The following is a 72,089-nucleotide window of genomic DNA, read 5'->3' as shown; positions in this document are numbered from 1 at the left end:
GGAGGCCCATGGGTAGGAGTGGACATCTTAGTGAACCATTGGCTATCCAATACTATCTCCATCTCAGCAGGATCTTTCTGTCCTCTGCTTGTTTCAATGTAGGCAGTTATACTTATGATAACTGCATACTCTGTATACAGAGACCTCCCAATGATAATAATCTGACAGCGTTGCGTTAACCCTTAAAGGGTTTTATTAAGCAAAGCCTTCACCCAGGTGAGGATTAACTACTTTATCAATACAATGGGGAAAAAATTACTTAGTAGCAGAAGCCATCCTGAGTTTTCTCTTTATATAATGAATTTCTAAGTAACTTATTTAACTTCCCAAGAGAACATTCATTCAGTTCATAAAAAATTTCCACACGAAAGGACTGCTGATGCATGCTCTCGCTCCTTTTGTTTTGATAATAGAGACTCACACAAGCTGTGATGCAGCTTTCTTTTCCAATGTGAAGTGTTTATGAGAAGAAAAGAAGATGAACTATGTCTTGTAGAGAAGGGTCACTGGAGTGATGGGTCCTGAGTCTGTGACTCAGACTAAGGAGGGAAAAAGTTGTGGCCTTGGTCAAACACTGTCTTCAACTCCAACAGTGGAAAGATGTGTGCCACCACACACTGGAATCAGTCTGACACACCATGATAAAATGCTGTTGGTTCTCAAATCCTGGGAAAAAAGGAGTTTTGCTCAGGGGCCTCTCTTTCCAAAGCAGGAAAGGTCATAAAACACATGCTAATGTTTTTCTAATCTCTGTCCCTTTCCAGGTGTAGAACTGAGAGTTGTTTTGTTTTGAATCATGATAAAGTATGACAACTTTTAGTTTCTCAGGCACGGTGTCATTTGTGGTGCCCAATATGTTCTGGTCCTTTATCATGGTAAACCTGACTTTTGAGCTATATTGAAGCTAAAAATCATATCTATATATACATATATATGTATAAAATCATATTTTCTTTAGTCAACCATCTGTCAGCGAACACTTAGGTTGTTTGTATGTCTTGCCTGTTGTGAATAATACTGCAGTGAACGTGGGGGGTGCAGATATCTCTTTGAGATAGTGATTTCATTTCCTTAGGATATATAACCAGAGTAGGATTGCTGGATCATATGGTAGTTCAATTTTTCATGTTTTGAGGAAGTTCCATACTGTTTTCCATAGTGGATGCATCAATTTACATTCCCACCATTAGTGCATTAGGGTTTCCTTTTCTCCACATACTTGCCAGTAATTGTCATCGCTTGTCTTTTTGATAATAGCCATTCTAACACGTGTGAGGTGATATCTCATTGTGCTTTTTGATTTGCATTTCCCTGATTAGTGAGGTTGAGTATCTTTTCATGTACCTGTTGGCCATTTGTATGTCTTCTCTTGAAAATATCTATTCAGGTCCTCTGCCTATTTAAAAAATAACATTATTAATTATTATTGTTGTTATTATTATTTTGCTATTGAATTGTATGAGTTCCTTATATATTTTGGATAATGACCTCTTATCAAATATTTAATTTGCAAATATTTCCTCTCATTCCATGGATTTTTTTCATTTTATTAATGGTTTCTTTTGATGTGCAGAAGCTTTTAGTTTGATATAGTTCTTCTTTATTTTTGCTTCTGTTACTTGTGCTTTTGGTATTATACTCAAAAAATCATTTCCAAGACTAATGTCATGGAACTTACCCTCTATATTTTCTCTAGAAGTTTTATAGTTTTAGGTGTTACATTTAAGTCTTTAATCCATTTCGAGTTAATTTTTGTGAGTGGTGTAAGACCTTCATTTGCATATAAATAGTCAATTTTCTAAGCACCATTTATTGAAGAGATTATCTTTTTCTCAGTGAGTATTCTTGGCTACCTTGTCAAATATTAGTTCACTGTAAATGTGGGAGTTTATTTCTGTGCTCTAAATTCTGTTTCATTGGTGATGTGTCACTGCACAGGCCAGTACCATACTGTTTTGATTACTATAGCTTTGTAATATAGTTTGAAATCAGGAAATGTGATGCCTTTTTGTTCTTCTTTCTCAAGATTCCTTTGGCTTTTTGGGGTTATTTGTAGTTTTATATAAATTTTAGAATTGTTTTTTTCTATTTCTGTAAAATAAGATTCCAAGATGCCATTGGAATCTTGATAGGGATTACATTGAATCTATAGATGTCTTTGGGTAGTACGAAATTTTTAGCAATATTCATTTTTCTAATCTATGAACATGACATATTTTTCTATTTGTTTGTTTCTGCTTCAGTTACTTTCATCAGTTTTTTAACGTTTTCAGTGTACAGACCTTTTACCTCATTGGATAAATTTGGGTGAGGTCACTGCCCATGCTATGAGGTCAGGAGAGTTACTGCTGGCTGCTGGGTGGGCTCCATGGTTGAGTGGACCTACTAACTGGGCTCCACGTTCAAATGGGACTGCTGAGTGTGCTCTCTAGTCTGGTAGGGCTGCTAGCTGGGCTCTGCAATCACACCTGGTTGTCCAGGAGCACAAGATGTATTTCCTGGCAGGTTGGTGCCACTGGCTGGACTCTGTACTCAGGTGGGGCCAGGTGCAGGGTATTGAGATGGTACAGAGCCTCAGGCTGTGTTGTATGATCAGGTGGTGCCACTGGCTGTACCCTGAAGTTGGGCAGGACCGCATCCTGGGCTTACTATTGAGTAGGCCATTGGCTGTGTTCTGCTGTGATAATTGTGATGATTTGTGAGGTGGGAGTATAAAAACATCCTGTTTCTCACCAAACTTACTCCTACCCCTACTATCCTAGACAAATTCATTGATTAATCTTGTCTAAATAAATTATTATCATGACAGTTGCATGTAATTTTCGAATTGGATCTTTCCAGATTTATTAGTCAACATGGTTCTATCTATATAATCTATCTATTTAGTTATCAATCATTTATTTCTGATATAGATTCATGGATTCTTATTTTATTAAGTGGGTTATAATATGTTCTTGTCCTTATTTATTTTGATGCTCAAATTGTCTCTGACTTGTCCACTGGGAACTCCTTTGAGCTGGTTCCATGCATCCTTTTGGCATGCCTTCATTTTTTTTCTTTTTTAAGTTTTGGCTTGATTTTAGCAGTTTCCTACTTTTTGGCACAAAATATTCAGGTTTGTGCTTTTCCTTTTCCAGCCCTGGAATCTGCCCTTTCTCCAAGGACACCTGATTCTTTGTAACAGAGAATATTATTTAGAAAGAAAGATATGAATATTAGGTAAGCTAATTGCTCCTGGGGTGTAATTTCTTCTGGGCTTCTAGGCTCTTTCAGTGTACAGAGCTGGGGAAAAGAAATTTAAATGGATACAGGCATATCTCGTTTTATCTTGCTTTGTTTTATTGTACTCCACAGATACTGTATTTTTCATTTTATTTATTTACTTTTTTAAAGATTTTATTGGGGAAGGGGAACAGGACTTTATTGGGGAACAGTATGTACTTCCAGGCCTCTTTTCCAAGTCAAGTTGTTGTCCTTTCAATCTTAGTTGTGGAGGGCGCAGCTCAGCTCCAGGTCCAGTTGCCGTTTTCTAGTTGCAAGGGGCACAACCCCCTTGTGGGGGTCAAACTGGCAACCTTGTGGTTGAGAGGACACGCTCCAATCAACTGAGCCATCCAGGAGCTCAGCGGCAGCTCAGCTTAAGAGGTCGTGTTCAATCTTAATTGCAGGGGGCGCTGCCCACCATCCCCTGCGGGACTCAAGGGATTGAACTGGCAACCTTGTGGTTGAGAGGACACGCTCCAACCAACTGAGCCATCCGGGAGGCAGCTCAGCTCAAGGTGCTGTGTTCAATCTTAGCTGCAGGGGACGGAGCCCACCATCCCTTGCGGGACTCGAGTTGAACCGGCAACCTTGTGGTTGAGAGCCCACTGGCCCATGTGGGAAATGAACCGGCAGGCTTCAGAGTTAGGAGCACGGAACTCTAACTGCCTGAGTCACCAGGCCGGCCCCGATATTGTGTTTTTTATAAATTGAAGGCAAGACTTTTCACCAGCAAAAGGGTGATGACTTGCTTTATTTTGACACTGGTTTTACTACTGTGGTCTGGAACTGAACCCACAATATCTCCAAAGTATGCCTGTACTTCTTAAACCTGATTACTAAGTCTCATTTTAGAACCCAGCTACATTGAAGCTTTTTAGGCGTGTCTTGAGCTTGATGACATTTCTTTATTTTGTTACATAGACCCTCAAAGTAGTTGCATTTCAAGACATATTTCTACTTCCTCATTTATTAGCACTTTATTTCCTAGGTCTTTGTTAGCCTTCCAGTAGCCAGTGAAAGTTTTAAAGTCTATCTTCAGGGTAGATTCTGAAAGACTTACTTGGTTTCCCTGATATGTGACTTAAAAATCACAGTTTATACTGTATATTCCCTATGCATTGGTTTTCCTTTTAGAGCACACACAAGTTGATAAATATATAACTGATAAATATGTAATGTACTTTAATATTTGAGTGAAGATTTTTGGGGTTGGTGGAACAAATGATAATAGTCGGTGTTTCCATCATTTGAATTCTTTTTCAAAAATCTAGTGCTAGTAGATTATCTAATGAATTTATCTTGTAATTTAATTTACTCTAACACCAGCCTTCTCCAGACAAAGTATGTGGTAAACAACCAGAAGTGGACATGTAGTTACTACTGTATCTTCAAATTCTAATCTGACCTGTTGCTTCCTTGGTGGGTTAAACCACATTTCAAAATATTTTAAAAGCCTTGCAAAGAATTACAGACAACATGTTGCAGACAGTTTTTTAGTTATAGGATTAAAATGATTTTGCAAAAATAAAAAAAGCTGTTAGGGCCAGGGCATCAGAGAAGCTTGTAGTTTTGATTCAGCTGGGGTTTTTTTTTTTGTTGTTGTTGTTTTATGTTACTTTTTGCTTTACATATCAAGAGAAAAATCTGATGCTGTACATAAGAGCAAGTTCCATATAGGACATTCTTCTCTGGTGCTTTTAAACTCTGGGAAAATATATCCCTATTTGCATTTGTTACACTTGGATATATATAGTAAAATATTCCTGTAATTTATAATCCTAAATGTTTCTTCTTGCCTTGGATTTACTTGTCATAGACAAATTAATTAGCTCTTAAATATCTTCTTACATGAGGCACTTCTCTTTAGCTTCAAGATCCAAGCTGTACCTGGGAAATCCATTCAAGAAATGGGAACCAGAAAACAAAACCAAAAAGAAGTCCTGCTTTTCTTCTCGTGTTGTCCTTTCTGTTCATCCCTGATCAGGAAAGAATTATGAGAGCTTGAAGATGCATAAAGAGTTATCAAACTATTTATGCCCAAAGGAAGTTTAAAATTGATTTTGTTTTTTAAATTTTCAAATTATAATAATTACGATTTGATGAAAACAAAAAAAACGGATTTGTTCAACAGGAGAAAAAAATTGCTTTAAGTAAATAAATGTATGAAAAAGTTGTCTTTGATATATTAAATATAAATATGTAAATATATAAATGTGTATATACATATTTCCCTTAAAATTCATTGTCACAGTATAACCATGATACATAAGCCAATTATTTTTTTCATCGCTATTTAATATCAAAGACAACTTCTTATGCAGGAGATTGGCTATGCATATCAGAGGTGGTTTCTAAGATACCAGAATATATTTCTAAGTCATTGTATATGAAAATAACGTATCAGAATTTCTACCAGACTGTGATCTCCTGAAGGACAGGGATCTTTTAATCCTGGTAGGTACTCAATAAACAAATGTGACAGATTTTCATTTTGAAAATAAAAGGGCCATGCTGGTTTCTCTGAACTTCAGATACAATGGCAGAGAATATTTTGTTTCTATAGAAATAAAGCCCTGAATACCTAATCAGGCCTTTATGGTGGCAAAGACAGGGATAAGTCCCCACCTCCATCCCCCTCCCGTGCTCCCAAGGCCAACGCAGACCTGAACATGACAAGTGTGGTTTATCTCAAACAAATACAGGGAAGCAGAGCCTTGTGCCAAGTTTTGAAAATTAATTTCTTTATTTGGAAAGAAAAACCCACAATGGCTGTAGCCATTTACTGGAATAGGCAGGAGGCCTACATGGAGCCTGTCTCGTCTTCTCATCTTAGAGACACACAACAGGGCTCTTCAAAATACTCAGCTTCTTGCCGAGGCTGACTATGGCTGGCAGCCCAGGGGGCGTTGATGTGAAGGAAAACCATGTTTCATCTTTAAAGCTGAGGGTGGAATGTGATGATATTCAAGGGAAACCTGCAGGTAGAAATGTAGATCCTCTAGGGAAAGAAAATGACAAGGTATTCAGCACAATTACAGTTAGCTTCTGTAATAACTACACGCTACTACAAACATTGAGCAAGGACTCTGTAGAGACTCCAAGTGATTATATAGAACTTGAAAAATTACATTTGTGTGTGATTTGATCACAAGTCTAAAAGGAAATTTACGTATATATATGTGTGTGTGTGTGTGTTTTGTTTTTTGTTTTTTTAATAAAGAGAAACATTAAGTTAGCCTGAGGTTAAGTCTTTCTCTGGGTATTCTGCTCATTGGAAACAATAGAACACTAATTTTTTTAAAGTATTAAAAGCTATAATAGATATGTGCTATTTTTTTACTTGCCCAGTATCCATCCCCCCAACTGGAAAAAGTACCCCAATTTTTCTGTGGGGAACTAGATTCTCTGTCTCTGGCCAAGTATCCAGATAGGGCTCTAGGCATATAGCGTGAAGAATATAACTCTGATTTCCCAGGATATAATGTTTGTTTTAGGGAAAGGCACCTGACCTAAGTGGGTCTGTCAAAGTGAATTCTTTGGGTTCTAAGTTGAGCTTTCTAAAAGAGATGATCTTTACTTGCTGATAGACCTGAACATGAAAAACATGGAGTGGCTATCTTACCTCTTTGTGGAGACTGAGAATAAGCCATCACATTAGGGAACAGGGCAGAGAAGGAGAGAGCCTGGTTATGCTGATGTAGTTTGAGCTCTGGGCTCAAGTCATATGAATTTTTAATCCATGTGGTCCAATAAATACCTTTATTTGACAAATAAGAATGAGTAAGTTGTCTATTATGTAACAAGAAGAGATTTCACTAATATGGTAACTGAATAAAAAGGAGGCTCCTATTCTCATGCTCCCCTGAATGTAATGAAGTATTTATATGGAAAAGCTAATAGAAAAATTATCAGGTTACCATGCCTCAGAAACTGAAAAGTTCACATAAGTATGTGGTTGTATTAAATGTTGGTGTTGGCAAAATTAAACTAGAAGATCTAAAGAGAGTATTGACACAAATATTTGTGGGATATAGTTTTTGCAAAACAAGTTTAATAAAAGTAGTGTTAGTATTTTTAAATTTGAACACAAGGAAAGTATTCGTTCCTGCCTCTATAGAGCTCCCCACTCCTTTCATTTGTAATTCTTATTTCAAGACCCTTTATAAAGTATTTGGTTATAGTTTAATTTCTCTAAACTGTGGAAGGCCAAATAATTATCTGCAGTCAACCAGCTTTCATGGTGTATTTTTCTGGGCTTACAGCTTTACTTGGAGCATATCCTATGTGTGTTCTTTAAAAAAAAAATGAGGAAAATAATTTTTTGAGAATAATCTAAAAATGTTTTGAGTATATTCTCACACTTGAATCAAATTAGCTGGATATAGAATTCTCTATTGAAAATAAGTTCCTCTCATAATTTTGGAGAAATTATTCCATTATCTTCCAGGTTCTAGTCATACTGCTGAGAAATACAATGCCATTCTTATACCCAATCTTTGGCATTTGACCTGTACCCCAACACCCCATCCCTCACCATTCACAGTGACAAAAACCAAATGTTAGAGTACTCAGTTTTCTTTTGACTAGACCCCACCCTTGATCTCTGCCATTGCCCATTTTGGGTCCAATTTTAGCAAGAATGCTGCTGTATCTGTAGTTTAGTGAAAAATCACCCACCCTTCATATCTGATTAAATTCCCTATCTCTCAACTTTGGCATCTGACCTTCCTTGATATTTGATAAATTCCTTATCCCCCACCCTTGTTATCTTATCACCTTGGCCTGCTTTCAGCAATAATCTTGTCCAGTCAATTTAGCCAGAACCCCTCTTTACTCCTCATGTTTCTGCTTAGTAATTTTCCATCCACAGACACCACTCACTCTGTTCCTTGACTATAAAGTTCCACTTTAACTTGTAGTTAGAATTGAGCCCAATCTCTGTCCCCTACTACAGAACCCCATTGTACTAGCCTCCCTGAAAAAAGTCTGCCTTACCATCTATAACAAATGTCAGAATAATTTTTTTTCTTGAACAATGGACATTCTCTCAATGCCCTATTTTCAGCACAACACCTTATTCTCACTCTGCGGTCGGTCTCTGAATCTCAAGTCTTTCTGGACTCAATTTCTCTAGCGAGTACATTGCTCTTCTCTTGAAGGAGTTGGGAGGAGAACTCACCTGGCACAGGGTAGTCGAAGCATCTAGTGTCTAATGAATCCTTATACAGCCCCATCCTTGTCTCTGTCTCCCAAAGTACTTGGTGCCTCCAGTTCCTGAGAGCTTTCCAGTGTTCTAAAGACTATCAGTCTACTTCTCATTAGTATCCTTCTTTGCAGGTTTCACCACTTCCAATCCACTGTCCCTCTTCTTAAGTTTTAATGAAAATATCTTGTTCGCCCTGGTTTCTTTTCCCATTTTCTTTGTCCTTTGGGTTTATAATGTTTTTTATTCCTTGATGTTATGCTAAAGGTATTTCAGGAAGTAAACCCATGCAGCCAAACCACCATTTTATGTGGAACTTCCTGTTTGTTGTTTAAAAAAATCACTTTATGCATATATTTGTCTTCACAATGTCCACTGAAGATGGAGACTCTGCTTGACATCTGTTCAATCTCTTGTTCCCCACTGACCTTTGCATTGTAAGACCTGCAGTGTTTATCATTGGTAGGTTAGTTTTACACATTCTGAGCGTCATGCTCTCACTCACCATATTACTGTAAAATACTTAATGTGAGTAAGGGACAGAGGAGGTATGTGTATACAAGCATGTATGTATGTGTGTTTGTATGTGTCTGAACTAGAAATACAGCATACTCCCTGCCTACAAGCAGCTCATTATCTATTTGGAGAAACACAACTTCTATTCTTAGAATGTTAAAATTAACATGATGTTCTGATAGCAATAGGATAACAATAATGAGATATCACAAGGTGGAATTATTTGTCAAACTAGATATCAGTATTTGTGTTTAGAAGCTGGCCAGATCTTCCTCTGACAGAGGTGAAATTGCAAACTTTCATAAGAGGGTTGGATTTGAGTGAAGCCTTGATGGATGGGCTTAAGCTCACTTAAATTGTAGACTGATGTGTCAAAGATTGTCATGTATTCATGAAACCCAGTTTCCTAATCTACTTATTTCTTATCCTTGGCACATGAGTAGACCATAATTCTGAGTTAGGTCGGGCCATGAAAGGTTGGTAGAAATAATACACCCTCTAGCCTCCCGGTAAACTATATCACTCTGTAAACCTTAAAACACTTCTCACGTGATACTATATGATCTCTACCTTCCCTAGGCTCTGGTCAGTCTTCAACTCCCATTCCTGTGCAACATGATAAATGATTATCAATCTCCATGTTGTACTCCCTTCTTCCCTAACTAGACTTGTGCTTTCCTGCTGTCTCCTGGCTTCCTCACCTCATTGAGTCTAGGACATGGCCTGAAACAAATTGCATTGGAAGTGGTAGCAAAATAGTCAGCCAACCAGTAGGAACACAGCACGTGGACACTCTAGTATGAAACTGATGTTGCAAATTGATTTCAACTTTGAACATTTTTCTGGATTTTGAATCCCTGAACTCACTGACATGGTTCTAGAAAGGGTTGGTTTACACTGGCTTTGGAGGGCTTCTTTTGATTAAAACAAAGTGTTTGTTTGCTGAGCCAACAGCTGTCCTCTTGGAGGAAATTGCATTCCTTCTACAAACCGTCTAAGTTTTTTAGCACTCACCAAGTGCATGGACCAACGCATATTTTAAAATTGTAGAGAAACACCTTCGCTGCAGAGGTTCGTTCCCTTGATAAGACTTTCCATACTCTGTGAACATCTGAGTCAAGGAGGGCCAGAGTCGATGAGGCCCTTATGATTTTGGGAAGCTGTAAAGTAAATCTGACCTGTGTAATGGGTGTGAACTACCTGATGAAATAAAATTTAAAGCAGACTCAATTGTAATCCATGCCCAACACCCAGGCTCTACCTGCTCAATGTGAGTATTTATTAATGAGGGCATGAGGAGAGTAAGATTGATTTGGGTTCTTCATATGTCCTACTCTATTTTAGCAAGTCAGCTATGTATAGCTCTTAATTCAATTAGTTGATTTCATATTAATTAGCTTCTGCATATTAAGTTTTATTTCCCCCCAGTCACGACTAAAATTTTCATCTGTCTTCTCAATTTGTGATGTTAAGAAGAATCATATCATCGATTGCATTTTCAATCCACTGTGTGCAGATTGCCTTCAATGACAGGAAAACCCAAGGGCTAGAGAGCTGTAGGAAAAAAAAGAAAAATCCAAGGGTCTAGTAAATATTTAATAAGCTCATATAGAATTCTCTGCTTTAGCATCCTATGAGAAGGAGGGTGATCAGATTGATTTGAAGGAACATATTATAGGAAATATTTTTGCCAGAATCCACTGGAAAATTCTTTACCCAGGGACTGTTTTATCACTCCAGATGCTTGGAATTAATTCCACATTCAATGTCTGTTTTCTGGAGAAAGATAGGCTTCTTTTTAATTTTTTAAAGGGTTGAAGGTTTTCTTGGAGAAAACAAAATATAGCAAGGCAGCATTATAATCCCTTTTAAGGATTTATTGAAATGTCAAACTCTGAGGGACTAAAGCTGTATCAGGAAAAAGAATAAATGGTGGATTAGCATTTAGACAATATTCTTTCATTGTTTGACTGTAGAAAATAATGCTGAATAGAATAAATTTGGAATTTGGCAGGAATTTGATTTGGAGGTAAAGCATGCAAATGGTTGTGTAAATTTGAATCTTGTAGGGACACTTTTTGGGATAAATTAAGGAACATCATGGTAACAAAGATTCTTTGAAGGCTCTGAGTAAAAAAAAAAATCAACAAAGTATGAATTTTATACTTCAATGGTTTTCTGGAATTAATTAAAAAAGGAAAGGTTTCTTTTTCTTTTAAAATTGGGATTTTTTTTAAATACCAGTGCAATTAAGAACTAAAATTCATCATTGGTAATGACTATTTAAAACCATAATTTGTTGGGGAGCTTCCCCGGCTAAAAGCAAATTGATTTCAAATGCTATCTGCCTAATTTCACTCAAGAATAGAGAAGGAATGGACTTCTAGTTATTTGGAACCTTTGTATTGTGTTAGATAAAGAAAGGATACATTTTTTTTTTTTTTAAAGAAGCTAATACTTTATATTTTTGAATTACAGTTGACATTCAGTGTTATATTAGTTTCAGGTGTATAGACATTCATATTATATTAGTTTCAGTTGTTAGACATTTATGTAACTTACGAAGTGATCCCCCACAGGGTACATTTTTGTGATAGAAAGTTTTCTTCTAGATAAGGCCCTACTCAAATAATTTAATTACTGTAGTTTATTGAACATAAATTGTGGACATTTCAGCTATTTTCTCCACTCTCATTTAGATCTAATTAGAATTAGATGGGCTATTTGAATTTATATATGCAAAAATACTTATATTAACAGAGAAAATTAAAAATAGCCTAAATTAGGAAGCCATTTATTTTACCGATGAAGACGCCAAACTGTGCCATGACTTCCTCAGAGTACAACTGAAAGGAGTTGATTTCCTTCATTCAGTTTTCTTCCTATATGGTACGACCTTTCCGGCATTTTCGGCAAGCTCTTCATTATGTGTCTTGAGATGCCTGAATCTATTATCACTTTCAGTATAGAAAACAATGGTTCATTTGTCTTCCATGAGGGCAGTCTGCCTATAAAAGCGCAGTGATAGGAAGAAAACCACAGCTGCCCAGACGTTTGTTTAAGCGAGAGGTCATAGTCTTAAGATAATTGCTCTATTTTCACATTCCTTTCTCGCCACTCCAATCAGTTTATTTGAGTGGGCACCTGTGATAAGGGTATTCTTGCTCTATTTCCAGAAAAAAGGAAAAAAAAAAAAAAAGAGTAGGCGGGATCACAGGAGCCTGGCCTACAACCGTGGGTGGTGTTAACTGAGAGCCATGTGTCACCTGACAGCAGGGGCTCCCACTGCTAAAGAAAATTGCTTAAGAGGACACGCTTGATCTTCTGCATGGAGATACTGCACAATTTTACCACCCTAAACAAGGCATGAATGATCCAGAGCGTGACAAGAGCGATAAGTGACAGGCAGGGGCCGCTTTCTCCTTTCCTTTTCCTCTCTTCCTGCCTCCTTCCTTTCCTGCCTCTCCCTCTTGTCATCCCTTCCCTTTTCTAACTTTCCTCTCTGCTCCCTCTCCACTTCTCTTCATTAACCAAATGGCTGTTTTGTGATATAAATATGATTTACTATAAACGTTTAATAAAAGCTTGCCATTTAATAAGCCAGCTCTCTTCAGTGTATTTGTCATTGCAAAAATGAATTAGGGAGAAAAAAAATGAGATCCTTCAGATCCATTCATCTCATCACCTAATCTCATACTGTAGTCTGTGTCACTGAGTGCAATTACATTATTTATGTATAACAACAATGATTTGAATTTATAGATCTCCTAAAGCCACGAGTAGAATTAAAGACCTATCACATTAATGTTGATCTCTCAGCGTCAAAAAAGCGTTTTGAGTTAGGACATTTCAAGGCCTAGTAGCTTTTCCTGAGCATATGTGAACATGACATAAACATATATCTTTTGCATGCTTATCAGATTATTTAAATGCTCAGTGTAAAATTGGGAACACTTTTAATTTCCTTAAGCATATTCAGCAGCACAAAACAAAAAAAGGTTTGCAAGGCTAACAGATCTCTGTCCTCTATGATCCAAAAGAAATTGTTGTTTGAATGGGTGTTGCTAGTAAATGCTGACAAAGCCTCAGATGAGTTATCATGAGTTACCTAATGATTCACCCTCCAGTGTTGAACATAAAATATCTCCTTTTGTAAGGGATGTTTTGGTGTTATAATGGAATGTCTTTTATCCCGGCACAGATTCCCTGTCACATTCCACTTTAGTGCAGCCACATAACATTGTGACTTTTTCTCACTGGCATCTAAGTCCCCTCATATCTTGGGAAAATCTCTAATTATGAATGGCTTTCGTGGAGGCAGTGTCCACCTCTCAGTATGGAAATACAAAGGGTTAGGTCCTTTCTTCCCTGATCCTGATAATACTGCTCTGGCATGACTACACTCAGCTGATTGGATGTTTCTGCCAAGAATTTAGCATTATGAATGAGTGGATAAAGGAAAAGACAGCTGAGGTTCCTGTACAGAAGTGGCAGTGGCAGAATGTCCAGCGGTGGTGGTATCCTGGCAGATTATTAGTGCTAAAAATGATTGGTGTGCATTCACCTTCTTGATTTGAATGCAGTAGAAGTTTAGGTGAAAAGAAGAAAATAGTTCAGGTTATCCCTCATGAAACTGTAGGCACATGGTAGCATGTGTTAAATGGTATGTAAGCTGAGGTCAGCCCACATTTAACTGGCTTTTCCTTTGTACCTCCTGTCACAGCTTTATTTGTTCTGCATGGATCACTAGCAATGATGGGAGATGGACCTTCATTGCTGACACTTTTTGCAGAGTGTCTATATCTAGAACACTCTGACCCATAAAACATTTACCCTGACTATTACTTTTGTAAAAGAAGTGAATGTTTGGTGGGTTAAATTGGCTCTCTATCTTATATGAAATCAGATAATATATTGTTTGAACATACCATGTTTCCCCGAAAATAAGACCTAGCTGGACCATCAGTTCTAATGCATCTTTTGGAGCAAAAATTAATACCAGACCCGGTATTATATTATGTAAGACTGGGTCTTATATTAAAATAAGACTGGGTCTTGTATTAATTTTTGCTCCAAAAGACGCCTTAGAGCTGATGGTCCGGCTAGGTCTTATTTTCGGGGAAACACAGTAGTAACTCTGGCTTAATTCTGATCTCCACGCTGTATCCCAGAAGTGAAATCAGAATCTCTGGTTTTGGGACCCAAGTGCGCATATTTTTAGAATTTCCCAAGTAAATTCCATTGTGCAGCCAATTATTGAGAACCATTATTCTAACCTCTGTCCTTCTGTGAGTGAATCAAACCCCAAAATAAATGTGTAGACTAGGGGTGAAAAAAGGCATAGGAAAGTAAAGACTATGGAGATTTCATTATCTGTTATTGCTATGTAACAGACTACCCCACAATTTAGTAGTTTAGCACAACCATAAACCTTTATTATTCCCAATACTGTGGATCAAGAATCTGTGAACAACTTAGCTGGGTGGTTATGGTAAAGGGTATTTCATGCAGTTGCAGACAGGTTGTTGGCCAAGGCTGCAATCATCTGAAAGCTCTGGAGAATCTGCTTTCAAGATGGTTCACTCATATGGCCATTGATAGGAGCTTTCAGTTCCTTCCTGCCTGTTCGCAGGAGGCGTCAGCCCCTTGCCAAATGATTTTCTCTCTAGAGCTGTGCTGTGTCCTTGAAACATGGCAGCTGGCTTCCCTCGAGTGGGTAATTCAAGAGAGTAAGGTAGAGCTCTCGTGTCTTTCATGACCTAGCCTCTGAAGTCATATACCATCATTTCCACGATATTCTATTGATCACACAGGTTAGCCCTATTCAATATGAGAAGGGACTGCACAGGTCTTCATACTAGGAGTTTGGAATCCTTGGGGGCTACTACAATGGAATAAAAATTAATAAATAACCTGTCTTTATTTCCAGAGTGGATGCCTGGTAGGCTCATGATGGAAACCCAGTCCTGAGGAGCCTTCATCAGAATAAAATACTCTGTAGAGCAGCCCTATCGCTTTCTGAAACACCAGATGGCAGGCAGAGCCTTTCGGTTATCTTGAAGGACATTGTTCCAAAGCACAGTGTCCTCTGGGGAAGTCCAACTCTGCCATTGCTTGGACTAATTTTGTCCAGATTCAGATCAGCTGGGACTAGCATCTGATGCTTAGGAAGGAAATAAATAAGGTGTTAGCTTCATTGGTGCTTCACTGCTTCTCCTGAAAAGATGAGAGGACTTATGATAACTGCCAATTGTGTATAGCTATAAAAGAGACCACTAGCATTAAGAAGCATGATTGTCTGAATTATTTGAAATTAGGTATTCTCCCTTAACTTTTGCCTTTCTTGGGTGTGGAAAAACAAGGATCTTCAATGTAGTCTTTAGCTCTCTGTTTTCTCTGTAATCCCTTACCTCTAACTTACTGTATCCCAACCAATTATCATCTATACACCGATATTGCCAAATTTCTATTTCTAGTCCAGATTCTCCTAACAAATGCCAGATTTGCGTAGCCAAGTGACTATTTGACATCTACTCTTGAATGACTAATGGGAATCCCAATTATATTTGTCCAAAAGCAATTTCTTGTTTTTAAGTTAAAACTTTTTTTAATTAAAATTTTTTCCAGTTTTATTGATATAATTGACATAGAACATTAAGGTGTACAATATATATATATATATATATATATATATATATATATATATGGCAATATTATATATATATGGCAATATTATATATATATATATATATATATATATATATATATATATATGGCAAAATGTTTGCTACAATAAAGTTAATACATCCTTCACCTCACATAATTAACATTTGTTGTAATGGTGAGAATATTAAAGCTCTGCTCTCATAGTAACTTTCAAGTACATAACACAGTATCATTAACTATAGTCACAATGCTGTACGTTAGCTCCTTGGAACTTATTCATCTTATAATTGAAAGTTTGTACCCGTTGACCAACATCTCCCCATTTTCCCCACTTCTTATCCCCTGGCAACTAATCTTCTACTCTCTGTTTCTATGAGTTCAATGTTTCCAGATTCCACTTACAAGTGAGATCGTACAGTATTTGTCTTTCTCTGATTTATTTCACATAGCATAATACCCCGTAGGTCTATCCATGTTGTTGCAAATGGCAGGATTTTCTTCTTTTTTGTGGTTGAATAATATTCCATTGCATATATATCTCATATTTAATTTATTCATCTGCTGAAAAATACTAAGGTTGTTTCCATGTCTTAGATGTTGAATGATGCTGCAATGCACATGGGAGTGCAGCTATCTCTTCATGACAGTGATTTCATCTCCTTCAGTTATATACCAAGTTGTGGGATTACTGGATCATATGTAGTTCTATTTTTAATTTTTAAAGAACTTCCATACTATAAAACCAAACTCATAATTTCTTTCTCTACACTTGTCCTCTATTTTCTTCTTTTGCTTAGTATCTGGCAATTCCATTCTTCCAGGTATTCAGGTGAAAATTTGGAGTTATTTTTGAACCTCTCTTTCTCTCATACCTCACATGAAACTATCCATCCATAACCTTCTTGGTTCTCCCTTCAAAATATCTCTTGAATCAAACTATTTCTCACTACTCACTCTGTCCACCGCAACTATCTATGCTGGTCTGAGTTACCCTCATCTATTGCCTAGAACTTCAACAACATCTTAACTCATCTCTCTACTCTAATCCTTCCTTTATAACGTATTTCCCACAGAGCATTAAAAAAATGGGAGTCAGATGTCAGTTCACTTTTCAAAATATTCAGATGGTTTCACACTTCTAAAATTTTTTCTCTGGTCTATAATTCCCAACATGATCTGTTCTCCATTCCTCTTCCACTCCTGCAAACGTCTTGCCCTCATTTTCTACCATCTCCCTTTACCATATTCTACTCCATTCACCTCTACTCCACTCACCCCCACTCCACTCACCTCCATTCTACTTCACCCTACTCCACCACACTGGTCTCCTTGCACACTAAGAGCACTATTTACCCTTCAGGGCCTTTACACTGCCTCTTCCCACACCTGGAATTTTCTCTCCCCATGTATCTGTTTAGTTTGCTGTTCTTCCTTCTTTAGCTCTCAGCTTAAGCATCTTTCTAACTAGAAGGCCTTTCTTTATTTCCATATGTAAAGAGTATCTTCATCAACATTACTTAACACTTTTACCGTACCTCTTTTATTCTTAAAACACTGTCGTGCGGGGAGGCCTGCAGGGTCTCTGGTCCCGCTCCCCACATAACACAGGATATGGTGAGGCCAAAAAGGAACACCCACGGAGCCATAGGTAGGGGAGTCATACCACTACGGTCTCACTGGAGGCTGGCTTCACTGGACGTGCGACCTGCTGTCTGTTTTGTCTGCAACCCACCTACGACTCTCCTCCGCTCTCCTCCGCTCTCCTCCGCTCTCCTCCGCTCTCCTCCGCTCTCCTCCGCTCTCCTCCGCTCTCCTCCGCTCTCCTCCGCTCTCCTCCGCTCTCCTCCGCTCTCCTCCGCTCTCCTCCGCTCTCCTCCGCTCTCCTCCGCTCTCCTCCGTAGCTGCAGCAGTTATATTAGCGGCTAATTGGCTAACTGGCTACAGCTGACGGCCAATCAGCCACAGCTGACGGCCAGCTACTACCCGAGCCAGCACTCCTCCACGTGAGGCCGAGAGCCTGTAAACTACTTTCTGGGGCTCTGTCCCCACAAACACTTATTATGATTTGGCATATATAGTCCTCTTATTGTGACAACACTACTGGAATACAAAGCTCCATCAGGACAGGACCATTATCAGTTGTATTTTCTGCTGTACCTGCAGAGATTAAAACCATTTCTAGCACATAGTAGGTGCTCAAAAATATGTATTAAATTGAATTAGATTACATTTATGTATGATGTCTCCTAAAATTTCATGCTAACATTTCAAGACTGTCTTCTGGATAGAAGAAACTAAAGTAAAATCCCACTTGTGCCAAATATTAAAGAAGCAATGTTACAAAAAATGAAGTCTTTAATACCCTCACCATGTAACAAATAATTGAATTAAATCCAATATACCTAGGGTTGATGAGTAAACTTATAAATTTAAGTCATAATAAAATATAATAGCATGTTTACTTTGAATAACATTATAGAAATAAGTGAACTTTTAACAATCTAATGAAAAACAGATTTGTCCTAAGAAACAGACCCAAAAATACAAGTATGGTATAAGTCAGAAAGGTTTATTTAAGGTTTGGTATTTATAAAGTATATAAGGTAATACAATTAATTGTTCTAACAATTATACTGGAAGCAAAATTTGTTTTCATATTATTGGAAAAAAATCATCTATTCTAGTCAGTCACCTAATAAGGTAACCCAAACACCAAACTATTTCCATTCATACAAAAGGTGGGTGTGTAAAGCAAATTTGCTCATGGAAATAAGGGGCTAGTATAACAACCCCAAGGGTTGTAGTGCTAGAGAACAAGGATAAAGTCAAAGAATTGGGCAAGAAAAGGAAGGGGCTTTGGTTTTTATATGAATATGTAAATCTAAGTGTGCCTTTCTGAGGACTCCTTGGACTGTTTCATATCTACTTCCTTGTCAGATTAATAAATGAATATTAGTAATTTCTTACTGTTTTGCACCCCTGTGGGAACAGTCCCAGAGAGCAGTTTCCAGGCTCTTGGCCTCACGTGGAAAGGTGCTGGCTCGGTTATTAGATGGCCATCGGCTGTAATCAGATGTCCATCTGCTGCATCTGGGTGGCCATCAGCTGTTACTGGTTAGCCATTAGCCACTAATACAACTGCTGTAGCTGCACTGGCAAGAGAGTTGGTTGATTGGCAGAGAAGTAGTCTGCGGGTTGCAGCTAGCAAGTGGAGTTGTTGTGGGTTGGTTGGCAGAGAAACAGATGGCAGGTTGCGGATTGTGTTGCTCCAACTTCCTGTGTCTCCAATCCAGCCGCCAGCGAAACTATAGTGGTATGACTCCTCCATCTATGGCTCCCTTGTTCCTTTTTGGCCTCACCATATCCTGCATTCTTGTGCACGGAGTGGGAGCTGAGACCCTGCATTACACCCCCTCTACCAGTTGTTAGAGCTATGAGGCTCATTCTTAGACTAAGAGATGATGGAGTTTGCTCCCTTGTCTGTTAATGAATTGAACTGTGCTGCTCTGGTTACAATGTGTTGTCAAATTTTCAGTTACTGGTTTCTAACTCAGTGATGATACAGATCGTATCTATACAAACAAGTTTGAGAGGTTAGGCAATCCAAAGCAATTAAGTAAAATAATTTAAAGCTGGAACTAGTTTGGCATTTTAGTGTGTTGTATCCAGCAGTCCTATAAAGAATTAATTGTTTGTTTCTGTGGATACCATCAGAGTCGGAGGCACTACTTTTTTCTCCATGATCCTGTTGTATCAGTGATTTCAAGAACCAAGGTAAATGGGGACAAAGAACTGACTTCTTAAAATTTTTTTGTAGACTGTAAGTGAGTACAAACAACTTTTATTTTATCATGAGCTATCAGGTCGCTGTTCCTTTTTTTAAAGTCACTTTAATAGAGAAGATAAACCTAGTAGGCAGTACGTGTGGTTCATTCATTTAAAAATAAATATTTTTTTTCCTTGGGAAAGATATTAGCCTGAAAATATGCACATGAAATTGTTTTATTTTTCTCTCACTATTTCTGTTATTTTCATTGCATAAATATTGCTAAAAGTATTAACATATTTTCTTTCTCATTCTCTTTTTGCTTTAAAAAGAGGTAGAAATGAGTTATAAGCATATAAAGAAGGTGGGACATTTAAATAGAAAAATATATAAAAGTTCAACCTTAATTGCATTTTAACCTGAAATTGCTAAAATGCATAATCTATTATTAAGCCTGAAAGATTAGCACACTGACAGAATTTTTAACAAATTATCTTAATTTATAATTATGATTTTAGCATTAGAGATGTCTGTGTATTTTTTTTAAATCAAGAAGGAATATAGCAAAATATAGAAAAATTGTGAATGTTACTGGATTCTTATCAAATATGCTCATATTCAGACTAAAAATGATATGAAATGCAAATGTCATGGCAATTAAGATTAGCATAGTCAGAAAACAACATATTCTGAGAGTATATCCTTTATATTTTAGTACTTGCACATGTAATACATTTTGAGTATATAATCATGACATTGTCAGGTTTTTTTAATCCACAAAAAGGAAAACTTCATCTATTTAAAACTACACTCACCCAATATTCATTTCTGTCTTCCCATTGTAAAAGCAGTATCTGTTCCTTTGACTTGGTGATCAACAGTTGATGATTTACCATTTCTCTGTGCTTTTTGAGGCCCACAGCAAATACCATACTTTTAGGAGAAGCAGCTGGAGTAAATTATAAAGAGCACGCTGACATGCCAAGCAGCAAAACTAGATTAAGGTTTTAAGGGTCTAGCTTCAGTGTAGGAGTGGGTTTTCTTTCAGTCTCGATGGAAGCCCCATTCTAATCTTCAAGGTGGAATTGGTGAGCTTGTTTTCTATTGGTATTTGAATGGAAAAGTAGAGTGAGCCAGGCTTTATATTAAATAACAGAGTACTTATGGGATGGGGTCTAGTGGTCTGCGTGGGGAGTTGTTTTTATTCTCTGCTTCGGCCCTTTTTGGATGAGTTAAGCTGGAGTGTGTTCCTTAGTTCTCATTCTATAAATAGAATGCAATCACTCATTTACAGAGCCCTGTTAATGCTATGAATACCTTCAAGAACTTATTGAAATAATTACATGAAACTTTGAAGTATTATCCTTTACCATAAGATCTGTGTTGACTATTGGATGTTCTGGCTCATGACCAGTACTTATCTAGTTTGAAAAAGAACACTGTTTTATTACTGTGGAAAGAATTACCTCCAAAAATCAAGTTTCAGTCCTCCTTGCTTCAATATTGGCAATTTTTGGCAAACCAAGTCCATGGGTGAAAGCTGCTTATAGGAAAGGCAGTTTGAAACTGGCAGGAATGACATTTAAGCAGCCCATCTAATAACTCAGAAATTAATGCTGGCTCACCAAATTAAAAAGTAAGTGATTTTTGCCTTAAATTAGGAATAAATAGACTCAAAAGTCGCTCAGAGAAATTCATAGCCACCTCTCCCCCACTCCCCAACTATAGCTCAGGGCTGTAGGCCAAGCCCTGGGATAATGGTGGGTTATGATAACTGAATCAAATTGCTTTTGAGACACTTTAGGAATCAGTAAATCTGTTTGAAACCTAGTTCAGTCACTAGCTATGTTACATCAGGCAAAATGACTTAGGCATTCTGAGTCTTATTTCTTCATCTCTAAGATGGGGTATTCTGTCTGATAGAATTGTTGTAAGATTAAAGTGAATTTAATGTATAAAGCACCTAATACTCTGCGTGGTCTCTAGAAGAAATAAAACTGGTAGGTATTACTGTTGTCATAGTGGTTAATGCATATATCATCCTAAATATTAACTGAGTTCATATTGGCTACACTTGTAAATTTCAGGATATTTTTTTCTAAAGTATTTAGTTATATACACTTGTTTTTTGATTGACTAGTTGTTTTCTTTCACCAGTTTCCTTAAAAGCTGTGCCAACTTTGCTTGATTTTTTTTTTTTCCTGATTCTTCTCATTGCTTAGTGAATTATGCCAAGTATTGATAGCTAGGAAAAAAGCTTACGTAAGTTTAAAATGTTGTATATGCTGAGCTGTGAGTGATTCCATGTTTTCACAAAATGATGGTAAACAGGCTGATGGTTGAGCTCTGCCTAACTTGGTAAGGCCATTGATGGTTAGAAAAGGGGAGATGTCAGTTGTTCTCAACCCTGCTGCATGTGAAAATCACCTGTTTGTGCTCCACCTCTGAAGATTTTCATTTAGTGGAAAATGAAAGACAGGTGGGGCCCTGTCTTCAGTGGGTTTTAAAAGCTCTCCAGGTGCTTTGTAACCAAGATTGAGACTCACTGGGCTGTCAGAAGGGAAGCTTCTGTTTCTGCAGAGTAACTCTTAACAAGGCATAAATCTTTGTGAATCTTCACGTTTCCTATAGAGGTTAAAGGGCAGTCACTAGCATTTGGGAGTCAGACTTTTTTTCTTTTCTTTAATGGTGCTTTCGTTTAATTTAGCTCATACACCGAGAATTTGAAATTCAATTATGACTTTTAAGGTAGTGTTATTCCCTCTTTTGCTGTCCATGTTACGACTCAAAAGTGAAAGGCTCCTACTTCAAATGGGAGAGTTAATTGGATTCATTCACAATTATTGTGCTGTGGTCCAAATTTAGACCACCAGTATAAATGGAGACCAGTTAGTGTGGCACTACTTTGGCAAACTTTTTCTGTCTTTCTAATGCTACCCAAACAAAATTAAACCTCCATAAACCCTTCCCATCCTTGACCCAGCCAGCCTCAGTGAGACCACCTCTGCATTCCTGTATTCACCTACCCCATGAGCCACAGTTACTGTGGGCTGTTGTTTATACATGTTTGTGGCTGCATCTTGTCTTCACAACTGTCTTTAAACTGTTTCAGATTTAAGAACACCCAGTTGACTTCAGGAATAAGGCCCTACACTTTAGTTAAGTACTCAATAAATGTGTGATAGTGGTGGTGAAGTAGAAACCACATTTGAGAAAAGAAGGAGGATGTGGGCTGGATTTATTAGAGAAGGTAGAACTTGACCAGGGATTCAGGACTGGGTAGAATTTACTACAAAGTGTTATTATTGGCCTGGTTTGAATAATCTGTGTGTGTGTGTGTGTGTGTGTGTGTGTGTGTGTGTGCATAAAAATATGTATGCCCACAGATGTACCTGAGACACCATCTGAGTTCCTGGACCTTCTTAGTATCTTCAGAATCTGTCTTAATATACATTATATTATACATAAAATTATATATTATATCTAAAAATTATACCTTATATATGCCAAGTTTTCAATTTCCAGTTCCAAGATGAGGGCAAAACACTTACCTTTGAGCCTTACTTAAAGCAAACTAATACTTACCTTTTCCTGATTTGTACATTCTCAACTGAAGGAAACTAACGGATATTCACTATCACTTTTCGATAACAAGATTGGGGAACAAGGAATAAAAGTGTTTTAACCTTACATTTGCTGTTTAAAAATTTGTAGCTCAATTCCTTACTCCCTATGCATTTTGAATTAGCTGTCAGGGATATTCAATTGGAATTGAGAGTACCAGTGATCTTGTTCATTTAAAGTGTCTATCGGGTATTGCACGTGAAGTTAAAAGCTTTTAAAATTAACTTTGTATTAGATATATTGACTCTTGTCAGCACTCCCCAGCTCTGACAGTTACCTTGGATGCATGACTGGAACATGGTACCACAAGAGAAGGGATAGTAAAATCAGCCAGTGACCCAGTTTCGATTGTTATGACATTGGTATCTGGCAGTGCAAGGTTACAAAACCGTCTTCTTGTGCAAATTGGGTTTGGAGCACTAGATTTTTCTGTCCACCATGACATTTATTTATTCAAAATTTAATGCTTAATTTCAGGTTGAGTGCTTTTTAAGTAGACCCAACTTTTTTTCCCCCCCTCTGAGGATCACTCAGCTTTCTTTACAACGTATATAACCTTGCATCAGTCCTTTCTCCTAAATCTCCTTGTGCTTTTGTGTTCAGCATTAGCTGGCTCCCACAGTAAATTTAATGTGGCCAATTACTTTTCATAAGAAGTTCATGTAAATTAGAGTGTAGTAGTGGTGTAGTTAATGAGATCGACATATTATTAACACTGCTTTGGTCATCCTTTCTGAATAGTGAGGTAAAAGCCAGAAATGATATAGTGTCCCTTGTCATGAAGAAAATGAAGCTTGGAAAATTTACACATCTCAATTTTTTGGGGGAAAGCCAGGCAGAGTATAATTTATTTCAAGTAGTCTTCTGTGTTTTTTTTTTTGTGTTTTTTTTTTTATAACTTTTACTAGAAAAATCAGGATCTTCTTAAGGTATATCAGTCAGACATAATGCAACTTATCCATGTGCCACACGGAGCTAAATAGTGTCTTTCAGAGTCCATGTGTGGTGGATTTTCTAGGATACTTACACTTTCATATTTTCTTTTTTGACATAGATATACTTATAGATTTCAGGCCAAGTATCTGACTTTTTAATGTGCAAAACATGGTGAAAGGGTTTGCTACCAAGCTCACTTTTTTTTTTAAATTAAATTTATTGGGGTGACAATTGTTAGTAAAATTACATAGATTTCAGGTGTACAATTCTGTATTACATCATCTATAAATCCCATTGTGTGTTCATCACCCAGAGTCAGTTCTTCCATCACCATATATTCGATCCCCCTTACCCTCATCTCCCCACCCCCCGCCCCCCTTACCCTCTGGCAACCACTAAACTATTGTCTGTGTCTATGAGTTTCTGTTTCTCATTTGTTTGTCTTGTTCTTTTGTTGTTTTTGGTTTATACAGCCGTTATGGAAGGCAGTGTGAACCAAACACTGCCCCATACATGGTTATACAGTCCCATAACGGCTGTATAAACCAAAAACAGTCCTTGTGGTCTGGATTGGTAGGGCTGACTCCATCCTAAGCTCTAAAAATGGGCACACAACTCCATCCTAAATCAGATCACTGTATCCCCTGACAACAATGTATAATTCACAGAGGAATAATGAATCAAGTTGAATTCACAAGAATTCACAAGAAAGGACCCCTTAAAAAAGGTGCTCTCTTCCCATCAGGGTTGCTAAACAGGAAGAATCTAGCTCAGAAGCTTCTGGGGAGGGCCCACTGGAGGAGGAAACCAATACAGGAAAGCAGAAGCAAGAGGTGGAGAAAGAGTTCTCATACAATTACTTTTGCATCTGGACTTAGAGATGCCTCTCTGAATTTTTAATTATGTATGCCAACATATTTTTTAAATTAAGCCAGTTTGTAAGACTTTTTTAATTAAGTCAATTTGAATTGATTTTCTGTCCCTTGCAAATAGAAAGATTGATATCTGTTATGCCACGGAGCATCGCACACTCTTCAATTGCCTTCCTCACTGACCAAATACCAGTTTAGCCTGGCCTCCTGCCCCTCTACAGGCACCATAATCATGTCTCTTTCTATGCTCAATATATAACTTTCATCCACAAACTCAGGAAACCCCGTTGGGTTTATTCTAATTATCTTCTACTTCTCTCTACATAACAATGCACGGTGCGATGTAATTTTTTACATGCTGATTTACTGATCTATCCCTGAATGTGTTTCAATTCCTTCTGCTTCTTTCATATTTCTCAAAATATGCTTTACATTTTTAAACCATTTTAAATAGTCAGAAACACAATAAAACATACAGAAACTAATTCACAACAAACATATAAAATAAGGTCACTGATGAGGGCTTTGAGATATTCAAAACACTAGTGATTCTAAAAATAGGCAACGCAGGTAGTAAATACAGGTTGAGGACCATTTAGAAGGGCCCCACCTCATCCCCAGACTGTACCCCCTCATTGCCTATCCTACTTCCTATGAAACTTTTATTAATAATTCTACCATTTAAGTTACTTTAAAAAGTGAGCTGGGTAGATACCCAGCAGAGGGATTGCTGGGTCATATGGCAATTCTATTCGTAATTCTTTGAGGAAACTCCACACTGCCTTCCATAACGGCTGTATAAACCAAAAACAGTCCTTGTGGTCTGGATTGGTAGGGCTGACTCCATCCTAAGCTCTAAAAATGGGCACACAACTCCATCCTAAATCAGATCACTGTATAAACCCATAACGGTATGGGACAGGGAGGTTCCCCAAAGTAAAACTGGCAGCTGGTAACAGAAGAATGGGCTAGAAATAGGATAGGCAAATAAAAACAAAACTGAAATGCAAGCAAACAATTAAGAGGTCCACTGCATATGGTTACAAATAGTATCAGCATGGAGAATGGCCCTTCAGGAAGGAAGGGCTTCAGGAAAAATATAAAACAGGCATTGATGTCATTATTGAAGAATCTAATGAATGTTTTTCAGGAAATTATAATGCTAATACTCAGTTATGGTTATTAAGGGAAAGACTAGCTAAATCAAAGAACATATTTTCATGCAGATGTCCCAAATAATTAGAAAAATATGTAGGAAGATTGATCAAATTAAAGGATTTTTAAAGTTTTATAGGAGAAACTTTTAGGTCCCAATTATTCATTCTTAGCAAGAGTGGGTGTTTCTGTGAAAACAGAAAACATCCTGCAAAACAACATTTGTTTTTCAGTCTCCACTTCATATATGTGCCAATCAGTAAAATTACAATGCAGGCACAAGTGGCTTCATTTTGCTAACAAAATACTGGGTACTTGTCCAGAATTACTTAATTTGTCTAGGAGAGAAAAACATATTGTTACCAAATCCTTTTAACTTGGACTATAGATACTAACTTATCACTTTTAAAAGATTGACTTGGTTAACATTTCAAAGTTAAATATTGTTTGTGAATTTACTCTAGTTTTATTTTCTAAGTGGTAAAAAAATGAAATTTTGTGCCAAGATATAGAAGGATATATAATGCATAAATTTTGGATTTTTTTTAATTTTCATAAATAACTGCCTGAAAATTTGATACACATGTCAGATAATTCAATGCAACTGAATACAATTCAGAAATTATTTATTAAAGATAGGTGCTGCAGAGAATAAACAAATAGTAACTTCTGCTTTTAAGCAATTTGAAATTTAGCATAGGAAAAATTTCTCTATTTCACAATCATGATTATAATATATAATATATAATTATAAGACATAATAGTGGTATACATAATAGTATAATACATAGTAGTACATGATTATAATAATATAATATGTGATTATAGTACATAATAAAATGCAAATCTATAAATCGGTATAAGTCAAATATTCAGAAGAGGAGAACATTTGGTTGGGGGAAAGGAAAGAAGAACTACTTTGTTAAGGAAGTGGTACATGAAATGTATATCCTAAAATTCGAGACTTTTTGTTTAACAGGTAGGATTTCTTGGCAAAAGGCTTTCAATTAGAGTAAATAATGTAGAGGCAAGGCATGTATTCCAAGAATAGGATGAAGACCATGAAGAGCAGAGTTAAGAGATGAGGCTGGAGAGGAAGACTGAAGTCCACATGAGAAGACACACAATGACTCACAATCTAGGTTCTCTGTTGGGCAACAGATGTAGATATGGGGGTTGTGGGAGAAGGAAGTAAAATACGCCCGAGGTGTTGAGTGTGGCGCAACGGGAGGTAGCTGATGTCATGAACAGAAATAGGCAGGTCCAGAGGAGTTGCCAGTTATTGTGAGACGATTAAGATACATGATTGGGATGAAATAATTTTGAGTGGCTGAGAAGTCTCCAAGTAGTTGGGTCTGCAACTGAAGAGTCATGTTTAGGTCAGAGAAAGACTTTTGTGTTACTCTGCTTGGAGGTGATAGTTGAAGGCTTAAGGAGAATGGATGAAATTATACAATGGGGGAAGTTTGAAGACAGACTTGGAGACTTGGAAGAAATGGAGTAAGTGGTGGTCTGCAGATAAGTGGAGTTCAGTTTTCCTGTATTTTGTCTCTGACCTTGTTACCAATCCCTCTTACATATATTTTCTGTCAGAATTTATTACCTTTCTCCCCATCCCCTTGTTGGCTTCAGTTTGTCTTAGAAGAAGTGTAGAAGAGGTTCTATGTTTAATCAGATCTTGTATCAGAGTCAGGTTCTTATGTTGGGACTCAGATTGCTGGTAACTTGATTTATTTTTTTGCTTTGTATTTCAGGATTCTTACCTGCCCTGAGTTGGATATATACCTCTTCTTAACTTATAACTTGAGGTATCAGTCTGAATTCATGCAGCAAACAGATGTCAAAGGGGTAAGAAAAAAAAAAAAAAGTTCAATAAAGGGGCAATTTACAATGGTGTCAGTAGGTTTAAAGAAACCAATCAAGAATGGTGAAGCATTCTTTGGTGAAACATGCTAATCCTAGATTTGAAGGGACAAAGGGAAGTGGTAGTTATGAGAAGCTGGGGAGAGTTGTATCCACTGGAGAGGGTTCATGTGATATAAGTTGCCACCTTGGAGAGAAGAACATAGCCATTGCCAAGCTTCTGCTCATCAGGGAGGGATGCAGAGGGGTCAATTCCCTGACCTCTTCCTTCTCCCACTCTCCATCTCCTGCTAGTGCCAACCATTGATACACCAATGTAGAAACCAGAGTTTAAGGGATCCCAGGTGGTACCATCAGTAGAGGTGAGCTTGCTGAGGAAAATAGCAGGGTAGAGAAGGGTGTAGAGTGTGTCTGGAGGGGCAGAAGGGAATACCCACCAGGATCGACTTGCTGGCTTTCTGTTCTCCTTTTTTACTTCGGTTTCTGATAAGAATATGTTACTTTACTCTTGCATGTGCTATTTAGACATTGGCTTTGTCTTGTTTTTTATGATCTCTGATAGGTAAGAATGGGTGTTGCAAAGGCACTAAGACTTGTCAAAAGCTTCTCCCTTTTCATTTTCCTCCTCTGTCTTAAGTTGTGGACTGTTAAAAGAATTTGAAAGGAAGAAATGAAAAAGAAGGCAAAAAAGATAGGAAGGGACAGAATAGGAGGCATCTTTTTATGTCTGTGCACAAAAAGCTGATACTACAGATGACTGAAAATTTGGCTATTAAATATGATAAAGAATTTGGCTTGGGGAGTTCTGTATTCCAGTTCAGTTTGACTACATGAAACTTGTAAAGCCACCGGTAAACACCTTCACTGTGGTAGACACTTGTGGCTGTCTATCCAATATCTTTCCCATACTTCTTTGTTAACAGACTCTCATTTTGTTCCAGTATTTGTAGGAAGGCTGGCCCTCCCCAGCACAAGGGGTGAATTTTGATTAGTGTAAGAAGCTGAGGTACAGCAGGACGCTAAGTACTATGTTATTTCGTGAGTTTCATAATTGTAATTTGGGTTCCAAACTGAGGACAGAGTATTCGAGAACCATATATTCTAAAGGGAGGTTATAGGTCATCTATGAAGAATTTCAAATGATTGATATTAAGCACAAATATGATGATTCTTAGTCCATTACCAACTACAAGAGTATGTAAGATGAAGTAAATTATAACTATTAGGTTGGTGCAAAAGTAATTGCAGTTTAAAAGGTTAAAAATTGTAAAAACCACAATTACTTTTGCACCAACATAATACAATAAGATACCATTATATACCCACTGGAGTAGATAAAATTAAGAAGACAGATAATGCCAAATATTGGCAAAGATATGGAACTGCTGGTAGGAGTATAAAATTGTATAACTATTTTAGAAAACTATTTGATAGCTGTTTATAAAGTTAAATATACACCTACCCTATGAGTCAGCAATTTCATTCCTAAAAATTACTCAAGAGAGACCAGACTATATGTCTATAAAGAGCCTTATAACAAGAATATTTTTACAAGCTTTATTCATAATCAAAAACTGGCAGCAAATCAAATGTTCATCAATAGGAAAGTGGATAAAGAAATTGTGATATATGTTTGTAAAATATAGTATTGTTCAGCAGTAAAAGGAAATTAATCATTGAGAAAAGCAACAAACTGGATGAGTCTCAAAAATAATTAAGTTGAGCAAAAGAATTCAGACCATAAAGAGATTCAGACATAAGTATGATTCAGACATAAGTATGATTCCATCTGTGTGAAGTTCAAGGACTGCCTAAACAAATCTGTGGTGATAAAAATCAGAATAATGGTTGCCGCTGTGTGGGAAGGGCAATAGATGGGAAAAGGGCATGAAGACAGATAGAATCATTCTCTTGATTGAAGTGGAGATTATATGGACTTATAAAATTGTCAAAACTCATTGAGCTGTACACTTAAATACAGTGCTTCTAAATTATAGCTCAGTTTTTAAAAATGGACTCTAAATTCAACAGTCTGGATGGGCAGTCCAATGGGCAAGAAGCACTGAAATTTTCCTGTAGCTGAGATCCCACAGAAAGAGGTCATTTCTTAGTTTACTTGGTGAGTGTTTCTCTGCAGTGGAGGTGGAAGCATAGACCGATGGTTCTTGAGCCACAGTGATTATCCAGTCCACCTACTTCCCATTGCACTGACTACATGCTCACAGGGAGTATTCTCATCGTAGCAGTTGTTTCCCCATTGTGGATGTTCTTGCTGGAGCAAGAAGGTGCTGATCAATAGGCATGTACTAGTCTGCTGGTTTCTAGCTACAGATTGACAGATGGCTATTCTGCTTAATATCCTGGTCAGCATCAATGCATCCTCCTTGAGAAAATCATCTTCAATTGAGCTTTCATCCTGATACTGCAGTATCCCTGGTATAGGTTGTCACCTATAGAAACCCTACCTGGGGGTCCACCAGCCATTTTTAAAAAAATCAGTTCTCTCTCTGTTCAATAGCTTTGAGAAATAGTGGTGTACATGTGCCTTCTCATATATTTCATCTCTTTGAAAGCAGGATCCAGAGCAGGCCAGGTATGGAGAAGTCTTCCTTCGAATTTGAAGTTTATCACATTTTTGAAGTGCCCTTTTCCATCGTAATGGGTTAGAGGCCTAATGTTTCTGTGGTTTGCTGACATCTCACTATAATTGGTGCCCGCTGCATTCATGGAAATAAAAGAGATGCTGTTAAAGTGATGATGGTTAATACAGAGATGGGGACACTGTTTTGACTGGGGGGATGAGAAGCAATACATAAATATTACTTCAGAGGGGTTGGGGGACACTCTTCCTTTTATTCTCCAAACTGCAATTTACAAAAAATTCCCTTAAGGAGAATTTAAAGAGAAGTTAGTTTATTACTGCTTTCAGATAACCTGGTAATTTGCCATTAAATGAACAAGAAATAAGAACAGTATGAACATCAATAAGAGCTGAGTTTGGGGAAAAACTGCTTTGTACAGAAAGAAAATTCTGTAATTTATCCCAAACTCAACACATGAGATTCAGAACGTGATGTGATCCTTGTCCATTACATACTGTTCTGTGTAACTGAACTTGTGAGACTTTGTCCTTTAAGATGAACCACGCAGCTCAAACAGAATTTTATTCTTAGAGCTAACAGATTATATATAAAAGTATAACATATTTACAAATATACAATGTGTAATTCTCTCTGTAGGAATGGGGGGAAAACAGCATTCAATATTTTAAAGTTATTCTATAGGAGATCTTTTAAATATTATAGACACAGTCAGAAGAAGTTGCTCTGAATTGAAAATATATTTTATGATTATACTATATATGCTATAAAGATGTTATTTCCAAGTTTCATAGAAAATTTGGAAAACGTTGAATGACTGTAAGAAAATAAGAACACCCTGAATCTAATATCCAGAGATGAGTGCAACTAACATTTTAGTGAATCATTTATCTTTTTTCAGTTTAAAAATCTTTTTCCATTTAACGTTATATGGTGGCGTTGTCAAATATCGTACATATAATTCAAACCATTATTTTAAATGGATACGTAAGGTTTCGAGATGACGTCATCAGATTGCTACGTAGGCTGTTCCTGACGTCAGTTCCCCACACAAGAAGACCAGCTGTCAACTATCGGCAAACACCGTTGTGGAAATCCCAGAGCCCAGGGGTGAGGCTAAAGTACCTCGGACCACAGAGATGGAGATGGACCACATCGGAAGGGTAAGAGCCATGGTGACAGTCTCACCACATGTCCCTCCATCAGGCCAGCACAGCGCTGCCACGTGCTCCGAGGGCCCCCCTGGGCCTGCAGTTTCTCCGGTGAGAAAAGGGAGCCCAAGTGAACTTCCAGCTGCCCCCGTGTTGAGGGATGCCTCCCGGGAGGCTCGCTTGGGTGGGTCTTGCCTCCTGAGCATCACTGAGGGGAACCAGTGGGGTTCAACCATTGGGATCAGACAGAGACAGAGAAGGGGGCAGGCTTACAACAAGCAGTCCTCAGATCTTGGCAGCGCATTCTCGCCGGTAGTGCCTGCACAGAGATTCCAGCCAGTGGCTCTAGCCAGGTCTGGCTAGTTCAGCAGATTTGGGTCCCCAGTCAGTGGGCTGTATAGGCAGTGGAGCCTATTCTACACCCTCCCAGGCAGGGATGCAAATTTGCAGTCCCGCGGGACTGCTCAGCATAGCCGCCTGTCTCACCCGTTCAAGAGCCTGGTCAGAGAACCTAGGCAGCCATGGAGCCCATCCTACAGCCCCACTTGGGCAGGGAGGAACATAGTCTCTGGTCCCTCATAACCAGAGAAGCTGAACAGGAAACTTGGACATTCAGAACCCAGTCTATGTACAGCAAAACTGGGGAGCTCAGCCTATGGCCCTGCCTCATTGTTGAACACAGCCTGTGGCCTCACCCAGGCAGGGAGCCCATCCAGTGACCTCGCCTAGTTGTGGAGCCCAGCCTATGGCCACACCCAATGAGGGAGCCTGGGCAGTGACCCTACCAGACCCCAGAGCACAGTCTCCAGCTCCATCCAACTGCAGGATACAGCTGGAGGCTCTTCCCAGCAGGGAGTCCAGCCAGGAACTTGCCCAACCAGTGTTCTTCAGGATCTGGAAGCCAAGCCTGTGGCCCTGTTCAACTTTAAGGCACAACTTGCAGCCCCATCTGATCGCACACCATAGCCTAAGGCCCTGGCTGATCACACTGCCCTGCCTGTGGCCCCCACCTGAACCTGGAGTCCAGCCAGCAGCACCATTTGGTCAGGAAACACAGCCTGAACACCCACCTCACCAGGAGTAATGGTAGAGTCCGCCATAGCCCTGCCCAGTCACAGAGGCCAACCAGTGTCACCACCTTGCTAGGGAACACAGCCTGTGACCCCATCTAAACATCATCGCAGAGCCCAGCTATTGGCTCTGCCACCTGAGTGCAGCAGCAGCAGCCTTGCCTGAGCAGGGAGCCCACCCAGCAGCCCCACTTGAACAAGAAGGCAGGCCAGCAGGCCCACCCAGTGGAGCCTACCCAGGGGCCCCCTCTGACCTCAGAGTGTGGGCAGTGGCCTCACCCAACTAGAGACCTTGGGGTGTGTGTTCGTGTACAGAATGAATCACAAAGGTTAAATATAAAAAGTTAAAGCATTCTAGAAAACAGTGTTTTAAATGAGTATCAAGTGCTACAAAGACATCTGTTTCTTGTGACTCACGCAGGAATTTACCTTAATAATCAGAGATATACAGAGATGTATATGGAAAAATATTTACTACAGAGTTGTTTGCAATAGTGAGAGTTTAAAAAAAATGTAAAATCTCCTGAAAAGAGGAAGAAAGTGAAATAAATCACAATGTAGTTAAACGGGTGGTCTTTTATTTTTTTCAGCTTTATTGAGATATAATTGACATACAACATTGTATAAGTTTAAGGTATAAACATGATGATTTGAAATACATATATAATTGCACAATAAGGTTAGTTAACACATCCATCACCTCACATAGTTGTAATTTTTTTTTGGTGTGGTGAGAACTTTTAAGATTTTCTCTTAGTTATTAATTATTAAAGTTCCCTTAGTTATTAATAAATAAAGTTATTTATTCTCTATAATTCTTTTTTTTCATCATTTTATTCCCTTATCTTTTTTTAACTTTTAGGGAAACTTTGAACTTGTCTCTTACTTCACTAATATGCTGCTTTTATGGTATCGTTTTTATATCATCCGCTTTCATGCAGTTTTAAATTTTCTAAATTTTTTCATTTATGTGCAGTTTTACATGATTTCAGATGTATGAATTTTGTTTGTAATCACAATCTGATCAAGATTCATGGACAAAACTTGTTGAAAACTCAAAATATTTTAACAATATATTATCTATACTAATTTAGTTGTTCCTTGAATTTATTAGCCAGGAAATTATTCTGCAGTTCTGGGATTCTGTAGAGTGATCTCTCATTTGAACTGCATCATATACTCAAGATTTAAAAAAAAAAAAATTTCTTTATTTATCTTACAGAAGGACATCTACATTTGTCCACACTGGCAGATGAAGTGAATATGGTAAGAAATCTATGTTCATTTTTAAGTACTTCATGCCTAGGTGAAAATGAAGGTGAAATTTCACATTGTCAATTACTTTTCCAGATCTGAAATTCAAAAGCCTAGGTTTGTGTGTAGTGGTGGGATGCAGGGAAATAAGGCATCAAAGTAGTTAAGTGTAGTTGCAGGAGAGAGTCTTTTCTCTGTGTGGAAGAGTTTTTCTCTATGTTTTATTTGACAACTAGCAGTTAGCAACATGTGGTCAACTATATGCTAGGAGATAATATGGCTCAGATATCCCTCTCCGCGTAGCCTTAAGGCTACACATTGTTCCACAGATTCTGATAAACTCTAGTTTTGTCATTCATTTCAACTGCTTCGCCTCTCCTTGTAGGGGTGGTAGTGTGATTAATCCTCGGGTCTCATTCACTTCCCCCTCCCCAACATATTTGTCTTTTTTCACAAGGACGTTAGCAATGATGTGATTTAGCCCTTGTTCCATTGTTCCATCTGTGATATAGCTAGTAGAAATTCTAGTTGAAAGTCCAGATATTTTTGACATGAAGATGGCATCCTTCTGTAGTTTCCATTCCTTATGCTTTATTTTCTTATTTTTATATTCTGTTTCTCACTTTGTAGATGGAAGGGGTTAGGAGGTGTCATATGTTTTATCATAATCACATTGGGTAATAGGATTCAATGTATGAATTTTTTTGGGGGGGTCATAAACATTCAGTCCATTGCATAATTCATCTGCTTAAACTGGGAAATCTAAAACAACAGCAACAAAAACCAGATCAATTTTGAGCTATGTCAGGGTATTTTTAGCTATTAATTTCCTAAATATCTAAGGTAATGTAAATTTAGTAGTTTGAAATGAGAGAAATATTGTTACTACGTTGTGTTTACCTTACATAACTATCATCAATTCAATTAAAATATTTTTTGTGTGAATTTCTATGAGAAATGTTTCAAAGTCATCAACATTAAATAATGCTTAGTTATTGGTTTAACAAATTTATCTTATTGAAAAAAAATACAATAGTATGAAGTTGAAAATGTTTGGTCATAGTGCATCTAAGGACAAATACATTTTCCTTCCCGATTAATATAATGGTAGCATTTCTAACTTAAAGTGTTTTCCTAGGTATACCCAAGTAGTTGTGAGAAATTTGCATGTAGGGATCCTGGATTTGTTAGCTGGGAAATACAAAGTTCCTCATTGTTTTAGACTAGTAAGGCAGTTATATTTTAAGTAAGCTACTTCTTGAACATGGGTAAAATGTCTGCCAGAGTTTCTGGGTGTTTGTGGGGTGTCATTGAACTACTTGCTCAGACCCCTATCATGACCATTGTGGTTTGTCTGAAAATCAGGACATAATATTCTGTGTTAACCAGCAGTTACCCTTTGGGCCGAGGTCAGCTTGCAGCTGTTTCCAGGAAATTATGTTCTGTGTCTTCTACTTATTGCCTTGTTTGTATGTTTTATAAAATACCTAAGTAGATTGTAGATAAACCAGAAAATAGATAGTTCCAAAAAGAAAGTAGCCAAAAATTTATCCTCCTAGAAATATGTACTGATACAGATGTACACATATTTACACATACTTCTTTTGACCAAAGTGAGCTCATACTAAAAATACTATTTCTGATCTACTTTAACTCACTAATGTATGACATTCAACTAACATTTTTTAAAACTTTGTAACAGCATTTACTTATTCTTCAAACAAATACTTAAGTCAGCATGTACTATATAGTAAGTACCAAGCCAGGTACTAGAAGACATTGCTAAAGATTACACAGCTCCTGCCTGAAGTACTTTACACTCAAGGTGGGCGAAATACAACTGGACCAATAACCACAATGTAATAGTTTAAGAACTAAAATAAAAGCAGAACACAGGATGTTTCTTCAAACAAGAATACTTATAATTCTAGAGGTTTATGAAGATTTTCTCAGAGCTGCTTGGGCACTCAGATTATTGTAAGGCAATTCACTTCCAGCTTCTCAACTCTCATTTGTGCTGTATCTTTCGGTTGGTGTGCCTGACAGTGGTTAGTTTGTGGTCAAGGTGCATGGGTCGGGGTGTGGTCTCTGATCTGCACTTTCTTCTACTAGAGAGAAGGGTGAACCTGCCATCCACTGCAGAGCTGCAGCATTGCATTGTCCTGGGTGCAAACACCGCTAGGCTTCCCAGCAAACGACACTTTGAAATCTTGGCATTGGTGTTGAGAAAGTAATGGTAATGCCCCCTTAAAGAGCAATAGTTTTATCTGAAAAAATTCATTCTGAACAACAAACTCTAATTTAGGAAAAATTTATTTTACTTCCTAGAATTCCACAGAAGCAACAACTATTCATTACTAGAAACTTTTATTTTTATTGCAGAGTTGGATAGAGTGACCCATGAAAGATGTTTTAAGCACAAAAGTTATAAGGATGAAATTCTGTTGGTGATGTTGAATAAAATACAAGTCAAAGATGAAGAGGAATGATTCAAAACTTCCAACTGTTAAAAAAAATGTCCATTCTTTAAATGGATGCTAATGTTCAAATTGCAATGGCATTTAGACTCCTCTGGATGTGTTTGAAGGAATAATGCAATCAGATAGATGAAGTGTCAATATTTATAATACACAGGACATTTCATCCTTCATAATTATATAATGAAAAATAGATGTCATTTCAAAAATCTATGAAGGCATACATAGTTTTTCTAAATTCTCTTGGGTGTATGTTATAAAAAGTACAGTATCATAGTATAGTTGCTGCATGAGTGGCTTCTGAAGGCAGAAAAATGGGGTTGAGCTCTGGATCTACTAATACCTACTTTTGATCTTAAGCAAGTTGCTTAATTTTTCTAAGTGTCAGTGTCTTCATCAGTAAATAAGTTGGTATTACCCATCTGTGAGGTTTCCATGAAATGTCTAACTGGAATGAGTTTGCTCTACCACAGGAGATTCAAAGACGATCACATTTCTTAAATATATATAACAAGTTAAAACTGACTAGATGCCCAATACCAATTAATGGTATAAAGGGAGAATTCTTTTTCTTGGGAATGATATAAGAATTCCAGAAGAATAATTCAATTCAGAAAACATGGACGTGGGTGGTTAGTATGTTCAGGCTGCTACTGGGGTCTTCAACTTTCAAGCTCACAAGAGCATGAGGAATTTCTACTTCTCTCTTGCCAAGAATATACTCAAGTTTCTTTTGAAGTTGTTTTCAAATTTAAGATGCTTAATGTTTAGATCCCAAGGTATCCATATGTATCATTCTCCCCTAAGAGAGGTCAGACCATACTCAGAACTGCGGTGTTGGAGACGAGCAATGAACCCTTCCACTTGCTAATGGGCCATCCTCCTCTTCTTTCTCCATCTCAGAAGGCACACCAGAAATGCCTTCAGCTCAACACCATCATCATCCCTTCCTCCTCAAAGAAAATCTAGCATAGTACTCCTCCATGAATCTACATTGCCCCCAAAAGCTTGAGGTTTTCTTTCAGCATTCCAGATTTAGACAAAAAAGTTTGGCCAGCTCATCTCTAAGGATAAGTTCAGAAAGCACTTAAGCAAGCAGGCCTGAGACTGCTGTCCGTAGGCAGGCCTGTTTGCAGGGTTGGCTCTCGGCTGTTGTTTGGGAACTTGGATTTCTGGACTGCTTCCACCGTTCCCTAACTCATAGAGTGGCTCATTTTGCCTAAGCTGTTTGTGCAAACAATATGGTTTATGTGAAACACCTGCTTTCCTTCTGGGAGTCTGACATTTTGGCAGAGGCAGAGGGTGTCTGTGTGACCAGCCCCTAATAAAATCCTTGGGCACTGAGTCTCTCATGAGTTTCCCTGGTAGAGAACATTGCACGTGTGTTGTCATAAGCTGATGCTGGAGGAATTAAGCTCTGTGTGATATCACTGAGAAAGAACTCTTAAAAGCTTGTACCTGGTTTCCTTTAGACTTTGCCACAGGTACTTTTTCCCTTTGCTGGTAGTGTTTTGTATCTTTTCGCGTTCATAAATATTAGGCATGAATACAACTGTATGCTGAGGCCTGTGAGACTTCCTGGTGAATCATCGAAGCTGGGGGTGTAGTCTTGGGGACTTCCTACACCGGAAGGAATAAGAAAAAGAACCTTTTAATATTTCCTAGAATTTCTATACCAGAAAAGACAGTAAAACCAAGACAAAAATTAGTATCTTAGTGAATTTTAGAAATTTAAATAAAATGCCAGGGATCATTAAACCAAAGGCAGGCTCCCCAGAGGAAGTGACCTTTGGTAGGTCCCTACGTCCAAATGGTTAGTGGTTATGGTGTGGTTAGGAAAGGTTTCCCAGAAGAGAGAACCCTTGAGTTCAGGTTTATATCTTTTTAGAGATTAACTCTCTTTCTGTGCAGTAACAGAATCCTAAGGCCATGTCCATGGGATTCCAGTTGAATCTGAAATCCTGCTTTTTCTATAGAGCCTATCCAGATGGAAAGATTATGCATGAATCCTTTTTCGAAAATCCTATTGGTTTTTCTCTTTGATGTTATTGCAGTTATTTGGAGTTTTAAATATTTTGCTGAGAACCATTTGTGTGTGTGTGTGTGTGTGTGTGTGTGTGTGTGTGTGTGTGTCAAAGCTTCAGGAATGGGCACAGTTATAGAAATGCAATGAAAAACTAAATAAAAAATGAAAAATTGTAAAGACAGTCTTGGGCATTGTTGAATCTGTGTTGTGCTTTGCTAACAAGCATATCAGACTTTTCAAAAATAATACCAAACAGCCAAAAGCAGGTGATTGAGTATATGGAAACTTATCAAATTGCATTTTATCTCTTAGTCTCATGGATGAATTGTTGCTGTGTTTTGATTTTTCACCTGGGCATGTTGATATAAAATATCCAGGTTCAAGCTGGCAAAATATGGACAAAATAAATAAGTCACTGCCTTTAGAGAGCAACCCAGTTGTTTGTTTTTTTTTTGTCATTTTTAGGAAGCTTTGGTTTGTTCTCAGGTGACTATTTCTTGAAAAGCCTGTAATTCGTATTTTAAAATAACGACTAAAAAATCAAACAAATGAAACAAGCATACAGACCCTGGCACAAAATATTAGTTTCTAGATATCAGTCACAGAGCTCTTCCAATAGTAAAAGACTCTTGACATTCACAGCCAATGGCTCAGAAATGACTTAGTGTGCAGGAAAAATTAGCCTAAGTTCAAACAAAACCAAAACAAAGAGGGATAAAGGTTTGATGTACTTTAGTTTTTACAATCTACAATGTAATCATATTTTAAAACAATTAGCCTCATATTTGTTCTACAAAAGTCATTTTAATCATTGATACTCTTATATCTTCTACTAGTTCTAGCTACTGAATCCTTAGTGCTAACAGACCTGCAAGCTTTGCTCTCCTTCAGAGCCATGTGCGAAGTGCCTCCCTTTTGCCTCCTGTCATTTTTCCAGATTTAGTTTTATTACACAAGCACACAGGCTCATGCTCCCTCTCCCTTACCTTTTTATTTATCTGAACTTTGGAGAAATGTTTTTTACTCAAGGTCTTTCTTCACTGCAAAAGGAAAAGTGAATCTAATTATAATAACACTTTTCAAAGAATTTACAAAAAGAAGTATTATGTCCTGACGTGTTATATAATTGTTTTTTAGAAATGTTTTTCTTGTTGTTTGTTTGTTTGGGTGGGAGTAACTTCAGCTGTCTTTTCTCTGTCTTAGCCTTTCTTGCTTTGTAAATAATGAGATGGGCTTACTTTCCATTGCTAAAGTTGATTTTAGGACAGCACCCTGCTAGCCAATTTAATGGGTATGAATCACTCCCTCTAACTGGTGTTTTATTTTTTACTTTATGTATTCATTCACTTATTCTTAAATAGCTAGAGTACTGTCAGTGGCAGCCGGTGGTACAAAACTGTGGTTACCACACAGATTGCCTTTTCCTTTCAGTGGGGCATGTGGATGCCCATAGCACTCCCAGTGTCTCCTCCATCCCTCAAAGAGGCTCATGAATTGAGAGGACAATTGAGCCCGTCTCACAGGAGCTTTTGTGTTCTTCTTGTATGATGTCTTAACATTTGTGAAGACTTTCTCAGTGAAGAACTCTTTTCTTCTTCATGTTAACTCTCTACCTCCATCTTCGATTCTTATACCCAAAGAAAGTTGCCTTGGATAACTCCTCCTGAATGAGTATCATCAGTTTTTACTGATCTAATTATTCCATCCTTTCAAAAATACAGTCTCTCCTTTCTAAGCTGCCTTCTTGTGACCTATGGCTCTGCCCACAGCTGCCACCATCTTTATTTACTGCTAAACTTCTTGAATGGATGCTTCCTGTAATACTAATTTCTTCCATTTCCTTACCACTCATTTTTTTTATTGTTTGTAAGTGTCTTAATTTTTATTGTTTGAGTGTCTCCAGTGATTTTCCAGTCACCAAATTCAATGGCCCCCTTTCATGGTGGTGATGGTTCATGGTGCTTCCTGTCCTGGCATACAGCTGTGATGTCAGTTGCAACATTCTTCTTCATGTCTTTATCTTCCATTCTGTCCTCCATGGACACTCAGCTCCCAGTGACACTGGGTTTAGTCTCTATCTGTAACCCTGGAAGTGGAGGATCTCCCTCATCCATGAAATACCACTATGCGATGTAGATGTATTTTACTCTTAGAAACACTGTGAATAAAATACCTGATATCTTTATACTGGACAGGTGATAATTCTGTTGATCTAAACCAGTTTGGGACATAAGAATGTACACCAGTGGGTACATAAGAATTTTATTTCGGGGGGTTAAATTATTAAAGCCTGGGACAATTATTCACAGGTTTCCCTGACTTTATGTTTCCTTCCTCAATTCTGGGACTGTGACTAATATTCTAAGGGTTCAAAAGCTGAGCCTATGTTAGTAGTTAGTAGTTAGAAGCCAGAAACATGCCAAAGGGGAACCATGTGCCAGTTCACCTGGTAAGAACAGAATCGGACTCTCATAAACCAGAAATAATTAGAAAAATGTGCATACCTTAGGTGGGCTTTTGTTCATGAGCAGCATTATGATATTGTTATTTTTTATTTTCCCCCCCTTCTTCTGTCCCCCACTCCCCATTCTGGTTCAAGCGGTTGTTTCTCAGTCATAATATTGTTTTTAAAGTCATTGCCTCTGGAGCCAGATGACTGGGTTTGAATTCTGGCTCCATATGAGTATTTTACAAATCTTGTGACCTTAAATAATTAACTTTTCTGTGACTTCTGTGCAGCTCATCTGTCTGTGAAACGGGGATTGTAATATGACCTACCCAAGAGTAGTTTGAAAATTAAGTAAATGAATGCAGAAGTGCTAAGAGTGCCTAATACAAAGCAGGCATATGCAGTAAAAGCTAATATCTTGATGGCAATGAGGAAGATGATGATATTCTAAAGCAGGGATCATAAACCTAGAGGCATAAGTTCAAATGCTTTTGAAACACAGTAGAAGTAAGCCAAACACGTCTGTGAATCTGCATTAGTCAGTGTTTATGACCTAACTACTTTATGACCTCCATTAAGGATAGACATACTAAATTAATGGAGAGCCATTAGAGGGGATGATTGTTCAATTAAAGCCCAATAAAACAAAGCCAGCAAATTTGAATAGTGGCACACCTAAAATAGGGTTTCTTTTAAATCAATCAATAGATATTTATTGAGTATTAAATATGTACCTAATATTTAGTTGGCTTAATTATTCAAATGAGGCAGTGAAGCCAAAGTGGTCAATTCCGTTGCTCAAGTGGGTTATCTCACGTCTTATTTGGGCCCCAACCTGGCCATAACCACATGCTGCTTAGAGGGTTTTTTCCATGGCTTTTTCCATGTGTTGGGGAAATATAATTAAAAGCAAAATCTTCTCCCAACCCAGAATCCTTTCCACAAAAGTAGTAGAGAAAGAAAACACTGCTATTTTTGAACAGGAATTAGACCAGAATGTGAGGCACGTCACAGTCAATCCGCTAACAGATTACAAAAGATGGGAAAAAAGATCTCACCCTTTGGGCCTCTTATTTTTATATTTCTCCTTACATGTGCACCTGACATGCCTCACCTGAATAAGATCAGTCCCTGTTTTACAGATGCGTTGCTGAGGTACCGTTAAATTAATTACCTGATCGACAGTTGATGGTTAAAACTAAAGTTTTATATATTTTTTAAATTGGCAAGGTAGGTAAGATCTGACTTAATTTTTATTTTTTTACATTGTTAAAATATGGTTCTTCTTTAGTGGTATGTCTTGGAAAAGATATGAGAAAATTCCAGATAACCTTTCATATTAGTTAATACTCTTATTATAAGAACCTTGGGGACAGACTCTTGCCTATTTTAATTAAAGTGAATTGCTTATTAATTCTTTCCATATGCAGACTACTTACTGTGTTAAATCAGCCTGATGTTAGAAATATTTGATTGTAACTGGAATTAGGTTGGTAGCATTTTACTCTATTAGGAGGTTTTCAAATGTTCTCACCAACTGTGAACTTGAGATCAACTAGATGATCTGAAGGAAAGAGAAAAGCAGAGGTAGTATAAATCTTGTGAAGGAATCCCTTTATATGCTAGATAGGAGTCTAAGGCTAAAGATGAGGAATGAAGGTTTTCAGTGTGGTGGTCATGGTGGTGGTGGTGGTGGTGGTGGTGGTGGTGGTGGTGGAGATGGTGGAGATGGTGATGGTGATGATGGTGGTGGTGGTGGTGGTGGTGATGGTGATGGTGATGGTGATGATGGTGGTGGTGGTGAGGAGGGTGGAGTGATGGGGAGGATGTGGGGGACCTTAAGACTTGACATTCTTTTTGCCTTCATTTCTTGTTTTTGGTTTTAGGAGACTATTTGCTTTTCGTTTCTGTAAAGATACAATGAGGCTGTTGAATTCAGTGACTGATTTATGGAATGAAAGTTCAAATGAAGCTCCCTGATGACTCTCTTTTTTTAGTCTGACATTTTATTACACAGGCAGTAACCTTAGCCTGTGTTCTGTTTTAATTCAGGGTTTTATCTCACAGAAACCTTCACTGTGGACAAAGTGAAAACATTTCTTTGGAATAAACAGTTTTCTCTTTCCTGCTCCATTTTTTTTAAAGCTTTTTTTCTTTAAGCTTTTACGACAATTTAAAGGCATTATTCTTTACAGACATCAGGCAGTTCAGTTTGAAGGTGACTTTAGTGACCTGCAGATATGTTTTGCATCACTGCTGAGCTTAGGGTAGGCACTCTCCTAGCTTAGCAGATATTCTTGTATCTTGAATAAGTTTGGTCAGAGAACTGAGAACATATTTTTATAACTTAAAACATTTGATGACATTTTGAAGAGCGTCTTTTCAAAAAATGTAATGATTAGTGAATCTGAAGTGTAAAACTGAAGCTTGAATTAGCCTTCATTTACTCTAGTTTAGAAGTGTGCTGGGGAACATAATCATTCATCTCTTGGCCAAGTGAGAGTGAAAGAACAGCAGCAGCAGCTTATAGTGTTCAAGTTGGAATGAACGTGCAGCTTGGATCCAAAGACAAAATGTGACTCTACTATTTTTTCTCCTCATTTCCAAGTCTAGATCTTGTGACCCTCTTGTGTAGACAGCTGGGTCTGTTCCATGTGGAGGAACAAATGAGGGGTTGGGGTAAAAATTGTTTATTGTGACTCTGTTTCTTCTTGGGGGGCGGGGTGGAGTGGAAGACTCAACCACCTAGTGGAAACCCAAATAGTGGGGAGTCATTGTCTCCCTTAACGTAAAGACTATTGCAGGCAGAGCACTTGTAGGGGAAACTGAACTCACAATCTTAAACTTTAGGTATTTGTAAGGTTTGTATGGTATATTAGCTTTCTTCTTGAAAAACATTCCATCAAACTTAGGTTAAATAAGAACTGGGTTAGGATTTGAGTTAGTAAGGTTAGCTGTTTCTCCCGTCTTTTCTTATGTCTGGCACCCTTAACCATCGCCCTTCAATAGCCATGAGTCAAAACCACATAGCAGTTTCTTGCTGATGTCTCTGCAAGGAACAGAAACTCCTTTATGTATGGAACCTATTTGAAGGGTGGTGTATTTCAGAGAGAAAGTTGAGCTAAATAGGTTAAATGTGAAAACGGAGTATTTATAATCCTTTGATTGGGAAGCAGTGGAGGTCAAGCTGTAAAGCAAGGGAGTATATACTTACATTTCATCTTTATTAGAAACATGATGATCAGTGCTTCTCATTGCTGTTTTATTCGTATGTTAAAAAAGAGCCCAGTGCCCAGCTCTGGGTGATGCTGATGTCAGGCTTGGGGCATTGGGGCACGGGGAACAGTGGTGACCAAGAAAGATAGGAGGCTGGCCCGTTCAAGGTGAACAGCTAGTTATGCACAAATTCATTCTCCTTTTGAAGAAAGTAGTAGTTCATTCTTCTAGTCGTATTTTTACTCTCCAAGTGTTAAATGGTAGTTGTAGAAATAATGGATGAGTCAGCTAGACACCTAATTAGTGCAAACTCAAGGATTTGAAATTCTTCTGCCCAGAATGTTTGACAACCTTAGCTACTATCTGAATTTTTTTCTAAGGTTTTTCTCTTGTAACAGTACAAATACATTTTGGGGAGATAATTCACTGTGATTGTCACAAATTTACACTTTATTTTAAATGAGTTTATCAGATGATATTCTGAGAATTTATTTAGATGGGGTGGAAGCAGAAAGAATTTGAGGTCACTGACTGTCTAGTAGAAAGGAGGTGGTGATGATGGCTTAGCTCATAGGACAGGAAGGACTGAAAACATGTTTGACCCTTTCACTGTTTATAAAGGATTATTTTTTGCCCTCACAACATTAACGCAGGCCAAGCATTTAGCTATGTCAACATAAGTTTTAATGCTGATAAGTGTTTTTGTTTTTTTAATTGGGGAATATTGGGGAACAGTGTGTTTTTCCAAGGCCCATCAGCTCCAAGTCATTGTCCTTCAAACTAGATGTGGAGGGCACAGCTCAGCTCCAAGTCCAGCCTCCGTTTTTCAATCTTTAGTTGCAGGGGGCTCAGCCCACCATCCCATGCGGGAATTGAACCTGTCAAGAGCTTGCACTCTAACCAACTGATCCATCAGGCCACCTGATAAGTGTTTTTTTTATACACCAAAGCAAAGTTATAATGTTATGTAGATGAGAAAGGAAAAGTTAATTTTAGTTGAGCTTGCAATAAGGGCTGGCAAAGGAAAGATCAGCAAGGGGAACTTTTGTATACCATCAGTCCCATGATGCTCCAGGGTACTGTGTTGGAAAAAACGTTGATTCATATTTTCTTCTACAAAATAATAGATAAAAAAATACTAGGTGTGCAATAGGATACATGCCTCATATTTTGTTTGGTATTTAAATAGCATTTTTGATATGTTATTCAAGAAAATTAATCAGAAATATCTTGAGTGGGTTCATAAAACAATAATTTCTAAAATTACTGAATTAATTATGAGTATTTTAATGCAGTGAGTCTGAAACTTTTCACTTCATGGCACACAAAAATAATACCATCTAGGATAATTAGAATAGGTATTTGGGTTCAAACTGAGTGAATATATATCTTAGCTCCAAAAATCCATTTGGAGTCCAGCTTTGGAAACTCTGAGTAGAATAACATTGCTGTATTTAAACCACATGATACACAATGGTTTCAGACACTACATCAAATGTCTCAATCATGCTTAAGAATTAAATGCTGAACCTATTTCCACAAGATCAGAATTTTAAACCTAGAACAGTTTTTTAGTTTTGTAAGCTTTAATTTCAAAATCTCATGATATAATTTTGCTTCTTGTTTAAAAACTCATATTTGATGAAATCTTCCTTAAGCAAGAAGCCTAGCTTCTTTATGTACGATTAAATTCCTTAAGTCCTCTTTGTATATGGCTATTGGGAAAAACAATCTTCAGACTGTTGCATTCTACCTGGATGGAGGTGCCTCCAACTCATTTTGTCTTAAATTGAACTCCATCGTCCCCACTAATTCTGCTACTCCTGTGCTTTCAGTCTTTATAAATAGTGCCACAATCTTTCCATTCATCCTAGCCATCCATCTGGCTAGACCCTTTCCTTTTTCACACCCTTTTATCGAATTCGTAGTTTAACAGGTCCTACTCATTCTCTATACTGTGTACACTTTTATAGATTACAAAAGTGAATACTGTAAAAAAAAACCACACCCACAATATATTTAAACTATACACAGTGTGTAAAGCAAAAAGTGAAAGATTCTGCCTCACTCGTTTGCTTCCTGAGATTCTAAGGAGCCATATAAAATGTGTCTCAGAACTGTGTGCGTCTGATATAATTGTATATTGCAAAATGATTACCACCATAGTGTTAGCTAAAAACTCTATCACATCACATAATTAACATTTCTGTTTTGTGATGAAAATATCTAAGATAAACTTACTTAGCAACTTTCAAGTATACGTACTGTGTTTCCCTCGAAAATAAGACCTAACCGGAAAATAAGCCCTTTCGGCTTATTTTCTGGGTAGGTCTTTTTTTCGGGGAAACACGGTGACAGTATTTTTAGCTATAGTCACCATGTTGTACAATAGATCACTACAATTTATTTGTCTTACAACTGGAAGTTTGTACCCTTTGACTGACAGCTCCCTATTTCCCCTACCTCCCAGCCTCTGGCAGCCACCACTTCTCTACTCTGTTTCTATGAATTCCTATCTCATTCTATCTAACAGACTTTTTTTTTTTTTTAGAGGATCCATTGTATTGATATATGAAAATACGATAACATCATATTTCCTGTAGATGGATTTTTGTTTCTAATTTTGTTTTTTATTACTCCAAACAATGATACAATAAACATCCTTAAACATGTATCATTGCTTTCGTGTTATTTATCTAGATTTTCTTCTTAATGTCTAACAGTACATTTTTTATAGTTTGCTTTTCATGAAGCCTTGTATATTTTTTCTTTTGGCTATTGTGTTATTTGTTTATTATACTTTCTAATTATTTTTGATATATAAGAAAGATTGATTTTTTTTGCATATTTACTTTATATATGGCTACCTCACTAAACTCTTACTAATTAGAAGAAATGATAGTCTTGAATTTTCTAGGTAGAAAATTGCATATGCTAGTGAAACATAGTGAAATTATTTGTATGCAATATTGGTACTTCTTACTCTTTTTCTACTGCTATTACATTGTCTAGGACTTCCAGAACACTTTTGAGTAATATTGATGATCGTGTATATCTTTGCCTTATTTGTACCTTATGAGAATGCCTAAATATATGACTATAGATCCTCTTTCCTTTCCAATAATTAATGAAAGTATCCATTTCTCTTTATCCTTGTTTATGCTGGATATTTCAAACTTTTACATACTTGCCTGTCTCATAAATAAAAAAACAATATTCCATGTTGTTTTAATTTGTATTTCCCCATCATACATAAGATTGAGCTTATTTTCATGTTTATTGGCCTATATGCTTCTGTGAATTGCCTATTCATATTCTTTTGGGTTGTTCATAAATTAGATTTGTGTGAGCTCTTTATATGTAAATCTTTTGTTTGCTATGTACGCATTGCAAATATTTTCTTTAAGGGTACCAGTTTAAGGTTTCTGGGCAAACAAAAGCCTCTATTTTAGCAACTTGAGGATGAAGGAGAATTCATTGGCTTATATATGTTCTGGGAGTGCCAGCAAACTGTCATCCGTGAAGGCCATATAGTCAGAAATAATATAGCTAAGAGAAATACCCAAACTCTTGTAGAAATCCCACTGCTGCTTCTGTTTGTTCCTCAATACCAACAAAACCAGGACCTAGTATCAGAACACCCACTATATATGGTATGGAATATCAAATATCTCCACACTGTTCTTTCTAGAAGAGCCTAGCAGCCTCACAAGCTTCAAATCTGTCTTCCAAGTCTCCCACTGGTGTATGTTTGACGGAAACCAGTCACAAGTCTACATTATAGAAGAAGGGATGCTGGGAAATGCATACTTTGTATTTAACCTGGGAAAAGTGGGATCAACAATATGGAGAAATACCAAAATGAAGGTCATGGGCAGCCACAAATGACAGATTTCTATTACACCCAGTCTACCATTTTGTGGAAAGCTTCGTTTTTGCTCTCTTTAATCATATAGAAGTTTCAAATATTCTGATATTTATTGTTTATTCATTCAGTGTATATTTATTGAAAGCCTGTTATGCGCCAAACACTGTGCTTTTCAATGGAGATAAAATGGTGATCCTGATTTTTGAGTCTAGTAGGAATTTTGAGTCTAGTAGGGCAGACAGACATTAAGTTATAGCAAATAAATTGAGCATTGCAAATGTGATCATTTAGACAAAAGGAGGGATGGTGTGTTGGGAGCATACACTAGGGATAATTGACCCACTCAGAAAGGTCAGTCAGAGTTTGCTAATAGTGTTTGATCTGAGATTTGAAAGATTATTAGGGGTTGATTCAGAAAAGATGATGGATAGGTCTTTCAAGCAGAGCAAAGACCAGTGGGCAGGAACATACTTGTCAAGTATGAGGATTTGAGAGAACATGGTTATGACTAAAGTATAGAGAGTGAGGGAAAATATGGTTTTGAATGATGCTCGAAATATATGTAGAGACCAGACCATGAAGGGCCTGTGGCCAAGATAAGCAAATGATCTTTGTCCTAATAGTCTTGGGAAGCCTCAACGTCAGGCTTCAGTGTGGAAACCAGTTTGGGAGATTCAAGGCTACTGTGGGTGGAGAAGTTAGGAGGCATAGGAGACAACTGCAGTTTTTCAGGGACCCTTCCGGAAGTTCTTGACAAATGTTGGCTGACTGAATGAAGCAACTAAATGCCAAAGTTAATACTGATGAGTCTTGTAAGCAATAATACAGCAAAAATAAAGGTATCTGGAGGGTAACCTGTAATGAGATAAACAAAAATGTGATAAAAAAATGTGATAAACAAATCCCATGTAGAAAATAAAGAAAAAATTTGTTACAGATTATCAAGGCATAGGATCAAAAATATTTCTATTAACTGAAAATACTCAGTTACAACAACGAGAGCATCTATACAACATATTATATTTAGCTCAGGTTATTTGTTTTGATAATTTAATATGTTCATTGACTGGCTAATGAGATTTACCAGTAATAACATGTAAACAGTTCAGTAGAAATCTATTAATTTAGATCATCGGGTTATATAGAAGCTTCCTTAAGGAAACGCTCAGTGCCTACCAAATATATTGTTAATTATGCTGGTTAATAAGGTCATTTATATAAAGGCAATAATCTGTCAGGCCTTGAGTTTACTTGTTAATTAACTCTTGCTGAATACATTAAGAGATTTGGAGTTTGTTAGTAACAGCAGTTCTTTAATTGAGAGTCATAACATGTTTCTAGAAGGGGTTTAAGGATGAACAGAGGCTAACTTAAAAGGACTAGAATGTGCTTTATATTAATAATTTTTTGAATGCTAGCATGGCAGGAATTCATAGAAACAGAGTAGAGAAGTGGTGGTTGCCAGGGAGCCGGAGGTAGGGGAAATAGGGAGCTGTCAGTCAAGGGGTACAAACTTCCAGTTATAAGATGAATAAATTGTAGTGATCTATTGTACAACATGGTGACTATAGCTAAAAATACTGTTATGCATATTGAAAGTTACTAAGTAAGTACATCTTAGATGTTCTCATCACAAAACAGAAATGCTAATTTTGTGATGTGATAGAGGTTTTAGCAAACACTATGGTGGTAACCATTTTGCAATATGAAATCAATGCACTGTACACCTTATACTTATACAATGTTATATGTCAATTATATCTCAAAACTGGTGAGGAAGAGAATGAGGTAGTTCTGTAAGTGCTGAAGTAAAAAATGGTCAGCCATATTTTAAAAAAATTTTAAGATGTAGAATGAAGTGTATGATCTACTTTTTTCTTTAAAATATATATATAGGGAATATACAAGGTGAGACAGTTAAGTTCACAAACTCATCTTAGAAAAAGTGCTACATACCTCATTGCTGAATATCACTATGGTCACCTTTGAAGTGCTCCCCTTGGGAAGCTATGCACCGACGCAAGCACCTAGTCCACCCTTCAAAGCAATTTTGAAACTCATTTCTGGAATGGCCATCAGAGCTGTCATTGTATTACCCTTAGTGTGCTGAATGTCATCAAAATGTCTTCTTTTCAATATTTCCTTTATCTTCAGTTAAAGAATGAAGGTATTGGGGACCAAATCAGGTGAATTGGGAGGGTGTTCCAATACAGTTATTTGTTTACTGGCTAAAAACTCCCTCACAGACAGTGCCATGTGAGCTGGTGCATTGTCATGATGCGAGAGCCATCAATTGTTGGCGAAAAGTTCAGGTCATGTAACTTTTTCATGCAGCCTTTTCCGCACTTCCAAGTAGTAAAGTTGGTTAGCTATCCAGTTGGTACAAATTCATAATGAATAATCACTTTGATATTAAAAAAGGTTAGTAACATCACTGCAACAAGTTCGCGAACTTAATTGTCACATGGGGCTTTGGGACATGGGGAAAATAGTAGTCAATAATATCATAATAACTATAGTGCCAAGTGGGTACTAGACTAGTCAGGGGGACCACTTGTTAAATTATGTCAATATCTAATCACTATGCTGTACACATGAAATTAATATGAAAGAATGCTTAATGTCAACTGCAGCTGAAAATTTGAAAAAGGGGAGGGGAAAGGTGAAGGGAAATACAATGTTCAAATTTCCAGGTATAAAACAATCAGCCATGGGGATATAATATACAGCATGGGGAATATAGTCAATAATATTGTGATAGCGTGGTATGGTGTCAAATGATTGCTGGACTTATCTTGGTGATCACTTTTTTAGGTATATAAATGTTGTGAATGCCTATGGTATACCCGTGAAATTAATATAATATTGTATGTTAACTATATTTTCATAAAAATCTTAAAAAAGGAATGCCTGATTATACATATACAGAACATAGATAAAATTTTATAAGGACATTGTATCAGTTACACACACCTTGAATCAATGACCTCAGCACCACCTCTTCCTACAGTCATTGATGCCTCAGCCAGTTCCACGCAGGCTTTCAGCAGCTTTGCACACTTCCACGATGACCAGGCCTCACTTAAACCCAAAAGGGGCACACCTAACCTTCCTGCTCCAAGGCACATACTTCTGAGACACATTTTATATGGCTCCTTAGAATCTCAGGAAGCAAACGAGTGAGGCAGAATCTTTCACTTTTTGCTTTACACACTGTGTGTATATATATAAACACACACACACACACACAGTGGTACTTCGGTTTTCGAACATAATCCATGGGTTCTGAAACGTTCGAAAACAGCTGACAGCTAGGCCTCAGGATCTTGCACTCAGTGGAAGCCGTGTGACATGTTCGACTTCTGAGTCATGTTCGAAAACCGAAGCGTTTACGGCATTCATAAACCAAAATGTTCGTCAACGGAGACGTTTGAAAAACCGAGGTACCACTGTGTGTGTATATAGATATAGATATAGATAGATATATATATCTATATCTATATATCTATATACATACACACATATACATATATACATATACATATGTATATATATATACACACACATATATATGTATTTTTACAGTATTCACTTTTGTAATCTATAAAAGTGTACACAGTATAGAGAATGAGTAGGACCTGTTAAACTACGAATTCGATAAAAGAGTGTGAAAAAGGAAAGGGTCTAGCCAGATGGATGGCTAGGACGAATGGAAAGATTGTGGCACTATTTATAAAGACTGAAAGCACAGGAGTAGCAGAATTAGTGGAGACGATGGAGTTCAATTTAAGACAAAATTACTACATCCAGGTAGAATGCAACAGTCTGAAGATTGTTTTTCCCAATAGCCATATACAAAGAGGACTTAAGGAATTTAATCGTACATAAAGAAGCTAGGCTTCTTGCTTAAGGAAGATTTCATCAAATATGAGTTTTTAAACAAGAAGCAAAATTATATCATGAGATTTTGAAATTAAAGCTTATAAAACTAAAAAACTGTTCTAGGTTTAAAATTCTGATCTTGTGGAAATAGGTTCAGCATTTAATTCTTAAGCATGATTGAGACATTTGATGTAGTGTCTGAAACCATTGTGTATCATGTGGTTTAAATACAGCAATGTTATTCTACTCAGGGTTTCCAAAGCTGGACTCGAAATGGATTTTTGGAGCTGAGATATATATTCATTCAGTTTGAACCCAAATACCTATTCTAATTATCCTAGATGGTATTATTTTTGTGTGCCATGAAGTGAAAAGTTTCAGACTCACTGCATTAAAATACTCATAATTAATTCAGTAATTTTAGAAATTATTGTTTTATGAACCCACTCAAGATATTTCTGATTAATTTTCTTGAATAGCATATCAAAAATGCTATTTAAATACCAAGTAAAATATGAGGCATGTATCCCATTGAACACCTAGTATTTTTTAGTCTATTAATTTTAGAAGAAAATGTGAATTTTCTTTGTTTTTTCTTTTTAGTATAGTGTAATCCTTTCGTCTTCAAATTTTGTGCAAAGTAACACCATTCTCCATTTCAACTTCTCATTTTGTCCTTGTTCACTTTTTCTTTTTATGACTCTTGAGTGATGGCTTCTCATTCACTCTGGGTGGGCTCCATCCTCCTTGGTGGAAGCAAGGCGCTGAGTGAGCACTCACGTACAATCTTCCTTGGTTGTCAGCAACTGATGAATGAGTTCCTTGAAGGTAATGATAAAGAGGATATGTGACATGGGTTCAGGAACATCTGATTTATGTACATTGATCACAGCTATATCAGTGAATGAGAAATACATCTTCAGTGTTCAAGATTTTCATAATCTACTTGGTTCTGTAATCCAGACTCTTCCTCAGACTTTCCACCTGCACATTTAGCTAGTTAGATCTCATGTTTTGCCACTTATTTCCATGTACTTTATTTGCGTAATATCGTTAGTGGGAGAGAGTAATCTGTAAGCATAGTTATAGAGAATGGTGCCTGTTCATTTAAACTTTACTAGTGTTCATGAATATCTGGTTCTTCTGTCCTTTCAGACACCTTGGAAAGTGCCCTTTTCAGCTTCTCTTACATTGGGCAGGTCCATGTGATTAACTATGCAAATGGTTGTGTGTGGAGGTGATTTGAGTAACTGTTGGGCCAAGAAATTGACTTGTCTAAGCACGAGTCTCTAGCTCTCTTTTCCCTACCGTGTTGATTATGGAGACATAAGATGAATGCAGCCCAATTCCTGAGCTATCACAAGGAACACAGAGCCTTGGAAATTCACCTGGATCCACAGCCGACTCTATGTAAGAAATAAACCTCTATTACGTTATTATAGCACTGAGACTGTGGGACTTTCTCATTCCTGCAACATAACCTTGCCTATTTTATGATTCATGGAAACTTCTGTCCTAATTAAACTTTACATTGTCTTCTTGACTGACCTATAGCCTAAGGTCACAAGAATATAAATCCTTTGCAGATAGGCTGTTTCTCTAGCTTGTTTGTGTTCCCAATGCCCTGTTGAATGGCGCATATTTTCTAGAAATAATGGACAGCACATTTTATTTCTGCTAAATAAACATAAGTCAAAAAGTTACAGTTATAACTTTTCCTCTACAAAACCCGTTACAAACTACATGTTAAAAACTAATTTCACATTCTCATTATTTCTTCCTTCTATGCAATAGTTTTCACTTTTAATCAAAATTACCTACCCATCCCTAAATTAACTCATGAATTAACATGAATTGTTAAACATGAGAACATGTTTTATCAACTATGTTTCTATGTGTAGTTATGGATTAGTTACATCATTTATGTTTCTTTGTAATTCTCATAGTACTCTGCAGCTATGAGCAGAAAATTATAGACAATTTTATTCCATAGGTCAAAATTCACTAATAGATGTTGATTCGTTAATCTGGTGATATTTCAAGCTGGCTGCTGTTTTCTCGTTCTCCTTCCACTTGTCGTCCCCACCTCAGTTTGATTCGGCTCCCAGAAGGGATAGAAGCACAATAGTCAACCAAGGTTCAGGGAGAGGGAACCTGCTTCTCGATGACAATTATCATAACTGATATTTGCATAACTTTTGGTAAGTTTAAAGTACATATCCCATATGTATTAGGGTTCTGGAGAAATATAACCAGTAGTATATAAAGATATTTATTATCAGGAATTGGTTCCCATGATGATGGATGCTGAGCTCTTGGGAGCCAAATCTCCCATCTGCCAGCTGGAGGCCCAGGAGAGCTAGTGCTGTGATTCAGTCCAAAGGCCTGAGATCTAGCAAAGTCCATGGTGTAAATCCCAGTCTGAGAGCCAGAGAAGCTGAGATAAGGTGTCCCAGTTCAATGAGGCAGGAGAAAGGGACAAATTTCTCCTTCTTTAGCTTTTTGCTCTATTCAGGCCCTACAAAGGATTGGATAAACAGGGGTGGACTGTCTACAGTCTACCCATTCAAATGCTAATCTCTTCTGGAAACACCCTCAGAGACACACCGCAAATAATGTTTAATCTGGACACCTTGTGGCTAGTCAAGTTGACACATAAAATTAACCATCACACCATATTATCTTTAGAATAAACCTTTCAGAAATGTTGGGGTAGTTCTTTTTGTTATTACTGCTGCTCTTATTAAGTATTATCTCTAATAGAGCTAGACACAGACAGGAAAGGAAACTTAAGTTTCAGAAAAGATACAGGACTTAACCAATGTCCCATACTTAGTAAGTGGCAAGGCATGGACTTGATTCTGGGTCTTTGAACTCTAAGTTCTTTTTTCTTTTCTTTCCTATTAGCAAACGTGAATGCCCACTGAAAGCTTCACATTAGATATAATCTTCTTATCACAACTCACTGATAATTATAAATTTGTAACATTCTTCAAGTTTTAAGGAGTTAAAGCATGATGGTTATGTGCCTATTCTTGATGCTTAAATATCTTCTTCAGTTGTAGCACAATCTACAATATAGTCTTATAGTGCAAATCTCTAGGTTTCCTTTTTCTTCTTAGTTTTATTCATTCTGATGGGCAAAATCCAGTGTTAATCTTTCTCTCTTAGTGTCCTTTGTTGAGAAGTATTTTCTCTGTGGGATATCTTCTCTCACTACTTTACAGGCAGCTTCTTTTTTCTCTCAGCAGTGAACACACTTTGTTAAAGGACTGTCAAGTTTATTTTATCTTATTTGGGTATTTGAAGTTCGAGCAAAAAGACCAACTACCCAGAGGTATCACCCGCCCTGGTAGGGTTCTGTGCTGCCAGCTTAGATGAATGAGGCCCATTTAAAAGCACTCTTACTGGGCTCCCATGAAAAGATTCTTACAGTATTAAAGGTTTAAAAATTTATTTTAAAACATTCTTTTTAAGGTCATTAAAGTTTTATTTTTATCAGGGAAATATATGTCTGTTAAAAAATAAAAAAAGAATAGTTCATAATAAGTTTTTTGCCTCACTCTATCCTACTCTGGACTATCCCTAGTCCTACTCACCAGAGGCTACTAACTGATTTTAATTGTTTCTGTTTTAGTTCTTCTCATTAATTCTAAATGATATGTGTCTTCCTTTATTTTATTTTTATTTTTTGATTTATTATCATTAGAGAATAGCTACTTACATTACCTATATTCCTAAGAATGAGAATTTATCTCCCTTGCACAACACCTGCCCCTTGGTCCCTTCTCTCTTCTTTCCATTTCTTCTAGTTATGTTAGAAAAATCTACTGGTTCTTCTAACTTTCAGTCATATTATGGCATCAACTTTCAATGGTCTCCTTTGAATCCCTGCTCTGTCACATGGATGTTTTCGAGCTGCTAATTTTTTTCACGTATCACCCTTTTCATCTTTCAGTATCTGCCAGCTATACCTCTACCTTTCAAATTGAGAACATTTACAATTTATTCTGTAACCATAATTAATCTTGTTCATTGCTATAGGATAATTCTTAAATCTGAAAACTAATGAAAAGCTTTTGCATCATGATGGCTATATTAATATATTTCCATTTCCTTCTCTGTGGGTCTAATGCCATTACCCATGCGTGCTACCTGAGGGAAAAGGTAGCATCAAGGCCAAATGGAGTATCTTTTCTTACACTTCAACACATTCTCAAAATCATGTGCATGTTAATTTGCTACACTTTGGCGTCATGACTCTTCTGTATAGTTGTGTTTTCCTAGGATATGTTTTGTGTGTTTTTTTGGTTTTCTTCAAGATTTTCTATTTTTCTTTAATTTTTTTTTGCAGTTTGAATATGATAAGCCTAGGTGTAGGTTTTTTTGCAGGGGAGAAAAGGTATTTATCCTATTTGGTGTTCTCTGAGCTAGATTTGTAGTTTGGCGCCTGTCATTAATTTCAGAAATCCTTAGCCATTATTACTTTAAATATTCTGTACCTTTCTCTTTTTCTTTTCCTTCTGGAATTCCTATAATGTGTATGTTATACCACCTTTTATAATTGTGCCACTGTCCTTGGATGTTTTTCCATCTTTTAAATTTTCTTTTCTCTTTGCACTTAAGTTTGGAAGTTTCCAGTGACATATCTTCAGGTTTGCTGATTTTTTCCCCTTGGCTGTGTCCAATCTACCAATGAACTGAATCAAAGACATTCTTCATTTTTATTACATTGTTTTTATTTCTAGCATTTTGTTTTGATTTTTTCTTAGTCTTTGTCTCTCTTCTTACATCATCCATCTGTTCGTGCATGTTGTCTACTTTTCACTAGAGCCCTTGGCATATTAATCATAATTATTATAAATTCACAGTCTGATAATTCCATAATCTTTGCCATATCTGATTCTGGTTCAGATGCTTGCTGTCTCTTCAAGATTTTTTTTTTCCCTTTTGGTATGCTTTGTGATTTTTGTTGAAAGCTAGACATGACGTATTGAGTAAAATGTATATTGGACTTTAGTGAGATGTTTTATGTTTATCTGGCTAGGAGTTAGGCTGTGTTTGCTGTTTGCTGTGGCGACAGAGGCTAAAATTCTCTTGGATGTCCTTGTTTATGTCTCCCTTGTTGTCTTTAGGTTTTCCTGGAGATTCCTTAAATAGTACGATGGTTTTATGTGTTAACCTGATCAGGACACTGAGTGCCCAAATATTTGGTAAAACATTATTTCTGGATGTGTCAGTGAGGGTGTTTCCAAATGAGATTAACATTTGAATCTCAAGACTGAGTAAAGCAGATTGCCCTCCCCCATGTGGGTTGGCCTCATCCAATCCACTGAAGGCCTGAATGGAATAAAAGGTTGAATGAGAAAGAATTCTATCTCCTGCCTTCAGCCATGGATGGGGACTGGAATGTACACTATCAACTTACTTTAATCTGCTTTCTGTCTCCTAGAAATCTGTTAAAATCCTTTGCGGGCTGATGACCATGCCCCATTCTTGGCATTGTTATTATTTTATTCATTTCGAGTGTTTTTGATGTTATTTAAACAGCATCTTTGGTGAAATGTGGACACTTTGTCTTTCTCCTTGAATCCAGAATCGTAGTTATTTAAAATTTATTTTGCTAAATGCGATATGAATAATTCTTATAAAAATTCAGGCAGCACACAATTTTATAGTTAAACCAGCCTTATCTCCTACCCACTTTCCCTTCACTTCCTCCTCCTCAGCTGACTTTTGCCAAATGTAATCCCCTGCACCCTCGTTCCACCTACTGACCTCCCCATATATAACCACTATTCATAGTTTGCTATGTAGCTTAGTGGACGTTTTAAAATGCACTTTGATTCAAATGTAATTATAAAGGTGTGTTTATTTTATAAACAGGATTATATTCCATGTATTATTTATGTAGCTTGACTTTTGGAAAGACTATTAAAAATATGTTTTTAATCTCTAGTCATAATTAAACAAATTTCTTCCCCAAAATTAACTGAAATAAATGTAGATTGACTTGTTTCCCTCAAGATAGTTATATGGACGCCATATATCTGATATCACTTCATAATTATCTGATAATCATTTCATAATTGAGAAGCTACTTTTAATTAAATTATCACTCTTAATCATTTTTCTTTTTCACAATGAATTAATGATGCAAAAAATAGAGATTCTAAGCAACTTTAAGTCAGAGCATTTCGGCTTTTATTTTCCATATTTTATAAAAGAAGAAGCCGAAGCTCAGAAATACTGTGGTTTCCCAAGGTCACGTGATAACAAGCAGGCTCCAAGCAGAGCTCATGGGTTTCTTGACGCTCGTACAGCGCTGCTTTAGCTGGGTCGTACTGCCTTGTTAATTGAAAACCCTGCCTCCCCCGGGAGAAAAATTTAACTACTAATAAATGTGAAATAATCTTTAAACTTGAATAAAATTAACTTCATATAAGAAATAGATAAGAAGAATTTTATGAGAAATATATCCATTAGTTCTAGGAACATGCAGACACAGTTAAAAACTCACTACCTAATAAGCAAAGATAGTCTGGAGTGTGTGTGTAAATCTCTTCTAGAAAGACTTTCCTAACCTGTCCACCTCCCTCCCCCTGCCCAGTCCAGATAGTAAAAGAGTTAACTGCTCCTTTTTCTATTAGGTTGGTGCAAAAGTAATTGTGGTTTTTGCAATTATTTTTAACCTTTTAAACCATGGTTACTTTAGCACCAACCTAATAAACTTTATTGTTGTGCTTTTGACTCTGAGGTATGATTTGTTTACATGTGCATTTCCTCTCTTGGTATTGAACTCCTTGGTTACCGGGATTTTGTCTTATTCACGCCTGGACCCCAGCACCGTGGGCAGTACATCGCTCACTAAATGTGTCCTGAGTGAACTGACATTTTCTGTTACAACGTTAAGTTCTTTAGATTTGATCCTAAGGATAACTAACTGTAGGCTGTGACAAATATTCTTGTATGAATAATCTTGTAGGGAGAAGACTTAAGTAGCTCTCATGACAATTATAAGATTGGACAGTGGAAAGCAAGCTAGGAAAGATCACATTTGGTTTTTTATATCTCTGATTTTGTTTTAGAATCTGTGCAAGGAATAAGCACATTACCTAATGAAAACATTCAATTGTGTTTTGGATTGAATATATTTTTGACATCTCTCTTGCTAACCAGCACCCCAGCAAACCTTTTGTTTGTTTATTTTAAAGCCTATGTCGGGTTCAGAATCTTCAATGAGCTAAAGTACCTAGCTATAATGTAACATTTTACTTTCACTATTTTTTATTTATTTAGAGTAGCCTTCCATTTATAATAAATGATAGTTTTCCATCTATGGCCTTAGCATAAATTTTTCTTTAATAATAATTTATGTTTTAAAATGGGCCAATTTAAATAAATATAATAAGTTAATAATAGCAGAAGAGGTACATGTACATGATAATAATTGTGGCCGTGGTATAAGAATGCCTAAAATTTGAGGCTCACTGAGATACAGCATAAGGTTAGAGCCATAATTCTAATTCTAGCAACACATCAACCAAGGCTAAATTTTTGCAGCTGGAGAGTCTGAATCAGTAGGTTTGGTATGATTCCTAAGCCTGCTGTTGTGGAGAACCACTGGGCTAAGGTGAAAGTGTAACCTTTTAGAGCCCTGTTTAGCTTTAGCGAGACCAGGGCCTGGAGGGCAGGACCAAGTTGGAGTTCAGATGACCGTTAGCAGTAGACTTTTCAAGAGTCTCAATTTGTTTGCCTCTCATTCACTCTTCCGCATACTCTGGTCTGGTTCTACCCCCCTCACATTACTCTTTCTATATAGCTAGCTCTCACATGTTCAGTAATGATCTTCCCCAGGAGATATTTGTCAACACTCATCTTACTTGGTCTTTCATTAGCTCTCAGTGTGTATTATCTCTCCATCATTCCTTACACAATCTTTTCAGACACTCTGCTCTCTTGGTTGGCCTTTTAAGTCATATGGTTTCAAGAAGGCCGTTAAAGAGATAGAAGTCATCGTTGTAGGCTGATTCTCATCTGTCAAGCCACCAAATCTTGAGTTTTCTCAAAGCCGGCTCCTGGTCTCTTTTTTCTCTGACTCTTTGTCTTTGCAGTCCCAATCTACATTCTAGGCTCAGTTCTCACCTGTGTGTGAAGAAGAGCAAATAATAAGCAGCAGCAGCCAGACCTCCCCCCCAGACTCCTCTCTCTCCCCAATTTCTTCTTGACAACACCACACCTGAAAGCCATGTCCAAATCAACTCTCGAATTGTCCTTCTCCTCTCTCTCTCTTCTCTCAAACCTACTCCTTCTTCTTTCTTCTTCACAGTTGCCATCTTCCACACACACACATTACCATAAACCTAGAATTACCTGTGTACCCCTTGTATCCTCATCCATCCCCCCCCCTGAGTTTTTTTTTTTTCACCACTTAACTGTTTCCCACAGATAGCTCTTGACCTCTGGATCTTTATTATTTCTCTTGTTCTTTTCAAGTTACCATCTTCTTCTCTGAATCACTTCAGTGGTGTCTCTGTGTCCCTCTCCCTATTTTTCTTCTGTCTTTATTCCCCTTCCTCCGTTCTCATATTTACTCTGTAGTGAGAATGTTCATTTCAAATGTTACGACCTCACCTCTCTTGCTTGAAAAATTTTTTCTGACTTTCTCATTGCACTTAGGATATGATCCAAATGCTTACTGTGACTTTAAGATTCTACATGATCAGACCCCCCAGCCCCCCCCCAAGGCCTCATCCCCCTCCCCACTTGCCTGCTTGCTCACTAACCTGCATCTTGATTGTTCTCTCTCAGTGCACTCTATTCCTTCTTTCTGAGATGCTTTCTCTGTACTTCTCATCCCCCACCCCCCCACATCCTTCCACGTCTGCCACACTCTGACAAGTCAAGTATCCACTCTCAGGACACAAGCCTCAGAGAAACCTTACCTTTTCTCCTGACTACAGCAAGCCCTCCTGTGATGAGCTAACATGACACTACATACCTTCCTTTTTTGGTACTTAATTATGTAATAATTTTCACCTTTATTTTTTGTTTTTGTTACTTTAAGTCTATCTTCTCTGCTAAACCATACATTTTGTAAGCAGTACCTAGACCATGTGTGCTTTTGTTCACTTTTTAAGAAAATCCCTGGTACATACTTGGTGCTTAATAAATAGGTCTGGAATAAATAAAGAACAAAGAAGAAATGGAGTTGAGTGTTGGAAGAAAGAGAAGAGAGTGATATATGAGAAAAAATGAAGCAAAAATGATTTATTATTTTCATTATTTAGCTATGGTGTGAGTGTGTGCCTTCTCTGTCTAATGGATTTGAACTGGAGAGATTAGAGAGAGAGAGAGAGAGTACCTGGTATAGTATTGCTTCTTTGAACATTTTTTTTTTTTTTTTTCTTCTCTCCCTGGGCTAGGTGAGTATGTGAGTGGAAAATGGTTAGTTGTAGAATTGAAATATGGAAAATTTGCTTGATTAAAATATTTCTCTTTGCATGGAAAGATTTCCTAGAATGGAAACAATTAAAGACATTTCTATATTTCATTTGATATTGTTTCATGGTATAAAACTAGATCTTTTGTAAAATTTTTGCAAAAAGTGAATCTGTGTTCATTTAAAATCATCATTTAATTTCATTTTAAAATTTGCTAAAATGGTTGCAAAGGATTATTTATAGTTTCTATTTATTCATTCTAATAATTCTCTTCATATCTTGCCTTATATAAATGGAAATTAAATTCCATTTAAATGTTCCATTGTGTTCCCCATACCCATTGTTTTAACATGATTGCATTCTATTGCATCACTTGATATATTAGAAAATGACAAAGAATATCAAACAGGTTTTAACTTTTTTTTATAATTTTTACTGGTGAAGTGACTAATACTGATGACCTTAAAAGATAATCAAAAGGAAAGTAATGTTTTATATTATTTTTATAAAAAAAAAAAAAAAAAATAAAAATAAATAATAATAATAAATATAATATATAAAAATATATATAAAATATACTCTAGAAGGAAGAAGTCTTGCAAGTAGAAAAACTGAAAAGACATTTTTAAATTTTTTTTTTTTATTTTTTAATTTTAGAAATTATTTTTTTGGATTATATTGATTATTTTATTAAAGTTATAAGTAAAATATATATATATATATATTTTTTTATTTTTTTTTTTCTTTTTTTCTCTTCTTTTTTTCTATGTTTTTCTATTTATTTTCTGTATTTGACTGGGGGGAGGAGGGGGGGGTGACTGACAGACTGAAATCTGAAAAAATGGTCATGTGGATGTCATGTGATGATGAAATGATGATTCAGAGATGAGAGAGATTGAAGAGTACCAGTCAGATTTCAGCAATTGTTGTTGTTGTGCTTGCTGGCTGCATGCTTGCTTCATAGGAGGAGATGCCATCTGCTTTACACATTGCTCACACTGAGGGACAATTGGTAGTTAATTAATTATGTAGTATGTGTTAATGACAAAAAAAAAAAAAAAAAAAAATTGAAGAAATTTGTGACTGTGTTGTGATTGTGAATAGAATAGTTTCAATATAAAAAAAGGAAATGCATATATGTTATATATGAAATTTTTTTTTTTTTTTTTTTTTTTTTTTATTTCTTTAGCATTTCCAAGAATTTTTAATTTTTGTTGTTGTGTTTTCTCTTTGTCTTCTCTCTCTCTTCTCTGACTGAACTGAATAATAATATTGTAATGTTGTTGTTGTTTTTTTGTTTTTGAATGTGTGTGTGTGTGTGTGTGTCTGTGTTAGCAAGTGCAGGTCTGGGGGCCTCTGGGGTTCTGTTCTCTCAGCTCTCTCACAAACAAGGGGGGGTGGTTTTGTTTTGGTTTTACCAGAAATACCAAATGAAAATTCAACTTTTGATTTTTTTTTTTTTTGCCCATTTATGAACCATACCATACCATAATAACTAATGGCTCTTTTCCTTCTCTTCAGTTCTCAAGCAAAGCTTCAAGCAAATTTTTTTTTCTGGAAGGAAGGGTTTTTTATTTAAAAAAAAAAAGCGCAAATGGTTTGGGGGGGGGGGATTATCATATCACCCATCAAACGATGGCATGTTTATGTATTATGTAATAGTCATTCATCTTCTCTCTCATTTTGGCAATTATTCTTCAGTTTTAATTACAGTGGAGATATACCTGTGATCAAAAAAAAAAAAAAAAATTATTATATATATTATATACAGAACAGAACTCTGTGTATGTATATAATATTTTTATTTTTTTTTTTTTGTTTTTTTTTTGTTTTTTTTGTTTATTTTTTACCATTTCATCCATACATTACATATAATAAATAATATAAATATGTTGTTTTGTTTTTTTTTGTTTGAAAAAGAAAATATTTATTATTTTTTTTTTTTTTTTATTAATTCAATGGAATGGATTACATTATTATTTTCTTTTTTTTTTTTTTTTTTTTTTTTTTCCACACAAGAACTAGTAAGAAAAAAACCACAAGTCAACTAAGGTGAAGGCTCAGGGAATTTTTTTTTTTTGATTTTCTTTTCATATATATATATAATATATATAATATATATATAATGTAATTTTATATCATATATTATTATATATATATGTATGTGTAATGTATGTGTGTGTATGTATGTAATAAAAAATAAAAAATAAATTTTGAGAAAGGAAAAAAAAAAAAAAAAAAAAATAAAAAAAATAAAAAAAAAAAAAAAAAAAAAGTAAATAAATACTTAAAAAAAAAAAGTTATGATGTAGTAGTAGTAGTAGTAGAAATGAAAAAATGATTTGAATTTTTGTTTTTTTTTGAGTATATTAACAGAAGACAACAACATAATGAAATAAAAATAAAGAAAATATAAGAAAGAAAGAGAAGAGACTGTTGAGAAGACTTACTTTTTTTTTTTTACCTTACTTTCAAGTTCACAAGTTGCTCATGAATGAATGAATGCTGATGAATGAAGGGCCTTCATCACTCAGTCATCCTGTTTGGAGGTTTGGCCTGTTACCTCAAACTGTTTCTCTTTTTTCATTTATTTAAAAGTTATTTATTTGCTGATTGAAAAGCCGCTGAAAGGCTTGGCTCAGCCACACTAAGCCTGCAGCACAGCATGCAATATAGCTCCTTTTTTTATTTGGTTTTCTAGTTTTATAGTTCTCTCTCATGGGGGGGTGGAAGTTTGGGCTGGAAATTTTGGTTGAAAAAAAAAAAATTCCTTTGAAAAATTCCATCTATTATTGCTTGCTTGCTTGCTTGCTAAAAAAAAAATCTTTCTGAAAATCTGGTTTTTTTTTTGGTTTTTTTTTTTTTTTTTGTTGATAGATATGTGATAGTGATGTGTGTGTAATGTTTTTTTTTTTTTTTTTTTTTTTTCTATATCATCTATCTGGAAAATAAAAAAAAAAAAAAAAAAAAGAATGAAATGATCATCATCAATCATTTGAAATTTGAGCAGTGGTTTTAGGCCAGTGTCATCTTTTGCCATTTTATAACACACGCAGCAGTTCTGCTTCCTGGTTTGGAGTGATGGTCTTTGCACATGGTAATGGTTGCATCAGCTGATCATTCCTAGTGGTAGGAAATTGTGTTAAAGGGCAATCATTTTGAGGTTTAACATCCAGCTGTAGTGGATTAAGCATGCATGTGCTTTTATACAAAATTATCTAAAGGAAAAAAATATTTTTACTACATTTCCTCCCACCGTTGGGAAGTTCAGCTATTTTTTATTTTTTATGACTCCAAAATGGACTATCAACCACATACCTTAGATTAAATCTTAGGTTATAACATTAGAACAAGTCTTGGGAAGTTATCTAGAAAACAGATGGATGTTAGCACCCTGTGGCAAAAGAAGGGACTAAGTAATCTTTTGAAGTATCTCCCTGTCTTAATATGTTAGTGTGAGTTGAAGGCAGACTGTTGATTCTATTTGTCACTCAGCGTTGATGCTGCTTGCTCTGTTGAGTTACTACTTCCCAAGGAGATCTTTACCAATTAAAGTTTGACGCCTATTATAGCTCACAGCTCAATAATGAATGAATGGATGCCTTAACAAATGACAAGTTCAGTTTAAGACAATTATTTCACCATTTGGAAAAGGTTGGGGTCTACATCAATTACATTTAAAATACCCGTGGCATTAGTACATCTATTTACTCTGGAATTTACTCTGTTATTTTATCTAATTTTCAAAGTGTCAAAAAATTCAATGTTTGTTGAATTTTATTTTTTTTAAATAAACATGTAATACAGTTTTAAGTGGTATGTTGGTGACATGTAATACAGTTTTAACTGGTATTTTGGCAACTTATACTTGGTTGTATGATGATAGTGACCTGTTTAATTACACATTGCATATGCACAGTTTCTATTTTTAAAATAGACATCAGTCATTTACCAGATTCTTTATTGTCTTAAGAGACATTCTGAGCAACAGTGTTGTCAAGGAAACACACTGAAACTGTTACATAAAACAATGTGTCTTTGAGGACAATCTTTCAAAGTGTTGTTTCTACTTTTTCCTCAGATCATGTGAAATTATAATTTACAAGCAATTCAGTTTAAGTAAATAATTTATAAGCAACCCATGTAATGTCATAGCTCTGGAAATATCAGGCATATGTCAAATACAGACATTTTTGAACTTTAAGTGTAAATAATTAAATGTCATTAATACAGTGTACAGACCTAATCAGAAGGAGATTTAAAAAACTGATAAGATGTCTAATTCTCTTGTTAAACATATTAAATTTCTCAAATATATGGAGATGGAAGGAGAACTGACTCTAGGTGGTGAACACACAGTGGGATTTATAGATGATGTAATACAGAATTGTACATCTGAAATCTATGTAATTTTACTAACAATTGTCACCCCAATAAACTTTAAAAAAATATTAAATTTCAGTGAAATCTTCAAGATGCAAATAACACAGGTTTTTAGAAGAATTGATAGATAAAAATATTCCTCTATTTTCACATTGACAGAGTACCTGAGGGAGAGAAAAAAAGTGGATGATTTTAAAGGTAAAAATTTCAAAGACCTTAAGAACTTAATAGGAAGTACCATTAAACAGCGAGTATATATTATTTATGTGTTCAGGCAGCCACGTTAGAAAATAATAGTTGGAGACTAGGATGTTCACAGACTTCTCTCTTTAGCACTTGCTTGCTATTTAAATTTGTCTTTTAGAATTGAAGGATATAACCTCGAATGAAAAGTTTGGAGGAAGGACTGCAGAATATATATCACATACATTTTGCTAAAAAGTATGCATTGATCTGCATTATATCATAGAATATTTGAATTTGAGCGGACTGAAGAGCTCCTTTAACAGATGAGGAAAGGCTAAGAAACTTGCCTAAGTTTACTTAGGAACAAAGCCAGAACTAGAGCTGGGTTTCCTGATGAAACCAGGTTTAGTGCTATTTCCATGCTACTGGCTGAAAGAACTTGGGTCACCACTCCTCTCTTATGATTCTTTCCCAGCCATTAGCACCACCGACCGTCAACTGAAATGTCTCTACATAGCATCTTAGATGTTATTTCAGTTACTCTTTGTGGGATAAAATAAAAGAATGTAAGAAATAGAAAAAGATGTTTTTTGAGAAACATGTAGGGATTCTCAAGCTATATCAAAGAATAAAAGGCTATAAAATACAAAGGGAATGTAATAGTCCAAATAGACTTTGATAGTCAAAATTATGAAAATGGGTAAGCTTTGTCTGGAAACAAAGGGGATATAAGATATAAGGAGGAAGCCAAAGGTTATGTATGCTTTCTCCTATGCATCCGTATTATAAAATGGTGCACAGACAAACTCGGCTAAGATGGTATTTTTACCTGGTTTGTCTCTGAGAACATGGGCATCTTGACTAGTGTTGTCTAGTAGATTGACATAGGTGAATATCTACAACTGAGAGGAGGGTATTTACATTCTGGCCCTTTGCAAGGCAACAAAAATATTGAGTGCTACTTATCAATGGTCAATTTTGGTTAATAATCTTATGCACCTGAAAAGACTATTTTTTTTTTTTTTTGTCTGGCTGTTTTTTAAGATTTTCTCACTGCTTTAAGATTTCAACAGATTTACTGGCATGGGCCCACTAGTGATTTTCTTTGTAATCAGCCTGCTTAGTGTTCATAATGCCTTTTGAATCTGTAGCTTAATATGTTTTTACCAGTTTGGGATGCATCTCAGTCAATAACTCTTCAAATCTTCAAATATTGTTTCTAGTTCATTATCTCCTTCTGGGCCTCCAAACATATGTATGTAATACCTTTCCATCGTATTCTATTTGTTATTTACACATTTGTTTCTGTATCTTATACCTTTTTTTCTTTTTCCGACTGTGGTGTGGATATTTTGTTCTGACCTTTCTTCCAGGTCACTAGTTCTCTTTATAGCCATATTTATTGTAGAATTTCCACTGGTTTATTTTTGCTATGGTTTTAGTTATTTGCTCTATCCTATTTATTAATACTTGATTCTACTTATAGGCATACTTACTATATAACTATTCTTAACCTTAATGCTCTTGTCTCAGCATCCGTTGAGTGTCTGTTTCTGTAAAACATTGTTTCTTTTGGATCTTAGGAACACTATGTTGCCTAAAGTTACTTAGACATACAATATCTCCTATTTTGACTGCTTATTTTTGATCAAGTCCTCGATATTACATATCAAAATAATGGATATTATTTGAAGATTATAATAATGTTATCTTCTAAAAGAGATAATTAATATTTGTTTCTAGAAGATAGTTAGGGATGCTAGCAATTCCAGGTCACTTTAAATACAATCAAGGGTTGAAATAATTCAAAGCGCTGCTTCAGTCAATATGAAAATTTTTAAATTTCTAATTCCTAATTGTTCCTAGGACTTGAAGCTGAGAGTCTGGATGGTTTGCCAGATCACTCTCCCTCTCTCTGCCCTTAGTGGATCCCTGATTTCCAGATTTTTTCTTCTTAGTTTCATGAAGGTACTGAAAATTCTCATTATCTCAGGCTTTTCTATTAAAATGGACAAACACTTTTAGAAGACAAGTAGCCCTCAAAGTCCAAGTTATTAATCTGGGCTTTCTTTTTTCTCTAGATCTTGCCCCTGTAAGTCCTCGCTGCCTTAGGAATCCTTTGATGCCATTACACAGATTTTCTTTTACTTCATTCAAGCTTCATATATGTATATATATATACACACACACACCTTTTTTTATTAGGAAAACTGGTCCAAATTACCGAGGCTTCCGTTATTAGAAGTGAACCTCCCAAATTTTATGTTTGAAATTTGTCTCATTTTTAAGTACTTGAGATGTTTTCATTTTTCTAACATCAAGACTTTAGAGAAATGAAGCTGCTGTGCATATTTTTTTCCTTTATACTAGTGATATGGAGCTAAAACATATAAGAAAATTAACAGTATTTTTAATATGTTTCTTTCAAGATTTGCAGGTTGAACTTCAGTAGAATTTCTTGGGAGTGAGGTAACTTATATATGCTATATCTTTTCAAGGACTCATTTTGTACCATGATTGTTTCAGCTGATATCACATGTGTTTCTTCTGGAAGTTGAAGTAGTATCGTTTATATTTCATGATTAAATATATGTATTTTGGAACATAAGCAATTATAGAGTTTTTCTGTTGCTAACGTTCTGTTGAACACTATGTGATGTTAACCAAAAGACTATTAAGAGTTAACTCTTATATAATTATAACATCTAATTTCCAGTTTTCAGAAAATTACAAATAAAAACTAAAATTATTTGCTATTGTAAATAATTACTGTTGTATATGAACATTACATATACATATGAGGTTGGACAGTTAGGTTTGTGAACTCGTCCTAGAAAAAGTGCTACATAGCTCATTGCCTTCAAAGTGCTCCCCTTGGGAAGCTATGCACCAACACCAGCAGTGCCTAGTCCACCCTTCAAAGCAGTTTTGGAACTCTTTTTTTTTGGAATGGCCATCAGAGCTGTCATTGTATTACCTTTGATGTCCTGAATGTCATCAAAATGTCTTCTTTTCAATATTTCCTTTATCTTCGAATAAAGAAAGAAGTCATTGGGGTCCAGATGAGGTGAGTAGCGAGGGTGTTCCAATACAGTTATTTGTTTACTGGCTAAAAACTCCCTCACAGACAGTGAGTAATGTGAGCTGGTGCATTGTCGTGATGCAAGAGCCATGAATTGTTGGTGATAAGTTCAGGTCATCTAACTTTTTCACACAACGTTTTCAGCACTTCCAAATAATAAACTTGGTTAACTATTTGTCCAGTTGGTACAAATTCATAATGAATAATCCCTCTGACATCAAAAAAGGTTAGCAACATCACTGCAACAAGTTTGCAAAGTTAATTGTCAGACCTTGTATGTAAGTATATATATTTCTTTTACTGCACTTTACATACAAAAACTTAATTACTCAGCATCCTTGGCCTATGGCATACTTTCATTGCTAACTTATCCTATATTATTTGTTTCATAGTTAAGTATTTTAATAAATTAGCATCCATAAAACTACCATCTGATCTGAAAATTAGAACATTAACTATAACTTTTATCTACCTATTTGTTATTCCTCATTTTGTCTTTCTTTCTCTCCTCTTGATATAACCACTTTCTCAAACTTGTGTTTACTGTATATTCCTAAACAATATATTACTTAATTTTAGTTGTTTCAGTTTTTTGTCTAGAGCCTTGACCTCTTGAAAGTATGCTGGCCATAGTCCTCTGGGATCCATTTCACTCAATATTATTCTACTAATATTTTTATTTTTGCATGAACTGGAGTTCACCTGCTTTTACTACTGCATAATATCCTACTGTGAAGTTACCGTAATTTATATATTCACCTTTTGTGAGTATTTAACATGTTTTGTGTTTTTTTTTTTTTTTTTTAATATAATGAACACTTCTGCTATGAAAAATCTTGGCATCCTATGTGGTGTATATTTACAAGATCTTCACTGGTTACATTTATAAAAGCAGAATTTCTGGATTTATAGTATTTAAGTGTTCATATATTAAAAATATGGCTTTGTGTTTGTCAGCCTTGTTATCATGGGCCAGATGGGTGAGGCTTCCCCTGGGTCCCTGAACATATTCTCATTAGAATATGGGCTGGTCCCTGGGTGGGCAGGACTGACTCTGGACCAAGGTAAAGCAGGGCTGGAGCCAGGTCATACAGCTGTTTCAGGGACAGCAGTTAGGTCCAAGGCCAGTAGGCCTGTTACAGGTGACATGGATGGGTGTGACTCTTCCTAGTTCCCTTGGCATAAGGGGCCATACTGTGCCCAAGTGGGACTAGAGCAGAGTCTGCCGGGGGATGGGGCTATTTCTGGTCTGCAGCCAGGGCCACAGTCAGTGGGTCTGTCATCCTGGTATGGGCCTGCCTTCCCAAAGCACCCCTCTTCAGTCTTGGGCTCCTACCTCTCACTTGGGCCCCAAATATCCCATAAAGCACTTTCTCCACAGGATAGATGCCAAGTATTTGTTTCTGTGGGATGATGTGGGGCTGGGGACCTTCTATTCTGCTATGTTGCTGACATCACTCCATAAGAAATCTTATTGATTCCTATACTCACTAATACTTGTGTGTTGTGTTTTTTGTTAGATTTCTTGATTTTTGCTTATTAAGTGGGTATAAAATGATACCTTATTGTGGCTGATATTTACAATCTGTCATTATAAATGTGATTGGGAAATTCTTCATTCATTGGCCGTATGTTTTTCCTCTTCAGTGGAATTCCTTTTCATGTCCTTTGTCTGCTTTTCCCATTGGCTTATTTGTTGTTATTGTTTTGTTGGAGTTCTAGCATGTATCCTTGACACTAACCCTTGAGTTTTATGTTTGCAAAAATTTTTTTCCCTAATGTGTAGCTAATATTTTTACTTTCTTAAGATGTCATTTGACAAAAAATTCTTATTTTATGATAGATAATCCTTATAGGATACAAAATTTATTTTTTTGAAGGAATAACTTCTAGCTCACTGGGTGAAAACCACTTATAACTTGGATGTTAGAGGGTTATGAAGAATGAGTATATCTTTCTATGCAACATTCACTTTTATTCTGATCTCTCCAGAAAAGGGTACAACTGACGCATGAATCTTTTCAAGTGTTTATTGCTAAGCTAGCTGAATAGAAGGCTAACACTCCAAGCATCTCAGAGATATTGCTCATTCCTATTCTAGAACGATAGAGCTTTTACTCTTTATTAAGGCTCACATCAAAACAGGCAGACTTTCAGCTTATATGCTTAATAGGTATTGGTGGGTAGAATAATTGTGCTGTTTTATTGTATTTCTTAACCAGGTCTGTAGATGATTTGCAAGGGCAACTAGTCCGTATGGGCTACAAATAGTATAAATTTTATGCCTGGCATACACATGCAATGCTTGATCAGCTGCCCCAAATTCCATTCCTATTTCTGTGAACTGCACTCAGTACCAAGAGAAGCAACCGTGGAGGACCTAACTGCTTAGAATCACATGGATTGTGTCCTGAGAGTTTTCCACTCCATCACACTTCATGGACTTGTATGGGCTCTGAAAATACTAATTACATCAACTCTGGCAACGCTTTTTGATTTCAGAGACCTAGGTTGTGGAATTACCCTTAGAAGATAGAGAAATTTACTGCAGGATAAAAAGAATACATATTCTTAGTATATAGTACAAAAATGCAACAAAATTATTGTGAATCCTAAGTCTAAAGAGGAAATTAAAATAGATTGTCCCTTATACAGTCTCTTTCTGGAATGCCTTTATTTAGAATTCAAGAATATCTTAGTTGAAGAATGTGCTTTGATTTTATTATTAGAACAGGAATTTTGGGAAAGATGAAAGAAAAGAAAAATAAAGTAGAACAGGCAAATTAAATTGGAGGAAAGAGACATGGTCTTAGTCAAGAGAATGATTGAAATCTTAGAGGTCTGACTAGCTAGATATGACAAATTAAATAAGCTCCAACTTAATTGCTCTTGAAAATGGACTATTAAAAGAGGCATTTCCCCCCACCCCCAACAGTTGCTCTAGGATTTGAGAGGGTGATTGAGGCCTAAAGAAATATAGCTTGAGCATAGTAGCAGGACCACAGACAGTATAAAGAAATTGTTACGCTGAGGGATCCCAGATCTGACAAACTCGATAAGATGTCCTCTCAAAGTTGTAAATAGGGAATCTTTAATGAGAACTAGCCACATGGGTGCAAAATATTTGGATGGATTTG

Source organism: Rhinolophus sinicus, linkage group LG03, assembly GCF_036562045.2.
Source record: "Rhinolophus sinicus isolate RSC01 linkage group LG03, ASM3656204v1, whole genome shotgun sequence".
Classification (NCBI taxonomy): Eukaryota; Metazoa; Chordata; class Mammalia; order Chiroptera; family Rhinolophidae; genus Rhinolophus; species Rhinolophus sinicus.
The sequence above is the reverse complement of the archived record's forward strand: the minus strand, read 5'-3'. Positions refer to the sequence as shown.